Source organism: Taudactylus pleione, unplaced genomic scaffold (assembly GCF_031769625.1).
Source record: "Taudactylus pleione unplaced genomic scaffold, aTauple2 ptg000490l, whole genome shotgun sequence".
Classification (NCBI taxonomy): Eukaryota; Metazoa; Chordata; class Amphibia; order Anura; family Myobatrachidae; genus Taudactylus; species Taudactylus pleione.
Window position 1 is genome coordinate 1,483,604 of NW_028284892.1, and position 60,948 is coordinate 1,544,551.

Here is a 60,948-nt window from a genome sequence, read left to right on the forward strand (position 1 = left end):
TATTAACCCCAATAACCTTAATTTCCAGTCATTTACAGTCAATTTAGACCACCTCACAGTTTAAATTATAGTTTTCACCATTATTGGCCAAAGGTTGCAGTGAGCTGACTGGTTACCAAGCGACAAAGCAGCGTCACAGACACCACAGTTTAAAGCACATCAATGACACATTGCCACACAGCAGTGGCAGAAATTAAAAGTAGTGCACCTACCCAGTGGGGTACGGCCAGCAGAATCCCAGTACTTGTTTACAAAGTGGGCTATGGCCCTAGGAGTCACAGCGCACAATCTTATTCACATTACACCGCACATAGTGCCCCTGGTTCACATTACACCATAAAGCAGTGTCTCTTATTTATGTTACGACACACAGTAGTGCCAGTTTTACACAAGGCCCACAGTAGTGCCCCTTTTACACAAAGCCCACAGCAGTGACCCTTATACACAAAGCCCACAGTAGTAATGCCCCCTATACAATGCCCACAGTAGTAGTGCCACTTATACAATGCCCCCAGCAGTGGTGTCCCTTACACAATGCCCCCAGTAGTGGTGTCCCCTATGCAGTCCCCTTAGTAGTAGGGCCCCCTATGCAGTGCCCCTCATAGTAGTATGCCCCCCAGTAGTATGCCCCCCGTAGCAGGCCCCCAGTAGTAGTGCCTCCATTAGCATGCCCCCCAGTAGCAGTGCCCCCATTAGCATGCCCCCAGTAGTATGCCCCCCAGTAGTAGTGCCCCCATTAGCATGCCCCCCAGTAGCAGTGCCCCCAGTAGTAGTGCCCCCCAGTAGCAGTACCCCCAGTAGTAGTGCCCCCCAGCAGCAGTGCCCCTGTCATGCTGGGAGGCGGTTTTCTGGAAGCTGAGGCCAGAGGCTGCGGGAGGAAACGGAGGCGAGGGACCTGAATGTACGACCTCTGCATCCACGGGTCTTGGTTGTTGGTGAGACCTAGTCAAAGGTGCGGAATCTAACCCACGAGATGGTGTTCACCAGTGACCCCACCAATTGAGATATGGGCTTTGAGCTGCACCTCGTAAGCAGGTCGCGGTCCTTTGACTAGGTGACCAAAGCCTGCGGGAAAAAGGAGAAACGAACACTCGTGGCCCAAAGGGTCGGTGCCAGTAAGGGGCACGTAGGGACACTGTACTTGAGGTACAAGGAAGTGTGCACTGCGGACACACTCTACCGGGTTGCCGGTCAGTAAGAGTGCACCACGGTGCAATACTGTAACACGTAGGTAGAGACCACAGAGTCCAGTAACGAGGTAGGTAGTGGCACCGGAGCCAGCCAGAGATTACAATGCTGGAGAGGCGGGTACGTATAACTACACTCAGGCTGTGATGGTAAAGCACTGGTGAAATGCATAGTATACTGCACACAGGTGGCGGTGGTAACGCACTGGTGGAATAGAGGTATACTGCACACAGGCGAGGTGATAACGCACTGACAATATAGCTGCACACAGGCTGAGGTGGTAAAGCACTGGTGAGATGAATGATATAGCTGTACGCAGGCTGAGGTGGTAAAGCACTGGTGAAATGGACGATATAGCTGCACACAGGCTGAGGTGGTAAAGCACTGGTGAAATGGACGATATAGCTGCACACAGGCTGAGGTGGTAAAGCACTGATGAGATGAATGGAATAGCTGCACACAGGCTGAGATGGTAAAGCACTGATGAGATGAATGATATAGCTGCACACAGGTTGAGGTGGTAAAGCACTGGTGAGATGGATGATATAGCTGCACACAGGCTGGAGATGGTAAAGCACTGGTGAGATGGACGATATAGCTGTACACAGGTATAGATCACTGGAAGCAAGGGAACCTGGAACGAGAGACCACTAGTAACACTAGCAGCGACAATGGTTGTTCAGGCAACTACCTGATACACAGGAGCCGGAAATATACCCCTGGAAGCCCACTGATTGGTCCACAGCGTCAGCTGACCGGCCAGACTGTCAGGGGAGGAAAAGCAGTCAGAGCAGGAAGTGTCATGGCGGCGCCCATGACAGGGACTCCAATCCCCGCGCACCAGTCCGCCCGGAACACAGCATCAGGGAGAATGCTCAGCACCTCCCACATCGCCGCACGAGCTGCCCGACTGCCCAGGAAGTCAGAGGAAGCCGGCGGGGCGGTAAGGAACGGCCGATCCCCGGCTGAACTCTGACAGTACCCCCCCTTTCAGGGTGGACACCGGACACCCACCAGGTTTACCAGGAAATCTAGTATGGAAGGCTCGAACCATTTGAGGCACGTGAACGTCTGTGGCCCTGATCCATGCCCTTTCTTCCGGACCGTACCCTTTCCAGTCAATGAGATATTGGAGTTTGTTAGATTGGGTAAATCGAGAGTCCAAAATCCTCCCTACCTCGAACTCTGTACCTTGAGAAGTTTGCACTTGAGGTAACTTGGGAGCAGAAGTTTGAAAACGATTCAGCACTAGAGCACACAGTATAGAAATATGAAAGGTATTGGATATTCTTAGTTGAGGAGGGAGTTCCAACTTATACGCGACTGGGTTGATGACCTTGCGAACACGGTAAGGACCAATGAAGCGCGGAGCTAGCTTCATACTAGGTACTCTCAAACGGATGTTCCTGGAGGATACCCAGACTTTATCTCCAACTCTCAGCAGTGGGACAGCGACACATCGTCTATCCGCAATTTTTTGGTAGTTCTTAGACGACTGCTTCAGAGAATAATAAACCCTCTTCCAAATGGTTGTGAAGGACTCCACCAATTTAGAAACTGCAGGAACCTCTACAGTAGGCAAATTTTGAAAATCTGGGACTCGAGGATGTCTCCCAAACACCGTAAAAAAAGGAGTGGCTTTGGAGGAAGTGTGATATTTGAAGTTATGTGAAAATTCTGCCCAAGGTAATAGATCCAGCCAGTTATCTTGTGAGGAGGAAACAAAGAGCCTTATGAAAGTCTCCAGCTCTTGGTTAACTCTTTCGGTTTGCCCATTAGTTTGTGGATGGTAGGCTGAAGAAAATTTTAACTTGGTTCCACAAGTGCTACATAAGGCTCTCCAAAATTTAACTATGAATTGAACTCTGCGGTCGGAAATGATCTCTTTAGGAAGTCCATGCAACCTAAATATTTCCTTAATAAAGACTCTTGCCAACTGCGGAGCAGAAGGGAGACCCATTAATGGAATAAAGTGTGCCATCTTAGAAAAACGATCCACCACTACCCATATGGTATTGTATCCTTGGGAGCATGGTAGTTCAGAGATGAAATCCATGGATATATGGGTCCAAGGCGTATTAGGAATGGACAGGGGTCGCAGGAGACCTGCTGCCTTCTTGCGAGGACTCTTATGCTGAGCGCATTTTACACATGAAAGAATAAATTCTCGAATATCCCCTTTCATTGTGGGCCACCAATAGGAACGCTGAAGAAACGTGTATGTCTTGAGGATGCCAGAATGGCCAGCAAACAGAGAGCTATGAGCCCAAGTTAGTAATTTTCCCCTTAGTTCTGGGGTCACGAAAATTTTCCCTGGGGGAGGAGTCAAAATCTGAGTAGAGGTGAAGACTACAGGATCTAAAATTGGTCGGGAACGTTGATGATCCTCTTCCTGAGTGCTGGACAAGAAAGACCGTGAGAGGGCGTCAGCTTTTCTGTTTAGACTGCCAGGACGAAATTGAAGTTTTAAATTAAATCTTGAAAAGAACAAGGACCAACGGGCCTGTCTAGCATTTAGACGGTGAGCCGTTTGGAGGTAGATTAAGTTTTTATGATCCGTGATCACGGTAACTGGAAAGTTGGCTCCTTCCAACAAATGCCACCATTCCATTAAAGCTAACCGCATAGCTAGTAGTTCCTGGTCACCAATTCCGTAGTTCTTTTCGGCAATGGAAAACTTACAAGAAAAATACCCACAGGGATGGTACTTTCCATCACTTGAGATTTGAGACAGTACTGCCCCTACCCCTACTGAAGAAGCATCTACCTCAACTGTGAATGGTTTGTCCAATTGGGGTTGGTACAGGATAGGTGCAGTGGAGAAGGCTTCTTTTAATTTTTGGAAGGCTTGGATGGCAGTATCTGGCCAGCGAATGGGATTGGCCCCCTTCTTTGTGAGATTTGTGATAGGTGACACCAGTGTAGAGAAATTTGGTATAAACCGCCGGTAATAATTTGAAAAACCCAAGAAGCGTTGAGTAGCCTTCAAGGATTTGGGTAACGTCCAGTCAGAAATGGCTTTTAACTTCTCCAGATCCATCCGGAGGGTCTTTCCAGAAATTATGTGTCCTAGGAAGGGTACCGCGGTTTGTTCGAAAAGGCACTTGGATATTTTTCCATAAAGGTGATGCTTCCGGAGGAGGGACAAGACTTCGCGGGCATGCTGGCGATGATCCTGCAAATTCTTGGAAAAAATTAGAATATCATCCAAACAGACTATAACAAAACTGTGGAGAACATCCCGGAAAATCTCGTTCACGTAACCTTGAAATATCGCTGGGGCGTTGCAGAGTCCGAAGGGCATTACGAGATATTCGAAGTGGCTGTCTCTGGTGTTAAAAGTGGTCTTCCACTCATCTCCAGCTTTAATACGAATTAAATTATACGCACCCCGCAGATCAAGTTTGGTGAACAAAGAGGCCCCACAAACTTTAACAAAAAGCTCCGGAATCAGAGGCAGAGGATATCGATTGTTTACAGTAATCTGGTTGAGACCACGTTAGTCAATACAAAGCCGAAGCCCACCGTCTTTCTTGCTAACAAAAAAAACCCCTGCCCCTGCTGGAGAAGTGGAGGGCCGGATAAACCCCTTAGCTAGATTTTCTTTTATATATGCCGCCATAGCGGCTGTTTTAGGAACTGATAATGGGTAGGTTCGACCCCGAGGAGGGTTCTTCCCTGGCAGGAGCTCAATACCACAGTCCCAGGAACGATGAGGTGGAAGTTTATCCGCAGCCTGTTCGCAGAATACATCAGCAAAATCTTGATAAGCTGCTGGTAGACCGGGAACAGAAGAACACTTGGGCTTGTCAGACGGGGGGAAGGTTATATTTCCACTGGAGGACACCGTATTAGTGCGGACAGGGAGTACTTGGACGAAACATCCATGGAAACAACTTGGACCCCACGATAAAATCTCCATACTGGACCACTCAAACGTAGGGTTGTGCTTTTGTAGCCAGGGGAGGCCTAAAACTAGTTCATAGGCTGAGTCGGGAAGAACAAAAAATTCAATTGTCTCCTGGTGCAGACATCCAGTCTGGAGGAACACTGGCAGGGTTTTAGAGGAAATAGATCTTCCTAACAAGGTTTTGCCATCTACACCTGAGAACAGTAACCTGTTTGGCAATGGAACCACCGGAATGCCTAGGGTCTGAACCAGTGACTTAGAAATGAAACTGCCGGCAGCCCCAGAATCCACAAGGGCTTTAACCATCCTTGTCCTGGACCGGTAGGAAAGCGACACAAGCAATAAACTGTCATTTATTTGGGAGGAATCAGAAATAACCCCCAATTGCATGCTCCCAACATCAATTAGGGTTTTGCGTTTCCCGTCAATACAGGACAATTCCTTAATATGTGCTCCGGAGCAGCACAATATAAGCACAATTCATTTTGAAAATGCCGGTTTCGTTCGGCAGTACTTAACCGGGATCTGTTAATTTGCATCGGCTCCTCACTGCTAAGGAAGGAAGGAGGGGCATTACCTCCCAAGGATGGGCGATCCCGAGGACGATCTCCACGTCCCCTATTTCCCCACCGCTCTCTATGGCGAAGGTCAATCTTTATACAGAGGGATATAACATCCGAGAAGGCGGGAGGTAAATCCCTAGATGCCAATTCATCCTTCATCCTCTCAGATAAGCCATGTAGGAAGGCTGCCTCCAGTGCTTTCTCATTCCATTTTAGTTCGGACGCCAGGGTTTGAAATTGTACCACATATTGCCCGACGGACCAGGTACCCTGACGTACACGAAGCAAATCTGAAGAAGCAGAGACGGATCTCCCGGGTTCATCGAAGATCCTTTTGAAAGCTGCCACGAACTCTTCATATCTAGATACGAGTGGATCTGCTCGTTCCCACAAGGGGGAGACTCAATCCAGAGCTGCCCCGCTTAGTAACGAAATTACATAGGCCACCTTAGACCGGGAGGTAGGGAAATTCTGGAGTAGGCATTCAAACAGGATCTCACACTGGTTTATGAAACCACGACATCGTTGAGGTGTACCATCGAACCTCTCAGGAGTAGCCAAGTGCAAACAGGATTTTTGAGGAACGACCCCCGAAGGTAATACCGGAGAAACCGTAGGAGCGACAGAAGGTGGAGCATGAGACATAGTTGCCAGAGTGTTCTGAATAGACAGGAGCTGACCAGATAATTCCTGTAGGTACTGGGCCACATGTTGCTGTGCCGCCTCTTGGTTATCCATGCGAGCCGTTAGCTCCTGGAGATTCCCAGTACCTGGGGAGCCCGTAGCTTCCATTGGGCCTGAACAAATTGTCACGCTGGGAGGCGGTTTTCTGGAAGCTGAGGCCAGAGGCTGCGGGAGGAAACGGAGGCGAGAGGCCTGAATGTATGACCTCCGCATCCACGGGTCTTGGTCATTGGCGAGACCTAGTCAAAGGTGCGGAATCTAACCCACGAGATGGTGTTCGCCAGTGACCCCACCAATCGGGATATGGGCTTGAGCTGCACCTCGTAAGCAGGTCGCGGTCCTTTGACTAGGTGACCAAAGCCTGCGGGAAAAAGGAGAAATGAACACTTGTGGCCCAAAGGGTCGGTGCCAGTAAGGGGCACGTAGGGACACTGTACTTGAGGTACAAGGAAGTGTGCACTGCGGACACACTCTACCGGGTTGCCGGTCAGAAAGAGTGCACCACGATGCAATACTGTAACACGTAGGTAGAGACCACAGAGTCCAGTAACGAGGTGGGTAGTGGTACTGGAGCCAGCCAGAGATTACAATGCTGGAGAGGCGGGTACGTATAACTACACTCAGGCTCTGATGGTAAAGCACTGGTGAAATGGATAGTATACTGCACACAGGTGGCGGTGGTAACGCACTGGTGGAATAGAGGTATACTGCACACAGGCGAGGTGATAACGCACTGACAATATAGCTGCACACAGGCTGAGGTGGTAAAGCACTGGTGAGATGAATGATATAGCTGTACGCAGGCTGAGGTGGTAAAGCACTGGTGAGATGAATGATATAGCTGCACACAGGCTGAGGTGGTAAAGCACTGGTGAGATGAATGATATAGCTGCACACAGGCTGAGGTGGTAAAGCACTGGTGAGATGAATGATATAGCTGCACACAGGCTGAGGTGGTAAAGCACTGGTGAGATGAATGATATAGCTGCACACAGGCTGAGGTGGTAAAGCACTGGTGAGATGGATGATATAGCTGCACACAGGCTGAGGTGGTAAAGCACTGGTGAGATGGACGATATAGCTGTACACAGGAATAGATCACTGGAAGCAAGGGAACCTGGAACGAGAGACCACTAGTAACACTAGCAGCGACAATGGTTGTTCAGGCAACTACCTGATACACAGGAGCCGGAAATATACCCCTGGAAGCCCACTGATTGGTCCACAGCGTCAGCTGACCGGCCAGACTGTCAGGGGAGGAAAAGCAGTCAGAGCAGGAAGTGTCATGGCGGCGCCCATGACAGGGACTCCGATCCCCGCGTACCAGTCCGCCCGCGACACAGCATCAGGGAGAATGCTCAGCACCTCCCACGTCGCCGCACGAGCCGCCCGACTGCCTGGGAAGTCAGAGGAAGCCGGCAGGACGGTAAGGGACGGCCGATCACCGGCTGAACTCTGACAGCCCCCATTAGTATGCCCCCCAGTAGTATGCCCCCCAGTAGCAGTGCCCCCAGTAGTATGCCCCCCAGTAGCAGTGCCCCCATTAGCATGCACCCAGTAGCAGTGCCCACCAGTAGTATGCCCCCCAGTAGTAGTGCCCCCATTAGCATGCCCCCCAGTAGCAGTGCCCCTATTAGCATGCACCCCAGTAGTATGCCCCCCAGTAGCAGTGCCCCCATTAGCATGCACCCCAGTAGTATGCCCCCCAGTAGCAGTGCCCCCATTAGCATGTGCCCAGTAGTATGCCCCCCAGTAGTAGTGCCCCATTAGCATGCCCCCCAGTAGCAGTGCCCCATTAACATGCCACCTAGTAGTATGCCCCCCCAGTAGCAGTGCCCCCATTAGCATGCGCCCCAGTAGCGCCCCCTTAAAAACACTCAAATAAAAACATAAAAAATAAAAACTTACCTGAATCTCCGCTCCTGCCGCCGTCCGTCCCGCTCTGCTGCTCTATTACGCGTGGAGGGAGCCGGAAGACGGAGCTCATGAGTGAGCTCCAACCGGCTCCCTCCGTGCAGCAGCCAATGAGAGTCTGTGTGACTCTCATTGGCTGCTATTACAGACACAGCTGCCGCTGGCGGCTGTGTATTTGTTCTGTGTAGGACAGACCGCTATCACAGCAGTCTGCCCTACACTAGAGGAGCCCTGACGTTGGATTCTCTTGCGAGAATCTGACATCAGAAGGCCGCCGTTCGGCCCGAACAGGGATCCGAGTCAGGCGGGGAACACCCAAACAGGGTTCGGGTGGACTCGGATCTCCTGTGTTCGGAGCGGTTCGGATTCCACAGAATCTGAACCGCTCATCTCTAATCTAAAGTAGAAGTTGCAATGATAACGATACTAGGGCCTGTGCAGGTTGGGGCGGAAGTTGCTGCAGCTTACATTGTCCATGGTGGTTGTCTAAGGTTTGCTTCAGGTCTATGAGGGCTTTCCCCAGCAAGGTGTCAGCTCGCAGAGCATGGTGGCTCCATACCCTAACTTCCAGGGTGGTGTCTGGGGTTACCGTCCTGCACACATGGGGAAATACAATTAGTATTTGGCTTGTCCTTGTATAACATACTAAGCACAGAGAAGGAGGGTGTTATTCCATATACTGTATAGGAAATGTGGGCCTGATTCAGAGCCGGACGCTCTGACAAGAGCGCTCGCTCTGAATCAGGGCCCTCCTACCTAAAATTGGAGCGGCCTCCTGGCATAACCACCCACAGCTTATGCGAGCGGCCAAAAAGATGGTCGCGATGGTCAAAACCATCGCGACGATCGGGCTTGCGACGAGACCCTGCGGTAGGGTCTCGCTGCCGCAAGCCCAGGAGTGCTTTTGGCTCTTACATCACTAGTAAAAAAAACGCAACTGACACTAGTGATGTCAGTGGGGCCGGCCCCAAACGGTAGACGTTCCCATGGGAACGCCTCTGTCTGGGCAGCAACGCCCCCAGCACGCCCACCAAAGGGGGCGTGCTGTCACTCACTATCGACAGCACGCCCCCTTTGGTGCAAGACCCATAGCGTCGCTATGCGGGTCTCGCGCATGCGCACGACGGAGCTCCCTCCGTCGTGCGCATACGCACTATGGCACCATCGACCCGCTTGCGAGCGCTCAGCGCTCGCGAGCGGGTCTGAATCAGGCCCTGTGTTCCCAATAAAGTGACATCACTACAAATGGGAAGTACATTAAATCCCAGTGTTAATGCTACTAATAATAGGCACATACTAATAACAGATGATAACAAACTTACTGCTTGCACACATGGAAAGTAATAATAGACTCCTAGTAACAGCTTTGCCTCACAGCCCCTGCAGCATAATGTATGATGTACTGAGCACTCCCATAGGCTCCCATGTGCCGAGCACCACCATTATGTGTAGGACTATCAGCAGTACAGCACAGCTATCAGGCCTTACCTCTATGAGCCTGTGACTATAAGACTTCTCTGTACAAGCCCCTAATGTTACATGATTAGCAGGACACCAGCTCTCACACCGGTCCTGTAACTACAGAGGAGAAGTATCAGAGCGTTACATGATAATAGGACTTACACAGTGACTGCTTCCTCCCATGTAGGGTTAGTAGAGCTTTTAGCACTAGCCGCCCTCCTGATGGTAATTCCCCCCACAGCCAGCTCAGCGTACACGGCAGCTCCAAACCAACGCTTCTTTTTGGTGAATTTGGCCGAAGACACTGAAAAAGAAGAAAAGGAAAAACTAAACCTGTGTCCTGTCAGTGTGTAATATGTGTATGGTTATTCTATAGTATAGGGATTAGAGTACACATCCAGTGCTGATGTGAGTAATGTGGTGTCTGGCCTCTTCGTCCTCTATTAACTTCTACATATAGCCAGTGGCGGTTCTAGGGGCGGGCTAACAGGGCCGTCGGCCGGAGCGCTGGCCTAGAGGGCGCCACTGAGTCCCCAGGAGGAGAAACAAAAAATCCCATAAGAGAAAAAAAACAAAAACAGCGCCAGTCCCCCCTGCGTTGCCGGGCATCCCATTGATATTTGTTATCAGTGGGCACCCGGTTCCCTCCCTGCAGCGGCAGCCGAAGCTCACTCCAGAGCACTATGGGAGGGACGTCATGATGTCTCTCCCATAGATCCGTGGAGCCGGAGCTCACTCCTGAGATCCAGCTCCAACACAGATAGCACTATGGGAGGGACATCATGACGTCTCTCCCATAGATCCGCGGTGGAGCCGCGGTCGGACCGGACAGCAGGAGCGGGGCCTAAGGTAAGTATTGTGTTTGCATTTTTTATTTTTCAGAAGGGAGGCATGGTGGCATTACTACTGGGGGCATGTCTAATAAGGGGGCATTACTACTGGGGGCATTTCTATAAGGGGGCATTACTACTGGGGGCATGTCTATAAGGGGGTATTACTACTGGGGGCATGTCTATAAGGGGGAATTACTACTGGGGGCATGTCTATAAGGGGGCATTACTACTAGGGGCAATACTACTGGGGGCATGTCTATAATGGGGCATTACTACTGCGGGGCATGTCTATAAGGGAGCATTACTACTGGGGGCATGTTAATAAGGGGGCATTACTACTGGAGGCATGTCTATAAGGGGGCATTACTACTGGGGGCATGTCTATAAGGGGGCATTACTACTGGGGGGCATTACTACTGGGGGCATGTCTACTAGGGGGCATTACTACTGTGGCCATGTCTATAAGGGGGCATTACTACTGGGGGCATGTCTATAAGGGGGCATTACTACTGAGGGCATGTCTATAAGGGGGCATTACTACTGGGGGCACTAATGGGGGCATTACAACTGGGCACTACTTTAGGGGGCATTCCTACTGTGGGCACTACTATAGGGGGCACTACTACTGTGAGCACTACTCTTGGGGGCACTACTATAGGGGACTTTACCAATGGGGGCATTACCACTGCGGGCACTACTGAGAGCACTGCATGGGGGCACCACTACCGGGGCCATTGTGTAAGGGGCACCACTGCTGTGAGCATTCTATATAGGGGCACCACTACTGTGGGCATTGTATTAAGGGCACTACTACTGTGGGTGTTGTATTAGGGGCACTACTACTCAGTACTGTGGGCCTTGTGTATAAGGGGCACTAATTTGGGCATTGTGTAAAAGGGGCACCACTGTGTGTCATAACATGAATAAGGGATTAATGTGTGGCGTAATTTGAATTGGGGATACTGTATTATAAAGGGCATTACTGTGTGTGGCACAATGTATTATACAGGGCATTACTGTGTGTGGCATAATGTATTATACAGGGCATTACTGCGTGTGGCATAATGTATTATACAGGTTCTTACTGCGTGTGGCATAATGTGTTATACAGGGCATTACTGCGTGTGGCATAATGTGTTATACAGGGCATTACTGCTTGTGGTATAATGTGTTTATAAAGGGCATTACTGCTTGTGGTATAATGTGTTTATACAGGGCATTACTGTGTAAGGTGCATTACTGCACATGGCAATTATTTGCCACGAGGGGAGAGCTTGGGGGAAGCCCAGCACCTTCATAAGTGCTGGGCACGCCCTACAGTGTGATGAATTGCGGGTGTTCTGCAAGGACACGCCCACTTTCTGGAAGCGCGTGCGATTTCAGCGCGCGCAGAGGAACGTCATCTAAAAATAGTTGGGGTATTTTTTCTGGGGGGGGGGGGCGCAACTGTGAACTTTCGCCCTGAGCTCCACAATGTCTAGAACCGGCCCAGCATATAGCTCCACGTTTGCAATATCCCACTATCACTTTAGCATTGGATGTGTAATCCACTTATACTAATCCCTACATTAGCGACACCAAGGGGTAAATTTACTGAAGTGAGAGTTTTTAGAAGTGAGTTTTAAAAATGATGTTGCCCATAGCAACCAATCAGATTCTACTTAACATTTAACTAGCACCTTCTAGAAGATAATAGCTAGAATCTGATTGGTTGCCATGGGCAACATCACTTTTAAAACTCACTTCTAAAAACTCTCACTTTAGTAAATTTACCCCCTAGTGTCACTATATCCATCCAACCATCGGAACAGGGGGCAAGTATAATGGGATGGGAGGGGGCGCTGAGGTGACCGGGGGTCCAATTACTTGTAGATAGATAGATAGATAGATAGATAGATAGATAGATAGATAGATAGATAGATAGATAGATAGACACATAGGATACAGCTCTGGGGACTGTGGGTTCTATGGATACTGTACTCTCAAATCTAATGTGAAACAGAACACAAAAATGTCTGAAAGGCAGAAGCACAACTTACCCCCCATCCTATATAAGGGACTGTAACCTCAGCATTTATACTATGGTCATTATGGCCCCGCTCCCTGCTGCGCGATGCTGCGATTTGCCGAATCACACAGCAGGGGGTGGGACTATAGTAACACTAGGGGAGTGGGCTTACCAGGAGAGTAGGTAGGTATGTCTGATGCAACAAGGCAAGGAACAACAAGGCTTCCTGTCTCACAGCAAATGAAGCATCTTACCTGTCACGTGCAGCTGTAACCCCTCATCGGTGGTGGTATCAATATATATATATATATATATATATATATATATATATATATATATATATATATATAGTCAGGTATAACTAGTTGGATAACCCTACATAACAGGAGCACCATGTAATATAACAATAAACCGGGCGAGATGTGTTATTGTATTAACGCAGCCTTAAACAGCGCTTACCGCAATGATGGAGTGTATCGCGTATGTATTAACAACGTTTTCGCAAAAAAACCCTTGTTGTCATTGCAAGCATGAAATCCCGCTGGAATATCGCGGTGTTTCATTCTGCCATTGTCAGACGTGGAGGCTTCCGGGAGGTTGTATGTATCATCGGAGATAGCGCTAAACAACGGCTTATTTTGGTTGCGATATTTTCTGCATAATATTAATTTTGAGGTGTTATTTGTACTAATTTAATGCCCCTGCTCCTAGCACACTACACAGCACTGCACACACTACCAGCACCCACTACCAGCACACACTACACTGTACCTGCTCCCAGCACACACTGCACTACACTGTACCTGCTACCAGCACACACTGCACTACACTGTACCTGCTCTCAGCACACACTGCACTACACTGCACCCACTACCAGCACACACTGCTCTACACTGTACCTGCTCCCAGCTCACACTGCACTACACTGTACCTGCTCTCAGCACACTCTACACTACACTGTACCTGCTACCAGCACACTACACTACACTGTACCTGCTACCAGCACACACTACACTACACTGTACCTGCTACCAGCACACACTACACTACACTGTACCTGCTCTCAGCACACACTACACTACACTGTACCTGCTACCAGCACACACTACACTACACTGTACCTGCTCCCAGCACACACTGCACTACACTGTACCTGCTCTCAGCACACACTACACTACACTGTACCTGCTACCAGCACACTACACTACACTGTACCTGCTCTCAGCACACACTACACTACACTGTACCTGCTACCAGCACACACTACACTACACTGTACCTGCTCCCAGCACACACTACACTACACTGTACCTGCTCTCAGCACACACTACACTACACTGTACCTGCTCTCAGCACACACTGCACTACACTGTACCCGCTACCAGCACACACTACACTACACTGCACCCGCTACCAGCACACACTACACTACACTGTACCTGCTCCCAGCACACACTACACTACACTGTACCTGCTCCCAGCACACACTACACTACACTGTACCTGCTCCCGACACACACTACACTACATTACACTGTACCTGCTCCCAGCACACACTACACTACACTGTACCTGCTCCCAGCACACACTACACTACACTGTACCTGCTCCCAGCACACACTACACTACACTGTACCTGCTCCCAACACACACTACACTACACTACACTGTACCTGCTCCCAACACACACTGCACTACACTGTACCTGCTCTCAGCACACACTGCACTACACTGCACCCGTTCCCAGCACACACTACACTACACTGTACCTGCTCCTAGCACACACTACACTACACTGCACCTGCTCTCAGCACACACTGCTCTACACTACACCAGTTCCCAGCACACACTACACTACACTGCACCTGCTCCCAGCACACACTACACTACACTGCACCCACTACCGGCACACAATACTACACTGCACCCGTTCCCAGCACACACTACACTACACTGCACCCGTTCCCAGCACACACTACACTACACTGCACCTGCTCCCAGCACACACTACACTACACTGCACCTGTTTCCAGCACACACTACACTACACTGCACCTGCTCCCAGCACACACTACACTACACTACACTGTACCTGCTCCTAGCACACACTACACTACACTGCAACTGTTTCCAGCACACACTACATACACTGCACCTGTTTCCAACACACACTACACTACACTGCACCTGCTCCTAGCACACACTACACTACACTGCACCTGCTTCCAGCACACACTACACTACACTGCACCTGCTTCCAGCACACACTACACTACACTGTACCTGCTCCCTGCACACACTACACTACACTACACTGCAACTGTTTCCAGCACACACTACACTACACTGCACCTGTTTCCAGCACACACTACACTACACTGCACCTGTTTCCAGCACACACTGCACTACACTGCACCTGTTTCCAGCACACACTACACTACACTGTACCTGCTCCTAGCACACACTACACTACACTGCACCTGTTTCCAGCACACACTACACTACACTGCACCTGCTCCCTGCACACACTACACTACACTGCACCTGCTCCTAGCACACACTACACTACACTGTACCTGCTCCCAGCACACACTACACTGCACCTGCTCCCAGCACACTACACTACACTGTACCTGCTCCCAGCACACACTACACTACACTGTGCCCGTTCCCAGCACACACTACACTACACTGTACCTGCTCCCAGCACACTACACTACACTGTACCTGCTCCCAGCACACACTACACTACACTGTGCCCGTTCCCAGCACACACTACACTACACTGTGCCCGTTCCCAGCACACACTACACTACACTGTACCTGCTCCCAGCACACACTACACTACACTGTACCTGCTCTCAGCACACACTACACTACACTGTACCTGCTCCCAGCACACACTACACTACACTGTACCTGCTCCTAGCACACACTACACTACACTGTGCCCGTTCCCAGCACACACTACACTACACTGCACCTGCTCCCAGCACACTACACTACACTGTACCTGCTCCCAGCACACACTACACTACACTGCACTCACTACCAGCACACACTGCACTACACTGTACCTGCTCCCAGCACACACTACACACTACACTGCACCCACTACCAGCACACACTGCACTACACTGCACCCGTTCCCTGCACACACTACACTACACTGTACCTGCTCCTAGAATACACTACACTACGCTGCACCTGCTCCCAGTACATACTACACTACTGCGCATGCCGGCGTGAAAAGACAACTGTACGTATGCACGTGGGACATCGCTTTGACATCCTATCACCACAAACGGTAAATCTTTGTTAAAATAATAACACATTACGGCGAAGTTCTAGACATGGATTAACCTTTTTGCGGCGAACTATATGCGGAAAAAATAAACTTTTTTAGCGATCAATAATACATCTCACCCACCATTTATAAAGTGCATTGAAATGCTCTATAATCATCTAACAAACATGCTGCAGGGTATGTAAACCATGGATAGGATGTGTCGCTAATGACTGAGGGGTCTATTTAGTAATAACACAATAATAGTGTGAAATATACATTATTATGCATATTAGCGCCGCATAGCTCCAAACTATTATTGTGCAATTTAAATTTGATTCCAGTTCAGATCTTGCGCTAAATGTCTGTCCCAGCAAAGGTCCCGGAGATCTGCCTCACTTACATGCGCATGTACCAGCCCGTCTGATGTGACAGTGTGCAGAGCAGGACGCACTGTGCTGCATCAAGGTAATGACAGCTCTGCTCCTGCTGCTGTATCTCTGCCCGCCTGGGTGGGTGTTGTGGAGGCCCTGATGAACACTGAAACATGAAACCAGACCATGGTCATATTGGGGGCATGGCTGTGCATGTATGCCAGGCCTTGACATTTTGTACCTACCTGTCTCCCATCTTTGCAGTCCTGTGTATAGTTATCTATTGCCTCTATCAGAGGGTTCCTGTGTGATCGCATGCAGCCTGATTGACAAGCAGAGACAATTACTGGGTGGTGCGGCGTCGGGAACGGCTGGGGTTCCCAGAAATGGGGGCATTTTCCGGGAGTAGCAAGGCCAGAATCTGACATCCTGCATAAGTTCAGCCTTACTCAGCTGGCCAGCGCCGACCATCTCGGTCACAGTGCTGGGATCGCAAATGCAGCAAGGGTGTGCGGCACAGCAGGGGGTGTGAGGCACCTCCTGCTGCACTTTATCAGTAAGGACGGAATTGCAAAGCTGCTTGTGTGCGACTTTGCTATTCTGTGCTGAATCAGGCCCTTAGTGCGGCTATGCTTGTGGTAGTGCTCCAGCATGGAGTAAATGTGTGCTGGGTGCTTTATACATCTATAACATCAGGCTCCTGGCTATAAACAGAGCCAGCTGCCACCACAGAGATCACCAAAGGAGGAGCAGAGATGGCAGCAGCAATGACAGCTGAGCTCACTGGGCCCAGCAGTAGAACTAATATGGTGCCAGTAGATGCCCTAAACCACCCTGTTCTGGGTGTAATGACTCCTCAGCAGTAACCTGTCATTTCCCACTGATTCCCCACATGTGTCACTGTGTAATTACAGTGGGAAGATGATGATGTGGGGTATAGGGCAGAGAGCTGATGTGCCGCACGGCCATCACCAACTGCCACCCGCATGCCACGTTCATATGTACACAGCATTCTCCATGGTCAGGTGCCCACTGCATGAGCCGGGTATAAAGCCCCAGCGCACGGCCATATCACTGGCATTTCTTCAGTTGACAGTTACTGGCACTAGAGAAAGGCCTCAAAAGCGACAACTGGTTTGTACACTATTGTATACTACCAGCAAGTTACCACTGACCGGAGCCGAGCGCACTATCCCATCTGTGCTGTTATTGGAGCATCTACCTCTTACCTCACTTTGACCATCACCAGCTGCCATGAGCCGGAGGGAGTTGGCCCAGCTCATTGGAAATGAGGGTAAGTACAATGTTAGCTCAGTATGGGGCCTATTCATCATACCTTAAAAATCAATGGAGGTAATTAGGTTTAGAACTGGCATGGAGTTCTACCTAATTACCGGAGGAATTCATCATTCCTCCTCTCCATCAGTATCTATTCCAAAAAGCTGTCATTTTTGCGATGACAGCTTTTCGGGAAATAGATACTTTTCCCTCTCTACACTAACTTACCGCAGCTGGAATCCGTGCTGCGCATGCGCTGTTACATTCGTAATCCCAGCGTATGCGCAGCACTACCTACAGCGGCGGTAAGTTTGTGTGATGAGCTCTCGCAGTCTATAGTGCTTTTGGCTTTGATTCTATCTGCATTTCTCTTCTTTATAGATCTTTTATATATATTTTATATGTTTGATAAACACTAATATCATACTGACCGGGGCTCTCTGTTACCATTCCAGCTAGCAGCCTTTTCTCTAGATAACTATATCAAAATATTTCCAGTTGTGAAACATTTGGGGCCTCCATCTATATAATTATGGGGAGATGTACCAAGCCTTGGAGAGAGAAAAAAAAGTGGAGAAGTTGGCGAAAGCAACCAATCAGCTATTAACTGTCATTTTACAGGCTGCGCTAGATTAATGACAACTACATGCTGATTGGTTACTTTCCCCACTGTATCTCTCTCCATGGGAGCGATTCAATTCAGCGCGCTGTTAAGTCTGACTAAAGACACTTTAGTCAGAGAATGCTGATTAGTGCACCTAAGGGGGGTATACAATTAGCCCCGAACATTATTCGCCGATTATCCCCGTTTTTCTACAATGTTTTTTCTTCACTCTATACTATTATGTCTGTCGAAATAATAGGATATTTCTCCCCAAAACACACAGGACCCGCGATAAGGTCGTGGATTATTTTTGGGACACATCAGCTAATTGGATAGCCCCGACGCGATCAATTAGCAGCGCTGCTAATTGGATACCCCCCTAAAGCTGGGTGTATAGAATAGATGTGCGCTAACCATCATTCTCCAACTAAAGTGCCGGTTGCTGAGCTAGAAAACAGCCTTGCGGCCAGAACTTTAGTCACATTTCTGTGAGAATAAATCCTTTAGTCGGGTTAAAAGTGCGGTCAGTTGAATAGCTCTGGGAACTCCTTCCTGGGATTATTAAACATCACGCTGAATTGATTCGCCCCCATGGCTTGATACATCTCCCCCTTATATTTTTGCAGCTGATTTGAGTTATATGTATCCTAAAATAATCTATAAATTTTGTTATTTTTGTAACTTGTATTGTATGTCAAAATATTATAATTTTATATGTTACCTATGGCTATCTATTATATCTGCAATATATAAAATATCTTTACAGCTGGAGCAAACCAGACCACTGGATCATGGCTAAGATCAGGGCGCCTGAGGCCATCCGCAGGAAGGACACCATCAGAAAGGACAGCAGCAGAAAGGACACCATCAGGAAGGCCATCAGGAGCACCATACTCAGGGCGACCATCCCCAGGAGTATCATCATCAGGAAGTGCAGGAGATGGACCAAGTGAAAGCGATTATGCAGCAATCGCACAGAGGGTAGAGATCCTTGCACTGAACACCGCGCTGAGAGTCGTGCGCCCTCTTTTTCCAACCTACAGAAGATGCACTGCTGGGGAAGAAGAAGCAGGAAACTCCTGTACCATCTGCCTCTCACAGTTTCAACTTGGAGAGGACATTGCCGTGCCATTCTGCCGCCACGTCTTCCATTTACCATGCTTGAGACGATGGCTTCAGATCAACAACGTTTGCCCCCTGTGCCGCACACGGTGCTTCGACTTCCCCAGCTTCACCCAGCATCATCTGTAAGAGGAAGTGACAGAGACAAACCAGCAATAGAGACATCTCCTGCTCTACAGGCCAAGCTACCGGCCATTGTTATATGTATGGTCCAATGTATGTTTTGTCTTACTGTCTTGTCTTGTCTATTACCCTTGTCCATCCTACTCGGGATTAGCTACTCGCCATTGCTGGCAATGGGAGTCTTGAGGGATTTTACATTTTTGCCTGAACTGACGGATTAATTTGGCTAATTCGGCTATTTTCAATTAATTAATTAGGTTCTAGTATGTCCCTCAGCAGGTTTTTATTTTACCTCTTGCCGAGTTCACTTGTTTTTTCCCAATTCCCCCCCACCCATTCTTTCCTTATGTGTCTTTTTGTTTGTCTCAGCCACTTTAATTAGTAAAGTTGGCGACCTAATAGCGCATTTTATTTTTTTTTGGCAGATCCCCACTAATTAAACATACTTTTATACATTTACTTTTATACATTTACTTTTATACATTTACTAATGTTTATTTCTATTGCCTTTCCTTCTCTTTTAGGGTTAATTTTTGATTTATGTAGCGTTTGGATAATAGGCCACTCGTATATTTTCTGGGCTTCTAAGTTTATGGCTTTGGATCGAGCTCCGGTTTTTGCAGATTCGGCTAGGGTATGGTGGATAGGTGTCGGAGGCATGAAGTGGCATTCTTTTTGCCCTAGGCTGTTGGAGTGTGCAAGACGTTTTGGAGTGCCGCAAATTTTGGTGGTTAATTTAGGGGGTAATTATTTGGGTCACTTTGGAGTTGCGGTTTGCTATTATCGATGATATGTCGCAAGTGCTGTCAGCATGGCCCTCGTGCACACTGGTCTGGTCTTTCATTGTGCCTCGCCAGGTGTGACATGGGGTTAGCAATTTTCCAGCTATAGATGAGGCCCGAAAAAAACAACTTAATTCTGCAGTGGCAAAACTTGTGGTGGCCAATGATGGCCATGTAGTTCTCCAATGTAGTTTCAGTTATTAAATAATTAATACATTAAATAAATAAATATTGCTTCAATAAATCACCATTTTAGTTTATCTGCCAATTCTACGTCTCAGTGTCTTTATTTCTCTTAGCCTAAGGTAAAGTGGTTTGCACACATGACACACATCATCCGATAGAACACAGGTTCTCAAAGTCGATCCTCAGGACCCCAAACATTGCATGTTTTCCAGGTCTCTTCACAGAATCACAAGTGAAATAATTAGCTCCATCAGTGGAACTTTTAAAATGCATCAGGGAGTAATGACTACACCTGTGCACCTGCTGGGTGACCTGCAAATTGTAAACTGTGTGGGGTCCTGAGGACCGAGTTTGAGAACCTCTGCGATAGAAGGTGTAAAGGCTGGTGACTGACCCGGTGGCGGTGGCTGCAGTCTGTGGGCAGAGGGCAGCTGGTGACAGGCTATGCTATAAGTGTGCAGCAGCCGCTCATTCCATTTCTGGGAACGCGCAATCAGTGGGGATGGTGGAGACACCCCCTGTAACACACCAGCGATGCTAACATGGATGTTTCTCCATCTGACGTCGCCTTTTCATATCTGCGTCAGCTGGCAATCTGGGGCCCAACCTGAGTGGAGAGAAATGAGATGCAGGAGAGCATCCGCTAAACATGCCCGGGAGCATCCTTTCCTATATGCGTTGAGGTTCTGTATAAGTTCCTCCCCATGCAGTGCCCCTCAGAGATGCAGAACATTGTTTCAGGCGAGGGGATCTAGCGTATGCATGGGGGTTTCTGAGTACCTACCCCCCCTGACTGACCATGCCCCCCCATTACTGTCCGCTTTGGGGACGGAGCCAATACGGCAAGCCCCGCCCCCATATCCCCTGTGAATCACGGCACGGGGCCTTTTGATATAAGCTGCCCAACCTCATTTCCAACCTGTACCTGCAGCAGCTGCTGCATCAAAAGTATGTGTACTGTTTTACTGTGTATAAATGTGTATGCGTGTGTTAGTGTAATGTGTATAAATATATATATGTGTGTGTGTGTGTGACCCATATCGACCCCACTTTGTTTCTCTTATAGGCGTAACTCCAGGGATAGTAGATAAGGGGTAGTGTTTACTAGAGAGCAATTTCTGGGGTTTAGTGACTGATAGGTAGTAAGAGTAGAGTAAGGGTATTCGAAGTCCCACTATATTACTATTAATCCATTCTGTACCTTATACACACTGACTAACTCACTTTGTGATAATATCTGTATCCCCTTCCCTATTATACAGTTTATTACAAAGGTACTACATACCACCACCCACTATATGCAGGCTTGCCTACCCTCCCGATTTGGTCGGGAGCCTCCCGAATATCGGGTGCCGCTCACGACCCCCCGGAAAGGCAGGCAAGCCTCCCGGCTGCCGCCTACCCCCCAACTACTAATAAAAAACCCTGCAGCGGGGGGGCCCAATTACGCATTTCGCGCTGAATCGCGTCATCGTGGCTCCGCCCCCTGCTTCACAATGCCTTTTTCCCGGCATCACAGCCCGGCCACGCCCCCCGCAGAATGCAGGTATTCAGCTCCCTCCTGGAGCTGAATGACGGCAAGTATGACTATATAATATACACAGAAATGACTGCTGGTACCTAACTCTGGGGACCCATATTAGTATGAGTACATACATCGTGCCTGGTTTCTTAAACAATTCTATATTTCACTGACTGACTTATCATATACCCCCTACTTTAAAAATATATGACACTGCAATATTGATCAGAGCTGTAACTAGACTTATTGGTGCCCTGTGCCAGAGAGAGCATTGGCGCACCCCTCAATTTTTAAATAGGGACATAATGCACCTGAAAAAGGGCCATGGCCTTATGGGAACGGGCCAAGGAGGAGATAGGGGAGGCCAGGAGATGCCGGGGATAAAAGAAGAGGAAGCTACAAGTGAGAATGATAATAAACAGGAGAATTGACAGGCCCAAACAGCGCCCCCTGACCTGCGGTGCCCTGTGCCATGGCACTGGTCACACTACCTTAGCTACGGCCATGGTATTGATACCTAATCTCCCCTCTCTCTTATATAGTGTATTACAAGCTTGTGAATATGTCACCGCAGTCCACATGTGATCTATTGATTAAATCCTCTCTCATACAAACATGCTCAGTATCCAGCATAGTAACTATTATAGCCACCATAGGGCCATGCCACTTGTCCCAATGTTTATATTTGGTAGTGCAATAAGAAGAGTCTCTCACCAGTGTTGGGTGCATTGCCAAGGCACTTTCTTATACCAACTGCTTCCCCAAAACAAGGGGCACTAATGATATAGATCATCTTATTGTGGGACATTCAATTGCTTTCCTGGTATGGGTCTCAGGGCCCGATTCAGACCCGCTCGCTAGGTTGTGTTCGCACGCTGCTGGTAGAATTTCACTATCTGAAAATGCATCGCAGTGAGCGTGCGCGAGCCAGTCATTGTGATCGGAACCGATCACTTGGAATACACAGACGGCCCGCTAGTATGAGTGACAGAATGTGCCATTTGTGGGTGGTGAAAGGGGAAGGTCCTTGAAAACGGGGGAGTGGTGTTGCGATCGCAGGCGTGTCTGACCGTCAAAACGCCGGTTCTAAAGTGTGCATAATTAAAAGGCAGCGTCATTGTACACGTCACCTGGCTGTTTTAAACACTGAAGCACTTGCAGTGTATGCGGTAGGGTTGGGTCAACGACAAGCACTGAGTATGCAGCCGATGGTTCTCGATGTTACCGATTGTTACATACACTTCCTGGAGATGACGTGTGCTGCGAAGGGAAAGGGGGCGGCATTAGACTGGCTTGCGATCGCACTGCCGCCGCACGCCAAGACAAAGTGGCCGCGCGATCGCGGGATTTGCATACCCATCCCCTGACGGCTGTGTGCGAATGCAGCTTAGTGACCGGGTCTGAATCGGGCCATCAGCTTCTTATAGGCTGTCCTTATGCATTCATAGAATAATAGCTTTTATTCAGATATAATTTATACGTACTTTCATTGTTGTTCCTATTATTTTCCCTTTTAGGGGCATATTCAATTAGGAGTTGAAAACTTATTGCGCTCGTCCCCGTGTATTCCCGTATTCAATTCCAAATCGGTGAAAATGGCACCCGGCGAAAACGAAAACAACAAAAATTCCTGTAATTTTTGGGGAAATCAGCCTGACACCCCCAAAAAAGATACTCTGATATGGGGGTTCACTATAGGTACCCCCGAATAGCCCTGCTAAAGGTATTTGGGGTCTTTAAATGGTCTCAATAGGTGCTATTTAGCGTCTTTGAGCAAGTGGTGAAGAATAGTATCTACCACAGTTTTTTTGGAAAAATAAGTAGTCCCAGCAAATTTGGGGTACATGAAAATGGGTACAAGCATATTTCAAAATTGCTTTAAAATGCACCTAAAAATGCACCTTCAACAAACACCTGCAATCAACAAAACACCTCCCCCATACTTGCAGACCCCCCCAAAGGCTATTTCGATAGTTTTTGAATTTGTACCCCACCCAACTTTTAACTTTCTCACCCACTTTTTTGGGGTGTACTTTGTGTTTTTTTAAGAGTTTTGCAGTTAGCGTCAAGGGGGTGTACAAAGGGTGCAGAGTGGCTTCCGCACCTCTGCACCCCAAAACCGCAATTCTGCACTTTTTTCCGCCGGGTAATCATAGGCGAAACTTTTTCACCTATTACATTGCATTGCGTTTTTGCACCGGCGAAAAGACGCTACAATTGAATACGGGGATAAGTGAAAAATGCGAAAATGACGTTATCGGCGAAAACATTTTTTTTTTTTTTTTCAATTTACGAGTACTGACCCTTAGTCTTCATCATCACAATTGGACTGAGTTGCAGTGCTGTCGTTTTCTTTTTCTGATAATCATCCTTAGGATTTACAATTACATTTGCAGCTGCTGAAGCCGTTAGTTCCATATACACTTTAGCGCTATTTTATTTTGATTGACTAGTTCACATGCCTCTTAAATGCCCCTCAGACCCCCCAAGTGCTTAATTTATGCCATCAGAATCCCCCTCCCTACCCCTTATATGCCATCAGAATCCCCCTCCCTACCCCTTATATGCCATCAGAATCCTTCATGTACCCCTTATATATGAAATCAGAATTCTCCACATGCCACTTACCTGCCATCAGAACCCTCCATGTACTTATCATACTATGGTGTTACATCATTGGATTAACATTCCTCCTTTAGTGGCTGGTCATTCATTGATGGTTGGCCACACCCCCTTTAGTGGCTGGTCATTCATTGATGGTTGGCCACACCCCCTTTAGTGGCTGGTCATTCATTGATGGTTGGCCACACCCCCTTTGGTGGCTGGTCATTCATTGATGGTTGGCCACACCCCCTTTGATGGCTGGTCACACTTCTTAGCGGGCCCCTATAATTTGTTTCCCCTGGTGGGTACTTCATGTCCCAGTCTGACACTGGGCTGCAGAGATATTGCCAGTTGAAGCTTGGAGAGTATGGGTTATGCTTGTTGTTGTAGTACGCCAGGTGCAGTATGCATTGGGAGCATTTGTAGCATACAGTAGTGCCAGCAGGGTGCTTGCTAATAATAGTAATAATTAAATTATTAATAATAATAATAATACTAAATGCACTATAATGGGTCACTTGCATATTGTGGTAGGCAGATATATTTAATGTTGTCTTAGATTATTGCATACAAACAGACAGTACTGGATTGATACTCAGGGTTCCCCCATATAGGTTTATATCTAGTGAGTGTGTCATCTCTATTAAACATTCTGTTACCTGGACCCACGACTTACAGGTGTCATTTAGAAGGACAGTCTGTAATAGCTGTTTAGGGTTAAGTCAGAGACGCCAGGTATAAATTAGGACACACAACCCTTACTGCAAAATATATATTTTATTATACATTACAAAAGTGCATTTGGATGAATATTTCACTACAACCACATCCATACTGTATATACTGTATCACATGGAAACACCTTATAACCTGAGTATTTACACTAGAAAATAAAGACCTTACTCCCCAGGATAGAAGCAGCCGGCTGGGATATATAACACAATCTACAAATGATACAAGTATAATACACACTAATAATGTACACACAGATGACTATCATTCGGCCCCACAATCACATTATATACCAACTTTATTTCCTTTGCCCATTCATGGCATAAATTCACCAAATCATCAGTAACTGACATGTGAGGCCAATTAAAGTTAACCCTATCACCTATAAACAACAGAGGCGGCCATTTTATGGGCTGGACCAATATTCATGAGAATGCAGTCTCAGGTTAATAGCAAATAATGGTATTATTGAGTGCATTATGTCATTAGATCTTAGTGCACTGATGACTGAGTATCGGTTCATCCCACAAAATGGCTGCCACTTTGTGTAAGGATGAGGTCATTAAAGCTTGTCTAAATATTTGTGTTTCTGTCATGAATTCTATCCAGGGGCGTATCTATAATGGGAGCAGGGTGCGTGGGGCACAGGGGCACCCGGGTCCAGGAAGGCACCTGGCCTGCACCTGCACCGCACACCTGGCCTGCACCCATATTATTTAAAACTCACCTGTCTGTGGTCCCGCTGCACAGAACACCAGAAAATGGCCACCGTGGCCATGTTTCCTGCGTTCTGTGCATGCGCAGTAGACTCTGGGCACACTCTAGTGCCCAGAGTCTACTGCTTCTGCGATGGCCGACCAGCCGCAACATTCGGCTGCCGGCCGCCGGGGAGAGAGGAGGGGGCCCTGCACGGGGAATGCACACGGCCCCCCTCCTCTCTTAAGACGCCCCTGATTCTATCTGGTAATTTTCTTCATCTTTCTAATATATCAGGAACATTGCACTGTGCCCTGGATTGAAATAATACCCCTCAATCAACCATAACTATATACTATTTCCTTGGAGGGCTCCCAAGACCCAACAGCACCGTGACACCTTGCGTAAGAACCGGATGACATCTGTGAGCTTGTGCTGCTAAAAACCATGGACTCCATTCCTACCTAATGAGTAATATACTGGCCCGGACATTAATACTCAATACCTCCTCCATTGATTCAAGCACACGTGGAATCAAGGACACATTGCGGCAAAGTCCGCTAACATCGCTATTTGTCCATCTGGGGAGATATTGGTGCAAAGTAACAACAAAACACTGCACCATTGGTGTGGAAATAGACTTTCATGCAAATTGCTAATGCAAGTTCAGTTACTGTGACATTTGATGGTCCGACAGGGTTAAATAGCATCAACGTTCCATTATTGCTGCTGGTATTATTTCCATTACAATTTTTATATTATTGTCCTTAGGAATCAGTTTTATATTTATGTATATTCAGTGTCAATTTATACTTGTGATATTTAAAATTGAATGATTACATGATCCGACCTATATGAATTTTATATCATTTAATTTATTCCTGTATTGGAACTTAATTTGAGTTACTCAGCGCGATTTCCATCCATTTTTCTATGCGCTTCTCTTAATTTGGGGAGTGACTATCCCGATTTCAGTAGCAGTTTGTATAACTTACCAGCAACCCCACCTGCGCCCAAAAAGATTTGTTCCCCTTGTTTAGTATCCTCATAAATACTTAGGGCCTCATTTATTGTTTGTACAGCATCGCTCTCGCCATCTAAAAGATGGCGAGAGCGATGCGGGCCCCATTGCCGGCAATGGAGACCCGGCGGTGCCTTTCCGGCTTCAACGAAGCCTTCCAGGCACTGCCGGGTCTCCCTGTCATGCACATGCGCAGACGGACCGTCGCGCATGCGCATGACCCTGGAGCCCCGTCGCTGGCAGCGTTAAGCTGCCAGCAGCCCAGCAGAGGCCCTCGTCGGAGGGGTAAGTATTACTAAATACCAGTGGAATTTTCGTTTATATCACAGTGATACTAAACGAAAATTCCCGCTGGCATTTCCCTGCGTTTGTAAATGGGACCCTTACTCAGGACAGCTCTGCTGTATGTTACCTGTAACCACTTACTTGTCTTTTATTTATTTTTTGAGGTTTGACTTCTGTATTGTACTGTTATGGTTTTGGTACCTACATTTCCTAACTGCAATGACAGTATACCTTACTATCTATATATACAAATATATTATTTGCAAAGGCTGTTCTATAATGATTTCTCCTTACAGTGAGTGTAATAAGAGACGAGTTTCCTGATAAAAGGCCCCATACAGTATGTCACATATATTCCCTGATCTCCCTGATATACAGTATCTCTGCCATCTTGTCTGAAGAGACTGGTTCATCACAAGATAAATTGGCTGCCTGACATCTTCATTGCAGCTGCAGTGTTATGTGATACAATATTGTGGCGTGGTTTTTTTTGGTTGTTTATTATTTAAAAAAATAAAAACGGAACGGAAAAAAATAATAATTTCTCTCCGGTTCCCGGGACTTATAGGGGTCTGATCTGGAGGCCTTCCTGTCTGATGACCTACATGAATGTGGCGGCCATTTCCAGTCTTTCTTGGATATTGGTGCTTTTGGCATCAAAGCTCATATTTTTTAACGCTGTTTGGGTCCATGTTGTTTATTTCCAGCCATGTGGTCACGGTAGGTTTTATTAAGGGAATCACATGATGTGGCACATTCTGGAATGGAGTCTGGATTTTCTTGGCTTATCATGATGCTCCATTTTGGGTATGTGAAGACAATCTGAGGGTTCGCACACACTCCTGGAAATATATATTGCATTTGTTATTACATAGCTGAAACACTGTTTACCTTTCACTCCAGGGTCTTATGTACCATACAGAAAAGATCGTTAAAGGACCCACGTTCACATGCCTAGCGCATTTCAAGATGCCCGCCCACTTTCTGGCACACATGAACTAGTTCCAGAAAATAAATCTGCTCCTATCTCTTTGGGTTTGCACTTCAAGTTCAACTTACTAAACCTCAGGTCCTCCCCCTTCATTCATTTTAACTAAAATATAGGTCAGCTTACCTCATTTATGTTCACCCCATTAGAAGGTGGCAATTTGGTGCATGCACGTATCCACTTAACCAGGTTAATTTACACCTGTGACATCACATAGAAGGCCGTTCGCTGTGGGATTGTATTTTTGCATTTTGTAAACGTCCCTTAGTGTAAAATATAGAACTTGTGAATGACAAGAGTGACATTGTTCAGCAGGTGTGTTTTAACAAATGAGGGGGCCCTTGTGCGGGTTTCTGTGTGGGCCCCGCCCTCCGAATATATGGGCAGAAGATCAGTAATCTGCGCCAGCACCACAGTCCTTGCTATCTACAGACACAGTGCCATAATTCCGTTGATTTCTTCAGAAATATGGCGCCAGCACCGTATATTTGAAGAAATTGTTGGAATAATGGCACCAGCATCAGCCTGATCGGGTTTTGTTCTGGGATGCAGGTTGTGTGGCGCTGACCCCACTTGACCCTGCACCCATTATAGATATGCGCACTTTATAGTGAGGCGGGAGGGCCATTATGACGCGATCCTGTCCACTCAGGTCCATTCAAGATCTACCACTCAGCCCAACTATACAGCCGCCATGCCCACTCTAGGCCGAGCTGGCTGCCTAGAGTGGGCAGGAGGGAGGGGGCAGAAAAAATCGGCAAGTATGAAATAAAGGCTAAAGAACAAAAAAATGGAGCCAACGCGTTGTCACTAATGCAGCTGGAAAAGGGGATTTTCAGTCCCAATAATAATTACAAAATCAATAACCATAAAACCAGCGTTTAAAATAACCACTCGGCACTGTAGTAAATGTCCGTACTGTCCACTAAAATTTATACAGTGTTTAAATATTCTTAAATGGTCTGTACCCAGCTCTGGTAGGCTTCCTGGCAGGGCCGGCTCTAGGGGTGTTCGACCAGTGTGGTCGCACAGGGGCGCCACCCGTAGAGGGCGGCACCCCTCCCCAGCCGAAGTAGCCTGCGGGTGGTCAAATCGGGAGGCTGGGGTCCCCCACCGCCGCAGCTGTGCGGAGGTGCCGGACCCCCGGAGTGTCAATGGCATCCATTCACTGACGGGAGAGGGCTGGGGGAAGCCCAGCCAGTGATGGAGTGCTGGGCTTTACCCCCAACCTGACGTTATTTGGAGGCATGCCATGCGGACATGCCTCCAAATAATGTCACACAGGGGGCGTGGCCTATGGTAATTAGGCCACGCCCCCAAATTCGGTCACGCTCTGCTTCGCCGTGCGCAAGGTTAGGGCGCTCTCTCAAGAGCCGGCACAGGGTGCTCAGAACCCTGGAGCCGGCCCTGCTTCCTGGAGAGTGCTTGATGCACACAGAGGACTTAGGGGAGGCTCAGTGAACACCCTCTATTACACTTGTACCCAATCCTTTGGGGAATCGCTATTCTAGGACCAGCCCCACTGAGGTCACACCATGGCGGGAACCAGACGTTTTATTTAGCACTGCAAGAAGCACAGCCAATGTAACACAGCAATATAACAGTCATTAACATTTACACAAGGAAAAGGGAAACGAGCACAGAGCACAATACAATGAGATAACCACATTACAGTGTAGGGTTGAAGGCCCCTGGCTATGTTGTCCAATAAATATCTATTTCTGATATAAGAAAAGGTGCCGTAGCTAGACGGCAGTGCGCCCTGTGCAGCACTGCCGCCCCTCTCACTCCCTCTCCGCCCCCCTCCTCCCCCCCCCCTGAGCTCTTACCCTAACTTCCAAGAGGAGGAGGGAGGGCGGGATCTTCCGCCGATTTTCAGTGCCCAGCGCGCACCACTGCCGGAGGTCTCTATCTGCAGACCTCCGGCACAGAGAAGTGTGTGGCCGGTGCTGCTGGAGGATGGCGCCCGGTGCACATGACCCCTCAGCCCCCCCCTAGTTGCGGCCCTGCCTTTGCACATGTCCAGCTGTCTCTGTCCTAGAGTATGACCTGGGCCGAAACTAGTGTTTTTGTAACCCGGGGCAAGACAGTAATTTCGCGCCCCCCTCCCCCTGATAATTCCCCCGCAGCAGTGCCCCCATAGTAATGCCCCTTCAGTAGTGCACCTATAGTAATGCCCACTGAGGTAATGCCCCTGTACTAGTGGCCATATGGTAATGTTCCCATAGTAATGCCCCTGCAGTGCCCATATGGTAATGCCCCCATAGTAATGCCCTCTAGTAATGCACCTGTAGTGCCCATGTAGTAATACCCCTAGTTATGCCCCTGTAGTGCTCATGTACAGCCCCCTGCTAATGCCTCTGGAGAGCCCCCTGGTAATTCCCCTGTAGTCCCCCTGGTAATGCCCTGTAGAGCCCCCTGGTAATGCTCCTGTAGTCCCCCTGGTAATGCCCTGTAGAGCCCCCTGGTAATGCCCCTGTAGTGCACCTGATAATGCTCATGTAGAGCCCCCTAATAATGCCCCTGTAGTGCCACCTGTTAATGCCCCTGTAGTGCCCCCTGGTATTGCCCCCGTAGTGCACCCTGGTAATGTCCCCGTAGTGCCCACTGATAATGCCCCTGTAGTGCTCCCTGGTAATGCTTCTGTAGTCCTCCTGGTAATGCCCCCATAATGCCGCTTATACACACAAAAAAAAAAAAATACTTACCTTAAACCCCGCTCCTGTGACTGCCGCTGTTGGGTCCGCCCGGCTGCTCCTCGGAACTATGGGAGAGACGTCTCTCCCATAGTGCCTGTGGAGAGAGCCGGATTCTGGAGTTCAGGAGAGAACTCCTGAACGCCCGCCTTAGATTCTCCCTGCGGTGCCAGGCTGGAGGTCACTGACGCCGGGGGCAGCGGCGCACAAGGGTGCACGTACACCACCAGCCCCCCACCCCTGTTTGCGGCCCTGGTATGACCTGATACAGGTACCGGGTACCCTCAGATAGCGCCTAAGGCTGCTTCATATTGTTACTGGCAGAGCCTACCACAGTCATAACAGGGTCTATACTCTCTTCATCTTTCCCCAGACAGTAACAAAGAGTGTTTCCTGTTTGCCTGCCTCCATGTTTCCTTATTAGGAAATTAATTGGAATCCCTGCTGCTATAGGGACTAAGAAGCCCTTATTTGTTTTTTTTCTGGCAAGTTATACCTTCATATTGTATAGCAGAGTAAACTCATTTTTCTTGGACCTATGAGTGGTGATAACTTTGATTTTACCTCTAAAGGTGCGTACACACACCACGATTTTTTGAACGATTTAACTATAACGATATCGTTATCGATCAATCGTTAAAAAAAAAAATCGTTCAGTTTCTGAGTTATAACGATGAACGATTATCGTTCATGCGTGTCCCCGTTTGCAGTTTGTAGTTCATCGTCCATTCTGACTGAACAACTTAACGATTTTCATTAAGGGAAAGTTACAAAAATCGTTTGTAGTTCAAAAAAAAATCGTTCATTACATTTTGTAAATGAACAATTTTCGTGAACGATTTTCGTGAACGATTTTCCCTTGAAAAAGATTACTAAAATCTTTAATTTGCAAAATCGATACGTGTGTACGCAGCTTAAGGAATATTTCGGAGGCTCTGGGGCCCAAAAAAGGACAGTTGGCCTTACGTTTATTACATTTTACATAATACTCTCAGAAATAATATGAGTCACCAACGAGAGTACCCCAACAGCACAATAGCCCCAGTATTATTCTCATTACATATAATGATAGGACCGTACCTTTCTGCCGCCATTGTCTTCAGCTTAAGGGTTTCATAGTCATGATTGCCTGACAAACATGGAAAACATGTCTGTGATATTACTATCAGGTTACAATGTACATATAACCATTATAAATGTTGTTTTACAGCACTTTACAAAGAAGCACTTATCTGGCAGCTTTTTGAGATGATGATACTAACTAAATTCATGTATTAGTTTTGTACTATCCCATGTTTTACCCAAATAAATATTTAGTGCCACAAGACCCTTCTCATTTAGATATGGAAATGTAACCACCGTCGTATGGCCTATAATACCACGAGATGGCCTACAGCCCATGGTGGTCTAAATGTACCTAGCGTGGCTCACTAACAGGCAGCTTCCAGTGCTGCCCAACTCTGTGATTGGTACTAATCTCTTCTATCAGACCCCAGGTCTGACCTGGAAACTGTACTTGGAAACTGAGTTGGACCTGGAAACTGTGCCGGATTATCCTTTAGAAGATTTGATATTGACCCCTAAGCATTTACGCTCCCGCTCTCACTCTAAGCCAATGTGCCAATATACACACATAATAAGCATGGGATATGGTGCTTCATTTGAACAAATAGTTTATGCTCCCTGCTTGTTCTATCTATTACAACTTTAGTCAAACTGATCGCAGTCCTTAACCTCTGCTTCTGGCTCTATAGTGGTATCTCTACACTGGCTGACTTACTGTCTGCAAACTTTAGCCCCACCCCCAACCTCCCCTGGTCACACTTTCCGTTGATCGCTATAAATACTGCCATATACACCGCTGGCTCTTGGCAACATTTACAACTGGGAGATTCAGGCAACTTCTCCCATCCAGGATTCACGCTAAACTTACCAGGGGAGGTAACAGGGGGACTATAACCTTTTGTTACCAACTCCTTCAGTCTACCACTAATGATGTCACCTCTTCCTACAAACTTCAAACGCAATGGCAACTAGACTTTGAAGCGTCTATATCTCCATTTATAGGAGTGCTAATGTGCTATCACCATGCTCACACCACCTTGAACTGCAAATTAGGTTATGGCATAGACTGTGTCTTACCCCGACCTGACTTCATAAAATGTGGCTCCAAAAATTTAAGCCCTGTTGGCACAACTGTTCCTAGGACGGGATCTACTCCATGTATTTTGTTTTGGGATTGTCCCCCTGTGTCCAACCACTCTGTAGAGAGGGCAGTGCCCCTGATCTGTAAAGTTTTCTCTACCTCCCCTAGTCTTGTCCCCCTCTGTGCCTCTTTTACACCTGTATCCTCAGGGCTGAGAGTACGTCTTTGGACATATCCTCATTGCTACTAAACCTATCATTGCCCAATTCTGGAAGAATTCCCCCCTCACCCTGTGACCCAAATGGTCCTTTCCAAAATTCAATATGTCTTTGTAATGGACACGACTATCTCTCCTTATTTTACATTTGCATCCCCCCCCCATGGTCATGTGGTTCCACTGGCCTGAGTACATGACTGAAGATGATGAGTTCGCCGGCTCCCAATCTCATGGATCCCCCTCATCCCTCCCCTGTGTTAATGCCCGTTGAGATACCGCAACCGTCTCCCTCACCGGATCACCTCCTTAGGCTCTGTGCTCCATGCTCTGACTGATACTTGTTGATACTTTGTGCATAACTGAAGCCCCGCTGTATTGTATTGCCCCCTGCTGTCTCCTCCTCCCTTTCCTTATTCTTTTCTGTACCCCTAAACTCCTTATTATGACAAATCTCTTCAAAATGTATTGATGGGAAACAGAAGCAATTACCGACCCCTGTCCCAGTTTGATTGGGACCCTGCCCTCCGACAAGCTTCCTGCACGCTGTGGGGATCCTTGGTTAAATCGGGTCTCCGTAAAAGGAGGAAGCAAACTCCTCTATGGTTCACAGAGATTCAATCGGGAAGCCGGCTGACGTAAGCCCGACAACCGGTTAGGCACCCGGGGGGGACTTAGGTTTAGGCAGCGGGGAAGGGGGGGGTTAGGTTTAGGCACTTAGATGGGGGATTAGGGTTAGGCACAGGGGGGGAGGTTAGGGTTAGACACTCCTAAGGAGGGTTAGAGGGGTTAGGTTAGGTTAGTTTATACTTACCTAGGAACGATCAGGATTTCCAGCGCTGTCGGGCTGCCGCTGCCGGGATCTCTCCATCTGTCGGGCTGACACTGCCGGGAATCAAACTGCCGGCTATGCGTCAGCCGGTGTTTCATACCGAATGCAGTTCACAGCCTAGCGATGTATAACCACCAAGTCATGCCGCTTCTATGTACCGATGTGATGTTGTCTAAATGTGTCAGTGCTAAATGTAACCAGAATGGGACTTTCACATGATATAACATTGACACAGAGAAATGGGGTAATAATGTGGCAGAGGGTTGATATGTAATAATTTATATATTTTTTTAGAAATATGTTTAATTATTCTGTACTTTAAGCCACAGAGAAGGCAGCAGAATAGCTACAGATCAGTCTAGTATCGCTGACACCAAAAAGCTTGAACGTCACACTAAATGGGATTGTTCTGTAATCAGGGTGAGGAGTCACAGGTCACACCCCTCCCACTGATGTTTATGCCAATACACTGGAACACTCAAGGCATTCAGTAGGGTACACAGAGCTAACACTTACTTTTCTGGGTGTTCTGTAACACAGAGTTCTGGTAGAATGGGTCCGGTTGGAGGTAGGTGTTATTCAGATTGCTGAAAATGAGGACCACAAGTCAGGGGCAGTTACAGGAGGTTCACAAGAAATATCTACCCTTAATATTGGGAGAAAGCTTCACAGTAATGTTACTTATTAATATTCACCCCCATGTATTCAGCCATAATAGGGAGAAGAGAGGTGAGTGAGTGCATTCAGCCATAATGAGGCACACAGAGGTGAGTGAGTGCATTCAGCCCTAATGCGGTGTAGAGAGGTGAGTGAGTGCATTCAGCCCTAATGCGGTGTAGAGAGGTGAGTGAGTGCATTCAGCCATAATGGGGAGCAGAGAGGTGAGTGAGTGCATTCAGCCATAATGAGGCACAGAGAGATGAGTGAGTGCATTCAGCCATAATGAGGCACAGAGAGGTGAATGAGTGCATTCAGCCATAATGGGGAGCAGAGAGGTGAGTGAGTGCATTCAGCCATAATGAGGCACAGAGAGGTGAGTAAGTGCATTTAGCCATAATGGAGTGCAGAGAGGTGAGTGAGTGTGTTCAGCCATAATGAGGCACTGAGAGGTGAGTGAGTGCATTCAGCCATAATGGGGCGCAGAGAGGTGAGTGAGTGCAGTCAGCCCTAATGGGGCGCAGAGGGGTGAGTGAGTGCATTCAGCCCTAATGGGGTGTAGAGAGGTGAGTGAGTGCATTCAGCCCTAATGGAGTGCAGAGATGTGAGTGAGTGTATTCAGCCATAATGAGGCACTGAGAGGTGAGTGACTGCATTCAGCCATAATGGGGCGCAGAGAGGTGAGTGAGTGCAGTCAGCCCTAATGGGGCGCAGAGGGGTGAGTGAGTGCATTCAGCCCTAATGGGGTATAGAGAGGTGAGTGAGTGCATTCAGCCCTAACGCGGCGTAGAGAGGTGAGTGAGTGCATTCAGCTATAATGGAGCGTAGGGAGGTGAGTGAATGCATCTGGTCATATTACCTGTTGGCATTAGGATAATTCCTAGTGCAGGCAGCGGCTGTGTGTGATTGCTGGCAGTCCTCTGAGTACTCACTGGTTACCACTGTCAGCGTGTCGCTGTCCTCCTCCTCTCCAGCTATGTCTGTAACATAAAGCAGCATGCCGTCTACAGCGCTTCTCTCTGTGTGATCAGTACATTGACATTCTGCTAACGCAGGAACACTCCGGAAGAATTTGCTAAATAGTAGCCCATAGGCTGGGGATGGCGCTAGCTATCAGGGCCAAGCTCTGGCTTGGTAAATCTGTCAGCGCAGCAGCCCCCATAAAGTGCTGTGGGGACGGAATTTCTGTCAGAAATGGAAGGACGTCAGCAGCACATTGGCCGCACACACTGAGCGATTTGTCATTACGAAACGGCAAATCGGCCCGACATCGCTCCAGTGTGTACCCAGCTTTAGGTCAACTACAGCCACATTATGGGCCTGATTCAGACCCGTACGCTAAGCCGCGAATGCACGATATGGCCGATAGTCGCCCATCTGCGTATGCGTATGCGTCAATATGCGCATGCATGAGTCACTCACTGCGCTCGAGAATCGTGCGCTCGTAGCACAAAGACTGGACGCTACTTTGAGTGACAGATTGCGCCATTTGTGGGTGGTAACAAGGGAAGGTGCTTGTGAACGGGGGAGTGGTGCTGCGAACGCAAACGTGTCTGGGCGTCTAAATGGCGTTTTATGGGTGTGCATAATTAGCAGAGAAGCGTCATTGTACACGTCACTTGGGAGTATTTCAGCCTACAGTGATCGCAGTGCTTGCAGTGGGGAAGGGTCTACCTCAAGTGCTGCGTGCAGCTCTGATGGCTCTCGATGTTACTGATTAATCACACACTTCCTGTAGATGACATGTGCCAAGAAAGGAAAGTGGGCATCTTTATACCGGCGTGCGCTCACTCTGCCGTCGGTCCTTACACCAGACAGTGCGATTGTGGAATTTGCATACCCGGCCCCTTTTGGCTGCGAGAGAGCGCAGCATAGCGTCCGGTTCTGAATCGACCCCTAAGTGTCTGTCCCTGTGCTGTATTTATTGCCCTGACAAAGCAGAATCTTACCGGGAATTGGACTCGTTTGAAATGAAAGAATCGTTTTTAACATTAATGAAATAGGAACGCTAAAAAAAGGGAAAACTAATATTTAGTATCAGTAAACAGGGCGTACATCAATTTTCTGGAGAAAGCAGATAATACATATCAATCTTTACATGGTATAATATAAAGTCCATCTTTGTGATTTATCTGTAACGGTTTAGGCAGCGTAAGCCAGGAAAGCACTCGGACATACGTCTTTTTGGATTCGTTTCACTAAAATCCTCACTGCCCGGCTCCCTTTTGTCATACATTAATGTTACATACACCTAAACCTTCCTCCACACATGCTCTATAGAATAGTGACATCTACATCACTAATATCATCACTGCCCGGCTCCCTTTTATCATACATTAATGTTACATACACCTAAACCTTCCTCCACAAATGCTCTATAGAATAGTGACAACTGCATCAAAATCCATCCAGTGGTTTTTGAGATTAGCCCGAAACACACAGACAGACGCCTACCAGGGACTTTATTTTATACTATGTATAGATAATTTTCAGATTTCTGTGTTGTAGCTTGTAACTCTTGTTTACCCTACATTAAAATGGCTACTGATATGTTAGAGCTGATTGCTGGCTGTCGTTGTATCTCCGCCTGCTGACAATTTGGTCACACTGACCACGAGGCCAGTTTCAGCATATTATACAGTGACGCTGTAAATTCTCAATCTGCCCCTGGTGACTGGGACACTGGGCTTGATTTAGGGATTTAAGCAATGATGACATTTACGCAGATTAAACGATTTTTAGCCATTACGAGTGTGCAACGATAACGCTGGCACCAAGGATTTACTTGAAAAGTGAGTGATAGGTACTGTAGTCACCATTTGGGGGAGATAACGGGGGGAGGCTAGGTAAACGCAGACGTGTCGGGACCGCTTAACTCCATTTCATGGGCATCCATAAATTAGCCATTGCGATCTCCATGGCTTACAGAATACAATATGACTTAGACAATATATTAAGACATTTTACCAGTAAATATTTCCATATTTTACCAGTATCTTATTGGGTTTTAGTAACAGAAAAAAATTATATTTTGCTGATATAATGGAATATATTAGAATACATGTCCCACCTGACGCCCTGTTTTCCGAGGTTGGGTGCCCATTGAATCTTGGTGTCTCCCTGGTTTTCATAGTGGCATACAGCTCTCCGTTAGGCTGAGGAGGCCGTATTATCCCTCTGGACTTTCTCAATGACCTAAGGAACAGATGAGACAGTAACATGGCAAGCGTTTAGGATGTACAAAGACTACAATTACCTGGGGCATTGCTTGGGGCCGGGTTCAGAGGTGGACCCATCGCTGATGTTGGTGCAGTTGAGGCATGATTTGCTCCTGGAATGCGCGAAAAGTCGTAAAAATCCGTATGGCGCATGCGGTACTCTGAGTATACGCAGAGACCTCTGTTGCGTACGGAGTTGCTAACAGTAGAGCCAGCAGTACACAACCATGGGTGTTCCTGGGGGCGGTGACTGGTAGGTGGCCTGAAGTGTCCCCACCGAAAAAAAGGGGCGTACTGTATTATGGGTGAGTCACAGGCATATCAATCAAAGTGGCTGCATCCCCATACGCAGATCCACAAAGGCCAGGTTTAGAGGAATTGGAGAAGAAAACACTGAGCAGGCCATAGGCTGAGCTATGTGTCGATGGTCCAAGTGATGGTGCACCGATGGTGGAGTGTTTACAACCGCCGGCGGAGTTTCACTGTCCACGAGCATTGAAAGTGGGCATCTCAGAGCTTGCATAGACCCTCGTATGCTAGTGCACAAGGGAAAGGGGGAAACTAGCGTTTGCATATTACCACCACGGCGACTCCGCAAAATTCACAGCCGCGCATGCTGTATCACCCACTTCCGAATCATGCCCTTATTCTCTTATTAACTCCACATTGCAGCAAAGGCAGATATAGCTGCTATGTGATGATAAGGGAACGCAGGATGCCGGGGAGCCTAAAGGGCAAATTATGTTGGACGTTTTTGGGGTGATTATAGGTTCGCACCCTGTATAATAGGGAAGGGAGAAGGGAATGAGGTTGGTAATTTAGCCAGGTCCTAAGTTTCTGTGGAATTGGGTCTGGTTTATTAGAGATATAACCCTGTATATATGCTGCATGGTATGAGAAGTAGGTAGAAGAGGAAGCAGGTTGGTTCTTTGGCCCTGATTCAGGGCGCTCGCTATATGCGTGCGCTCGCTCTGAATCAGGACGGGACTTTTTTTTTTCCCTGGCCCCCAGGCTGCTCGCTAAACTGTGGGTGACCACCCACAGCTTTAGCGGGCGGCCTGCGATGGTCGCGATTATCACGACCATCGGGCTTGTGACGAGACCCTTGTGGTAGGGTCTCATCCACCACAAGCCCCAGTGAACTTCCTGCTCTAATAGAACAGGAAGTTCACTACTGACATCACTGGTGATGTTAGTAGGGCCGCCCACAAACGGCAGGCGTTCCTTCAGGAACGTCTCCGTTTGTCCAGCCACCCCCCCTGCACGCCTACAAAATGGGGCGAGCTGTCAATCACAATCAACAGCTGCCCCATCTTGTAGTGAGTCCCGCAGCGAGTGAAAATTCACTCGCTACGGGGCTCGCATGTGCGCAGTGTGCACACCGCGCGTGTGCACTGCCTGGTCATCGACCACTTGCGAGCGCTATGCGCTCGCCAGCGGATCTGAATCAGGCCCTTTATCTCCATCCACTGTATCTGTCGCCAAGGCTTAGTACATCTGCCCCATAACCTTGATGAATACGGAGCCTCCCGTGCTTTATGTATGGAAGAGGTAAGTTGTTTCTACTCACTGTCGGAAGTCTTCTGGAGACATCTGTGTAATATTGGCATAGCCGTGATTCACGCTCATTCGGTTTGTCCCGGGCATCTTTCCAGCAAAGGTTCTCTAGATCACACAATTATTCATGTTATGTTAATTTGGGTGTATTTTAAATTATCATATTATTATTTTCCACCCTGTATAGTAGACATTTTGACATGTTACCCACCACCCCCTTGTTCCCCCTTATGACTACTCTGAGCTATTGGAGTCAGTGTTCTTATCGGGGCCCCACAATGGACGGTCTGATGCATAGACAGGTTACGGGCTGAGACCTGTAGCAGCTCCACCTCCTGATCTCATCATTGTACGATGATAAATGTAAACCCAGAGCAACCCTGGTGCCGTTGGCACCTCGCATATCATCGGCCTGAACTGAGAGTTGGAAAACCCCTGTAAAGATTGCCATTTGCTAGAATCTGGACCATTTAGGAAATTGTGTTACACATAGGAGCATACATGCTGTTTATCAGCGTAACAATAGCTCCCACCAGACAATGCAAATATTCAGTGGAAGCCAATATTTTATATTAATGCCATATTGGGATATTTTGTGGCAAATATTTCCACGGTTGTGCGTAGTAATCAGGGACAGAGGATGGAGTGTGAGATAAGATGGAAGGTAATGACAGCCGCACATAATGCAGGATGCGATACAGCTTTAGGTTACTGCCGTGCATTACTTACTAGAGCTGCAGCCGGTGGTAACCCTCCTCCATGGCTGGGGTGCCTGCCCACAGAGAGCTTGTACTGAAGGGCGTCAGTCAGTTTGTTCACAATCCGCTCCTGAGCAACATCGGAGTCCTCCTGCAACTGAATCATATGGAATCAATAGGACTATAAACCATGGTCTGAGCCGAGTCTAATTTGACCATCAATGTGGGTATCTAGGTTGTCTGCGACCTACACTACAAGGTCAAAAGTATGTGAACACCTGAACTTCACACCAGCATGTGCTCGCTGAACATCTCCTTTCAAAACCATGGGCATTAATGTGGAGCTGGCCTCCCTTTGCTGCTAAAACAGCTTGTACTCTTCTGGACAGGCTTTCCACTAGGCCAGGGGTCTTCAACCTTGGCCCTCCAGCTGCTGTAGAACTATACATCCCAGCATGCACTGCCACCTTTTTGATATAACAGCATGCTAAAACTATGGCAGTGCATGCTGGGATCTGTAGTTCCACAGCAGCTGGAGGGCCAAGGTTGAAGACCCCTGCACTAGCGTTTGGAACATGGTTGGTTGGGATTTGTATCCATTCTGCCACAAAAGCATCTGTAAGGTCGGACATTGATGTTGGCCTGGCTTACTGTCTGCTATCCAGTTTAAGCCATAGGTGTTCAATGGGTGACTGTCAGGGTTCTCTGCACCCCATCAAGTAATTCCACACCAAACGCAGCAATCTTTTTTTTGGATGGGTCTCGGTTTGTGTATGAGGGCATTTTCATGTTGAAAGGGGTTTCCCCTGAATTGTTGCCACACAGTTGGATGCCCACAATTCTGCAGAATAACATTGTATGTTGCAGCATTAAGATTTCCCATCACTGGAACTAAGGGGCCCAGCAGGGTCATCTCTTCCATTGGGCTTGTTGAGCAGTTGCCCAAGGGCACTGTCAGGATCCGGCCTGGGATCGGCCTTTACTCACCAATGAACTGGTGTCTTTAGGCTCCGAGACATTTAGATGCCAGTGGTAGTGGTAGGTTATGGCTGAGGATTCTCCCCGGGGTCCAGTAGGACCTCCATGCGTGCGTCCGGACTTCTGTGTTTGCAGGCATGGGCGCAGCCATATTGGTTCATCTCACCTGACCAGTTTCCTCCAATGTCCAATGACAGCCTTGCTAGTCTCCCAGCTGATCTCGTGATCCAATGAGCAGCTGCTTACGGGTATTTAGGACTGTCACCTGCAACAGGAAGTTGCCTGAGCAATGTTGTCATTTTCCATTGTCTGCTGCTGATGCTACTTCGTTCCAGGTCTGTCCTTGTGTTACTCCTGTGATCACCAGTGCTGACTCTTGTGCTGCAGTGTGTTCTGAGTATCTCTCCTGTGTTGCAGCAATCACCAATTCGTTCTGCTGCAGTGTTTTCTGAGTATCTCTCCTGTGATAGCAGCAATTACCAAAGCATTGTGCTACAGTCAGTTCAGAATATCTCTCCAGTGCTTGCAGCAATTACCAGCCACGGTTCTGTAGTCACTACTGCACCCAGTCAGTACCGCTGTCACTACAGCATCCAGCCACAGTTCCGCAGTCACTACTGCATCCAGTTATAATACCTTTGTCACAAAAGCATCCAGTCTCAGTATCACTGTCACTACAGTATCCAATCCTCAGTGCTTCTTAGATCCACCGGTGTATATTGTGGAAGCTTATCAAGGGTATAACAGAATCCTTGTAGAAGTATCCTCTAGGGCCACGGTAGCAAGGCTCTCTATTCCCGTGAGTACCAGTTACCTGACCAGAGGACCGCGAGCTGCCAGCTGTGTGCACCTAAAACCCATATCCCTTTTGGAGGGGTCACTGGAGAACACCTCCCGGCTGGTTAGACCGCTTCAACTTTGATCAGGTCTTGTCAATGACTGATACTCGTGGATGAGGAGACCTTGTGTACAGGCCCCACGTCTCAGACTTCCTCTAGCCCTGAACCTCAGCTTGCACCCCTCAGCAGGGGATTCCATACAGCCGGTCGTGACAGGCACAAAGCTTGTACGGGTCCACCAACCGCCCCCCTGCAGCCGTGGCCAGTTAGTAAATTTGTGATATTTTTTTTAAGACGGCTGCCGGTCCACTGTATTCCGATCTAACCCCCCGCCTCCCGTGACGAGTACTCACCTCAGTCCCAGTTTCACTTCATCCACCAGCTTCAGACCAGTCAGAGTCTCTCTGCATGTGTGGAAGGTCTGATGGGCATGCAGGAGGGTTTAATTTTATTGACCATTTAAATATTTTTCCCGTGAATGGGTGGGTAGGGGCCCGAGTGCATTGCTTTGCCCAGGGCCCACACTGCTGTTAAGAGAACCCTGGGGTCCAGGCCAAACCATGAAACAGAGCCCCAGACCATCATTACTCCACAGAACTGTTACAGTCGGTAGTACTATAGCAGGAAGCATTCTCCTGGCATGCACAAAACCTGTCCGTCAGACCGTGAAATGCGATATGTCGCTCCAGAGAAGGCGACTCCGCTGCTCCAGAGACGCGTGGCGATGTGCTTTATGCCTGCAGCTGATGTTGTGTGTGGCTGCTCAGCTATGGAAACCTAATGTACATCAGTTTGGTACTTTGTAGAAGTTTTGCATCTGTGGGAAGACTATACTTATGCACTACGCGTTTCAGCATTCAGTGGTCTCCTCTTTGTGGCTGACCTCTTCTTGCCCCTTTGAGTCATAATAACAGCACTTCCAGCTGATCGGGGAAGCTCTAGCAGGGCATACATTTGATAAATTAACTTGTTGGAAAGGTGGCAGGGTTCAATCTGCTATCACAGGATGTAGCCTCCACTACACATCTCTAGTCAAGGTGACTCTTCCACCCAGTCCTTTCCATGGTCTCGGGGAGGAGAACGGGTATCTGTCTGGGTGCCACAATGGCTATTTCCCCACCAAAGTGATAGATGAAGTCAGGGCCTACCTAAAGAGGAGTCTACACTAAATGGCTGCATTGGATTTTGGGAAAACTATATTGTGGCATTGCTTTCCCTTCAGTATACACGGCTACATCTTTTCATGCATTGTTATCAATGAAGTGCAGGTTACGCGTTTCGCTGGGAAATGTAACCTTGGCTTTGGAGAGCAAGGCCAGAGCCTGCTTGTAGTACAAAATGGCCTTCTCAGGATCCCCCAGACGGAATCTGGCTGCACCCAGTCCTTCACACGCCTGCCACTGACCATGGACATCATCTGCTGGACAAGAAGAACATTCATGGGAGACTCTGGAAAACTCTATCAAATTGATGAGACAAATGCTTTGTTCAGAAGAAATACACATGAAATGTAATTTATAAATGTGTAAAAATGTGTCATCTACAGTGCAAATTCCATTGACACCTGATCCTTTTATACAATATATACATGAGGAGTTGGACTGATCCTGGGTTATTTGCACAGTGTGGGCTAGGTGTAATACAATAATTAAACTAGAGTTATAGGTGCAATAATTTTAGTCTCCAGAGTAGTAAAGTATGATATATAAGATAAAAGTAAAGGATTCTCTGCAGCGCTGGGCATACAGTCAACACCAATATATTCCCCTTATATGGACTGGCTCCAAAAATTACCATAGGAAATCCGATCAAAGTAATTTTTTGGGCAGCTTAAGGCAGTTGGCATTTGAGGGGTGCCTCAGGGCTGCCCCAAGCAGTAAGGTGCCGTGTGATCAGGGCCACGGCTTCATATATTTTGATATTTTGCAGCTCTATTACACCTGCAAAGACAGCCCAGTGTAATGAGTGACAGGAGAGGCCGTTTGTGGGTGGTAACAGGGGCTGTCCTGTAATAATGGGGGGTTGGAGATGCGAACGCAGGCATGCCTGAGTGTTTCAACGCCGTTTCAGAGGCGTGCATAATTAACAGGCAGTGCCATAGTACACGTCACTTGGCTTTTTTTTTACACTGACGTCCTCGCAGTGCTAGCGGCAGGGTAAGGCTACCACAAGCACTGCGTTCGCATCCGATGGTCCTCGATGTACCAATGTTTTTAATACACTTCCTGGAGATGACGTGTGCCAGTGGGCTAAGGGGTGTCTGCATACACAGAGCGATCGCTCGCACAGCCAAAGTGAGTGCGCTTATGCCTTGGCGAGCGATTGCATCCCATGACGTCAATTTGGAAAATTTGCATACGCTCAGTGCGAGCGCACGCATCTAGCGAACGGGTCTGAATCAGGCCCTTAGACTTTCCAGGCTGACAGATTTCTGCTGTGCGGATGAGCAGTGGTAGACATCTATATATGCATGGACACGATCAACCACACATCTGGAAAACAAGTCAGGAGTGAATCCTCCTATCCTCAATCTAACCTGGACAATTCTAGCCACACGGCTAATTCCCACACCCTCTGCTTATTGCTGCTCTATTTACCCCATGTTCCTACACTGAACTAGACCAGGGTTAGGCAATGTGTGGCACTCCAGCTGCTGTGGCTCTACACATCCCAACACACCCTCCTGCAGTTTTACTCTCAGAACCTGCGAAAACTGTGGCAGGGCATGCTGGAATATGTAGTTCCACAGCAGCTGGAGTGCAGAGATTGCCTATCCTGGAATAGACGTTGGAATAGACCTATGCTCCTTCAGTTGGTGTATATACAGTACAGCCTAGGGCAGTGGTTCTCAAATTACTCAAGGCACACTAACAGTCCAGGTTTTCAGGATATCTGTACAGGTGACAGGGCCGCAACTAGGGGGGGGGGCTGTCACCGCTGCACACGCCGCCAGTGTCCTTCAGACCGGCGCCACAGGGAGGCTCCAAGCCGGATGGCCGCTAAGATTTTATCACCAGCGGGCGCCCGGCTCCTTCCCTGCATCGCCGCGGTAGCCGGAGGCTGGAGTTCTCTCCTGAACTCCAGCTTCCGGCTCTCACCATGGGCACTATGGGAGAGACGTCATGACGTCTTTCCCATAGTTCCGAGGAGCAGCCGGGTGGACCGGACGGCGGCGGACGCAAGAGCGGGGTTTAAGGTAAGTATTTTTTTTGTTTTTGTTTTGTGTAAGCGGCACTACAGGGGCATTACCATATGGGCATTACTATGGGGACATTATTATATGGGCACTACTACAGGGGCATTACTATATGGGCACTACTACAGGGGCATTACTATATGGGCACTACTACAAGGGCATTACTATATTGGCACTACTACAGGGGCATTACCTCAGGGGCATTACTATATGTGCACTGCTGAAGGGGGCATTACTATAGGGGCACTGAGTAGGGGGAATTACCAGGGGGGGCACCAATTACTGTCTTGCCCCGGGTGACAAAAATCCTAGTTTCGGCCCCGCAAATGACTTAATTAGTACCTCAGTCAGTTTATTATACCATCTATGCACAAGCATGGATATCCTTAAAAACTGGACTGTTAGGGTGCCTTGAGGCCCGAGTTTGGAAACCGCTGGCCTAGGGTTGATCACATATGCCACCTCAATTTTTGATTTGCATTCATATATATATTATTGCTACTATTAATTATATTTATTAAATAATTTTTCACTTTATAGGGCATAATTTCTCAAATTTTTGCTCCACCTGTTTACCTGTGAGTTGTTTTTGGTTAACAGTGAATGCTAGTGTCAGCCTTCCCCTTGGGTACTAGCATGCAGCGGACATTGCGAGCCCTGAGATGCCCACTTTCAATGTCTGTGGACAGTGCAACTCCACCGGGGAAATCAAACACTCCACTGTCGGAGCACCATAGCGGTCACCATCGACACTTATGTCACCCTATGACTGGCGCAGTGTCTCCTTCTCAACATGGCCTCTGTGGCTGAGGCTCTGCGTTTGAGAATGCAGCCATGTTCACTGAGTCGCCCATGACACGGCCTTTCTTTGCGATCACTTCAAGCTGCCTCCTAGGAACGCCCATGGCTTTCCACTGACAGCTGAAATGGGAACCATCGCGTACGCAATAGAGATCTCTGCAAACACGCAGTGGTGCATGACTATTCGCGCATGCGCAGTAGCAAATAATAGCTCATCTGAGCAAACGTCACACTGCGTCCAGCTCTGAAACAGGTCCTGTGTTACCAGCTGTCCCTATTTGCTGGAGCTGCAGCTATAGATAAATGGTTGTTGTTGGCAACACTTGGGGGTATATTTACAAAAGTGCAGGTTTTTAGAAGTGGAGATGTTGCCCATAGCAACCAATCAGGTTTTACTTCACATTTATCTAGCACCTTCTAGAAGATAATAGCTAGAATCTGATTGGTTGCTATGGGCAACATCTCCACTTCTAAAAACCCGCACTTTAGTAAATATATGCCTTGTAGTAGAGCGCCCATAGTATGTTTAGGTGTTTTCTAGTAGGTGTGACCTGGGGCATATCTAGCCAATAGAATATGATCTTGTTACTCATTGCTGAATCAGGTCAAGCAAAAAAAATCCTCAATGGCAAAACTATGTAGCAGGGAAATTACCAGAATCTTTAAAAGCTTGTAGTGAGTGCAGGTAATTCTCCCCCGCTGACTCGTGGTCATCCAGCTGGCTCAGCGCATAAGCCAAGTTTCCAAAACACTGGCCCTGCGCTCTCCGGTTACCAAGTAGACCTAAAGTAAACATTGTATATAGGTACTCTTATTTTTCATCCAGTATAAAAATTGTACTTTAATATCATTTAATCATAAAACATGTATGGTTTGTTACTTCTTAATTAAGTAATCAATTCTGCAATAATAACATACAGTAAGTACTCTCATCATTCTCTGTAAAGCACAATATAATATGTTGCTGCCAAATAAATTAATCATTCATAATAATACTTTTAAATTGACACAGCACCTTCAAAAGATATGGATTAAATGCAGACTACCGTTATGTATCAAAGATGTGAGGATATATGAAGGTATACTGGTTACATGTGAGGCTATGTGAAGGTATACTGGTTACATGTGAGGCTATATGAAAGGTATACTGGTTACATGTGAGGCTATGTGAAGGTATACTGGTTACATGTGAGGCTATATGAAAAGTATACTGGTTACATGTGAGGCTATGTGAAGGTATACTGGTTACATGTGAGGCTATAGGAAAGGTATACTGGTTACATGTGAGGCTATATGAAGGTACACTGGGTACATGTGAGGCTACATGAAAGGTATACTGGTTACATGTGAGGCTATATGAAGGTATACTGGGTACATGTGAGGCTATATGAAAGGTATACTGGTTACATGTGAGGCTATATGAAGGTATACTGGGTACATGTGAGGCTATATGAAAGGTATACTGGTTACATGTGAGGCTATATGAAAGGCATACTGGTTACATGTGAGGCTATATGAAGGTATACTGGTTACATGTGAGGCTATGTGAAGGTATACTGGTTACATGTGAGGCTATGTGAAGGTATACTGGTTACATGTGAGGCTATGTGAAGGTATACTGGTTACATGTGAGGATATGTGAAGGTATACTGGTTACATGTGAGGCTATGTGAAGGTACACTGGGTACATGTGAGGCTATATGAAAGGTATACTGGTTACATGTGAGGCTATATGAAGGTATACTGGGTACATGTGAGGCTATATGAAAGGTATACTGGTTACATGTGAGGCTATAGGAAAGGTATACTGGTTACATGAGAGGCTATATGAAGGTATACTGGGTACATGTGAGGCTATATGAAAGGTATACTGGTTACATGTGAGGCTATATGAAGGTACACTGGGTACATGTGAGGCTATATGAAGGTACACTGGGTACATGTGAGGCTAAATGAAAGGTATACTGGTTACATGTGAGGCTATATGAAGTTATACTGGTTACATGTGAAGCTATATGAAAAGTATACAGGTTACATGTGAGGCTATAGGAAAGGTATACTGGTTACATGTGAGGCTATATGAAGGTATACTGGTTACATGTGAGGCTACATGAAAGGTATACTGGTTACATGTGAGGCTATATGAAGGTATACTGGGTACATGTGAGGCTATATGAAAGGTATACTGGTTACATGTGAGGCTATATGAAGGTATACTGGGTACATGTGAGGCTATATGAAAGGCATACTGGTTACATGTGAGGCTATATGAAAGGCATACTGGTTACATGTGAGGCTATATGAAGGTATACTGGTTACATGTGAGGCTATGTGAAGGTATACTGGTTACATGTGAGGCTATGTGAAGGTATACTGTTTACATGTGAGGCTATATGAAGGTATACTGGTTACATGTGAGGCTATATGAAGGTACACTGGGTACATGTGAGGCTATATGAAAGGTATACTGGTTACATGTGAGGCTATATGAAGGTATACTGGGTACATGTGAGGCTATATGAAAGGTATACTGGTTACATGTGAGGCTATAGGAAAGGTATACTGGTTACATGAGAGGCTATATGAAGGTATACTGGGTACATGTGAGGCTATATGAAAGGTATACTGGTTACATGTGAGGCTATATGAAGGTATACTGGGTACATGTGAGGCTATATGAAGGTATACTGGGTACATGTGAGGCTAAATGAAAGGTATACTGGTTACATGTGAGGCTATATGAAGGTATACTGGTTACATGTGAAGCTATATGAAAAGTATACTGGTTACATGTGAGGCTATAGGAAAGGTATACTGGTTACATGTGAGGCTATATGAAGGTATACTGGTTACATGTGAGGCTACATGAAAGGTATACTGGTTACATGTGAGGCTATATGAAGGTATACTGGGTACATGTGAGGCTATATGAAAGGTATACTGGTTACATGTGAGGCTATATGAAGGTATACTGGGTACATGTGAGGCTATATGAAAGGTATACTGGTTACATGTGAGGCTATATGAAAGGCATACTGGTTACATGTGAGGCTATATGAAGGTATACTGGTTACATGTGAGGCTATGTGAAGGTATACTGGTTACATGTGAGGCTATGTGAAGGTATACTGGTTACATGTGAGGCTATGTGAAGGTATACTGGTTACATGTGAGGATATGTGAAGGTATACTGGTTACATGTGAGGCTATGTGAAGGTACACTGGGTACATGTGAGGCTATATGAAAGGTATACTGGTTACATGTGAGGCTATATGAAGGTATACTGGGTACATGTGAGGCTATATGAAAGGTATACTGGTTACATGTGAGGCTATAGGAAAGGTATACTGGTTACATGAGAGGCTATATGAAGGTATACTGGGTACATGTGAGGCTATATGAAAGGTATACTGGTTACATGTGAGGCTATATGAAGGTACACTGGGTACATGTGAGGCTATATGAAGGTACACTGGGTACATGTGAGGCTAAATGAAAGGTATACTGGTTACATGTGAGGCTATATGAAGTTATACTGGTTACATGTGAAGCTATATGAAAAGTATACAGGTTACATGTGAGGCTATAGGAAAGGTATACTGGTTACATGTGAGGCTATATGAAGGTATACTGGTTACATGTGAGGCTACATGAAAGGTATACTGGTTACATGTGAGGCTATATGAAGGTATACTGGGTACATGTGAGGCTATATGAAAGGTATACTGGTTACATGTGAGGCTATATGAAGGTATACTGGGTACATGTGAGGCTATATGAAAGGCATACTGGTTACATGTGAGGCTATATGAAAGGCATACTGGTTACATGTGAGGCTATATGAAGGTATACTGGTTACATGTGAGGCTATGTGAAGGTATACTGGTTACATGTGAGGCTATGTGAAGGTATACTGTTTACATGTGAGGCTATATGAAGGTATACTGGTTACATGTGAGGCTATATGAAGGTACACTGGGTACATGTGAGGCTATATGAAAGGTATACTGGTTACATGTGAGGCTATATGAAGGTATACTGGGTACATGTGAGGCTATATGAAAGGTATACTGGTTACATGTGAGGCTATAGGAAAGGTATACTGGTTACATGAGAGGCTATATGAAGGTATACTGGGTACATGTGAGGCTATATGAAAGGTATACTGGTTACATGTGAGGCTATATGAAGGTATACTGGGTACATGTGAGGCTATATGAAGGTATACTGGGTACATGTGAGGCTAAATGAAAGGTATACTGGTTACATGTGAGGCTATATGAAGGTATACTGGTTACATGTGAAGCTATATGAAAAGTATACTGGTTACATGTGAGGCTATAGGAAAGGTATACTGGTTACATGTGAGGCTATAGGAAAGGTATACTGGTTACATGTGAGGCTTTATGAAGGTATACTGGGTACATGTGAGGCTACATGAAAGGTATACTGGTTACATGTGAGGCTATATGAAAGGTATACTGGGTACATGTGAGGCTATATGAAAGGTATACTGGTTACATGTGAGGCTATATGAAGGTATACTGGGTACATGTGAGGCTATATGAAAGATATACTGGTTACATGTGAGGCTATATGAAAGGCATACTGGTTACATGTGAGGCTATATGAAGGTATACTGGTTACATGTGAGGCTATATGAAAGGTATACTGGTGGTTACATGTGAGGCTTTATGAAGGTATACTGGTTACATGTGAGGCTATAGGAAAGGTATACTGGTTACATGAGAGGCTATATGAAGGTATACTGGTTACATGTGACGCTATATGAAAGATATACTGGTTACATGTGAGACTATATGAAGGTGTACTGGGTACATGTGAGGCTATATGAAGGTATACTGGGTACATGTGAGGCTAAATGAAAGGTATACTGGTTACATGTGAGGCTATATGAAGGTATACTGGTTACATGTGAGGCTATATGAAGGTATACTGGGTACATGTGAGGCTAAATGAAAGGTATACTGGTTACATGTGAGGCTATATGAAGGTATACTGGGTACATGTGAGGCTAAATGAAAGGTATACTGGTTACATGTGAGGCTATATGAAGGTATACTGGTTACATGTGAGGCTATATGAAGGTACTGTATTCGCTATTTCTTATAACGTGAGGCTACTTGGCTCTATGGGGCATAAGACCATCTGGTTGCATGTGGGGTATATGTGTTGGAGTATTGGCTATATTGGGGTATATCAGGCTGTATCATGTGGGGTATATGTGTTGGAGTATTGGCTATATTGGGGTATATCAGGCTGTATCATGTGAGGTATATGTGTTGGAGTATTGGCTATATTGGGGTATATCAGGCTGTATCGTGGGGTATATGTGTTGGAGTATTGACTATATTGGGGTATATCAGGCTGTATCATGTGGAGTATATGTGTTGGAGTATTGGCTATATTGGGGTATATCAGGCTGTATCATGTGGGGTATATGTGTTGGAGTATTGGCTATATTGGGGTATATCAGGCTGTATCATGTGGGGTATATGTGTTGGAGTATTGGCTATATTATGGTATATCAGGCTGTATCATGTGGGGTATATGTGTTGGAGTATTGGCTATATTGGGGTATATTAGGCTGTACCATATGTTGTATAATTATTTATTGAATCCTTGAACTCCACTATACAACAAGATATCTTAAAGGTTTTACAGCCTACGACATGATATTTACATAGGCAGATGAATGCTGAGGCCAATTCGTTAATTCCTGATCTGTATATTAGATGTAAGATTTTAAGTGTACTCTCTTCATCCCTGAATTGGTAATCAGCAACCTCTGACAATTACTACCTTGGAAAGGCCATTTATGTTTATGTTCACATGTCTAGTATGTGTTGTAGGGGTTAGACTAACCTTATACCGCAGAGCAATTATTTTTATTTTTGCTCTTTTCTTTTTGTTTATTGTGAACACAATCATTTTTCCATACATTTACTGATGTAGTTTCACTTATTTTACTCTGATCATCAACACTTCTACAGTGTAATGATCTTGCTATTGAACCTAATGTAAAGCTGTTATGGCTGTTTTCTATTGGCCAGTTGCTTTTCATTACTGTCCTTTGTCCGTTTTATCATGCTTTTTGAAAATCAATAAAAACAGAATAAAAAAAAAAAGCACAATGAAACTAGTATTAGGTAACACATAGTATCCAATCAGACGTGAGCTCTGTTCAGGCATGTACAGCTAGAATAATGAAAGCTAATATCTGATTGGTTGCTATGAGTTACAGCATCTATATGCAGAAAAAGCCTTAAAAAAAAAAGATCTCGTACATACTGTGCAATGCTGCAGCCTTCTTGTGGTACTCCAGTCCTTCCTCGTACTGTTCCAGGGTGTTATACGCTGCCCCCAGGTTTTGTAAAATCACAGCCTCCTTGTGTCTTCCTGCTTCGTCCTCTTGGCAGAATGGCAGTGCCATCTGGAAACTCTCCACGGCCAGAGAGAAAACCTTCAACTGGGCGTAGCTCAGGCCTATGTCATTATACAACTTGCCTGCGAGACAACAGCAGAACCTTGTTATTAATGCATAAAATATGGGCCCCCTTTGGAAGATGTAGTTTCACTGTGGGACTGTGCTCGGGTCTATTGATATCTGAAACTACAAGTCCCAGCATGCCCTGCCAGCCAGCACTACAGCTGGAGAGACACAGGTCTTTGTATAATGTTATAGTTGTTTCTGAAAGACGCCCGTGCACTTGCCTATAGCATCTAGAGTTAGGATAAATCTTTAGTGTCGCTCTATAACTGTTTGAAACATGGTATATATGTAATTGTCACACATCTGTGTATGGTTTATTGAGTGTAAAATATGTGCACTGTATAAATATGTATTTATGTGGCGTCACTAGGGGGGTTGCAGGGGGTACGCCCAGCTCTTGGTCACTGATGAGGAGCCGGCAGTGCAGGGAGAGTCTCTGGGGGCAGCCCAGCATCGCCCTCAAAGAGAAGGAAATGGGGAGAGTGCCATGATGACACACCCCTTTCCCAACATGGCCATTCATGCCCCCTTTTCAGATATATGTGGTCCATTTACCCCACTGGGTATCTCCAACCCTAGTGATGCCACTGAATTGGCATCCATTACTCCAATCTGACAGATAAAAGCTGATAGGTTGCTATGGGTACAGAACATAATACATATGTACTATTTGTGCTATGTTGTGAAATACACCAATGTTATATTATGGACCGGCTCTCCGTACTCTAGCATACCTTCCAATGGTTCTGATGGAAAAATATGGTCAAAATAGCCAAGTGCCGGCAGACCACACTGCATGCCACATACTCAAAGCCCCTTTTAGGATCAGTCAAAGTCCTTTTCCATAAGGTCATGCACATTCTAACCTTTGGAAAATGGGACTGATCTATATTTTACTGGAAATACGTATGCAATGCTGATCAGATGAAGATGCCATAGTTGCCAACGGCCCCTAACTTCCAGGGACTGTCTCAAGTTTTAAACGATTGACAAATGATATACTGTATTGATTAATTCATTTGTTAAATACAAATAATAATAATAAAAAAATAATAATAATAATAATAAAAAATAAATAAATATATATATATATATATATATATATATATATATATATATATATATATATATATATAATATTTTCCTACCAAGCAGGTCCTTTTTAGTGATGTGTTCACACACCATACGGGCCTCATTGAGAATTTGGAGGACATGACCCGAGTCATAGCACTGACTTTGTAACATGTAGTTGGCAGCCTCATTAAGGGCCACCGCAGCCATGTCCAGCCTCTGGGCCTCCATGTAAGAATTGGCAGCCTCCTGGAAGCACTGGGCCGCCCGCGCTCTGTCCTTCATACCCAAATAGCAGTAACCCATCTTCATGTGAGTGTCTGCCTCGTTTACAAGCTGCGATGGCTTGTAGAGAATAACCGCTTTCCTAAAATGTTCCAGGGCCTTGGGGAAATCCTGCAGGGCCTCATAGGCCATGCCAAGGTTGAAATAAAGATCTCCATTAGGTTCCTCTCCATCTCCAGCCCTGGGCTGTGACTTCAGAAGGAACTCTAGTCCTTTTTCTGGTTTCCCAGTCTCCACGTACACGGCTCCCAGGTTGAAAGCACAGGCCCGCTGGACAGTCTTCTGTTTTGTGCTCAGAGAGAGTAGGAAGGCTCTCTTGAAACAGGACATGGCCACCTGGAGGTCGCCCGAGGTCAGGGCCCTGTGCCCAGCCTTGGTCAAGTCTTCTATCTCAGCCTGAGAGCTGGAAGGGTCCTCCTCTTCGTGGCCATTGGTCTCTCCAGAAGGTTTTATCTCCTCTTTTAATTTCTTTTTTTTCTTTTTAACAGAACGGGGCCCCGGGGGCCCGGAGTCTTCTGGGTTTGGCGGCTCAGTCTGCAGGTCCTCAGAAGCCATGATTTGTTTTTGGAAAAACTGTATAGAGATAAAAAACAAACATAAACATTTCAACCAATTCATCTTTGAGTAAATGAAACCATTATTACATATTGCACAATAAGATCCTGATTCTGATCTCCACGCAAGTCCAAATGATGATGAATTCGGAATGCGGCTAGATTGCAGACGGAATGCTAATGCCACTATATGTACATCCTAATGCGCTTGTGTAACACTGCCCCACTTCTTATGTCAGAGAGCGCAGGCATCATCACTAGAATCAGCACTTACATCTATCCCGTGCTAGGTGCAAAAGATACAATGGAAATAGGTGTCTCCTTGTCAAGCGCATGGATCAGAATATGATGTAACTTTGGCTCCACGCCCCTCCCCCCCCCCCCCCGAGACAGATCTCTTCTGTGCGCAGTTGATCTCAATAAACGTCCACTGCACAAACGGAGAGAAATGTCCAAGGCCCAGAATCCCTTGGGTATATGAAAAGTTGCGCATGTTTCTCGCTCGCTAGATGTGGCCACATTCGGAGCCGCGTGTGACTCACATCAGGCCTTAGTTATTTATCTACTGTATTACTCCAGTGGGCAGCAGACACAGCCTATTTACTGAATACATACACATAGACAGCCTAATACAGCAGCGGACGCAGTGCCGATATTAACACAAATAAAGCTATTATTTGCCATTGCGCACGAGTGTAAGTCGCAAGTGCACGCATCGCGATTGCACTAGGATTAAGTACACACAGATGGTCCATTCGCAAGGTAAGCGTTGCGTGGTCAGCGTTTGGGGGAGGTAACAAGGTGGTGGTTAGATACGCAGGCGTATCTCACCGTTTAGACTTCATTTAATGGGCATGCATAGATTAGCCAGTGCGAATGCATGCGCAGCATGAGAGCTCTCCGCGTGCGAGGCGAGCTGCCGTGTTTGCTGCTGGTCAGACTTGCCATAGATACTGCCTGACTACTTGATGTGCGTCAATGGTACCAATGTTTACGCAGGAGTGCGACATTGGACGGATGTGAGAAGGCAGCAGTGGGCGTCTTTAGGCCGGCTGTGCTCTGGTCAACTTTAGTCAGTGTCGTGGGACCCAAACAGTAGTGTACCTCTAAATACTGTACTTCCATGTTTTAGTAGTTAGCACTGCTGCCTCACGATTCTAGGGCACTGGTTTCAATTAGGGTGCTTTCTGTGTGGAGTTTATATTTTCTCTGTTGGCACAAGTTTCGTCAGAATACTCCTACAGTCCAAGGACATGTTGGCAGGTGTTGCCCCTACAACTAATCAGAGTCTGACATTTTGTTATAGCTTTAGAAGTTGTATCGATAGTTGCCATAATTTTACAAATGCCCTCCAAGAGATAACGGAGGGGAGGCGCATATGAGAGGTTCATGGGCCCGTTCCCAATGGCGCGATTCATTTTATCAGGCAGTGGATCCAGGATGACACGATCCCCGCATAGCGCGCCATCAAGCCCTGAACCGCCCACGGCACTGTGGAAGTGAACGGATCTTGTAGACTAATAAATATATATCACATAATTCAGTGGTTCTCAAGCGCCTCCAACAGGTCATGTTTTCAGGATTTGTGTCTGTGGAATGAGGTGGGATAATTACTGACACAGCAAAATAGATCAACTCACCTGTGAATTGGGGGAGTACATAAGAACTGGGGTTGAGAACCACTGGCCTAATTGATAATTCACAAAAACACAGCCTATGAAATTGCGCCTTACTATTCCTAGTGAACTGATAGGCAGCATTTCAACATAAGATTATTCCACGAAATCCCATCTTCCACAAATACCTCAGTGATGTGTCTGGTTCCCAGTGGGTTGATAGGCTATATGCATTTAAATATATATTGGGATATCAACCCACAAAATCGCAGCCGCCACCGTTTGCCTCAGCAATGTCAGTGATTCATACTGATTTATAAGAGGTTGCAATCTCATAAACGTCCATTCAGCTCATAAAATAGATGCTTGCACGGTTATACCTACGGGGAGAGGTGCAAGCGCAAGTATTCTACCATTTTACACGATAATCTGCTCTCAGGGGGGCGCTGTGTTACTGCTTTCTGTTTCTGTTATTTCATATTACTTCAGCAGTGGATGTTTCACTGATTCTGTCTGTATTAAATGTTCCGTACACAGGAAAACACATCCTGTGTCCTTTTGTCAATTTATACCATTTATCACAGAACTGCATATAATCTGGATTAATTTGTTTCATGATGTTATAGGCACATGATTGTTCTGAACACATTTTAGCCTTTTTCTCCAAGGAAATATCAGCACCCATATTTTCTCCAGGTCTATATTACACCTTGGGACACGTCTGTCTTACAAAAAAACTGTCTCCACCCCAACAAATATTCCACACATCAATATAAAGTTCATATTATTATTTCACAAATTTTAATCAATTTGCAGTATATTTTGAACGTTTAGTAAATTAATAAAATGGTCAAATATTATAATTATATATATATATATATATATTTTTTTTTTGATCAGTCCATATTTTAAAATATGTTATTATGTTTATCAATTTAATTTAAATTTACCACTTCAATGATTTATTTACAAGATTACCTATATGCAGCAACACACTCTGGTCATGATTCAGACCCGCTCGCAAGCGCTGAGTGCTCGCAAACGGGTCGATGGTGGCCCACAGCGAATACGCATGACGGAGCCGGCTCCGTTGTGCGCATGCACGAGACCCGGCTAGCGACGGCCAATCCGTCGCTCTGAGTCTCGCACCAAAGGGGGTGTGCTGTCGATGTTGAGTGAAAGCACGCCCTCTGTGGTGGGCGGGCCGGGGGGGGGTGGCTGCCCAAACGGAGGCGTTCCCATGAGAACGCCTACTGTTTGGGGGAGGCCCCACTGACATCACTGTTTGAGCCGAAAGCTCTCTGGGACTTGCAGCCACGAGACCCTACCACAAGGGTCTCGTTGCAAGCCCGATGGCTGGTGGCAACCCACAGGAATGCGAGCGGCCAGGAGGCCGCTCCATAAAAAAAAAAAACGCCCTGATTCAGAGCGAGCGCTCTTTCAGAGCGTCCGGCTCTGAATCAGGGCCTCTGTCAATTCCTGAGTTCAATACCTCGCAGAAAACACCCAATCACCAATATTTTTCTCTCTCACACTATCTTGTGGTACAGAAATATGTATTATAAATATAAATACAATAATTCCTATCACTCACCAAGGTATTAAGAGATGTCCAGTGAAGACCCTCAAGCCGCTGGCCAATCAGCAAGTAGTTCTCCACACGTCACTATGTTTAAACTGGATACATGATCCGGAGCATTCTGTAAGTTCGAAGCGAGTGCCTCCAGCTGTGGAAAATCCCCTTTTTCACAGGAATGAACTCTCCCAGGCTTCACCAAGTAATCAATCCAGCACGGATATTCTTAAGAATAAGTACTTTATTAATTAAATAATCTTACTGAGAGTACAAGTGCATCTCTCAGGGTTAGTGCGCAAGTAGCAAGGAGGAGCACAAATCACAGATCTTTTATACACTTGTCATTTCAATTACAAACCATTGCACATTATCACGCCCTTTTGAAAGATTGTTTCCTTCTATGGCATGCAAGCATTGGATGACTTTTGGCATAATTTGATAACACATTTATAAAAAGATGGAGACAAATAGTTTATTATTATTCGTATTATTAGAATACTCCCCCCATCCTTGGAATACAATGGACGAGGCCTACGTGTCCTTCTAACATCCCTGGGCTGCAATTCTATATTTGGTAAATAGCTCAGACAGTGTGCGTAAAAGGAAAGATCTTATTGTATTTTTTATACTCCCTAATTGAGAAAAACAAGTTAGGTAATATGACTAATATCATGTTTAAAGTGACCATGATAGCTGAGTCCTGCTGCAGCATCATGGTTGACGAATGGTTCTAATACTGAATGATATATATATGTGTTCTTGTATGAATATGATATATGAATATATGGATATATGAGTTTTCGCAACTTTTATATACAGTCAGGTGCATAAATATTGGGACATTGACAGAATTTTCATATTTTGGGCTCTATTCACCACCACAATGGCTTTAAAATGAAACAAACAAGATGTGCTTTAACTGCAGACTTTCAGATTTAATTTGAGGGTAATTACATCCAAATCAGGTGAACGGTGTAGGAATTACAACGGTTTCTATATGTGCCTCCCACTTTTTAAGGGGCCAAAAGTAATGGGACTATCAACTCAAAAGCTATTTCATGGACAGGTGTGGGCTATTCCCTCGTTATTTCATTATCAATTAACCAGGTAAAAGGTCTGGAGTTGATTCTAGGTATGACATTTGCATTTGGAATCAGCTGCTGTTGACTCTCAATATGAGATCCAAAGAGCTGTCACTATCAGTGAAGCAAGCCATCATTAGGCTGAAAAATCAAAACAAACCCATCAGAGAGATAGCAAAAACATTAGATGTGGCCAAATCAACTGTTTGGAACATTCTTAAAAAGAAAGAACACACCGAAGAGCTCAGCAACACCAAAAGACCCGGAAGATCACGGAAAACAACTGTGGTGGATGATAGAATAATTATTTCCCTGGTGAAGAAAAACCCCTTCACAACAGTTGGCCAAATCAAGAACACTCTCCGGGAGGTAGGTGTATATGTGTCAAAGTCAACAATCAAGAGAAGACTTCACAAGAGTGAATATAGAGGGTTCACCACAAGATGTAAACCATTGGTGAGCCTCAAAAACAGGAAGACCAGATTAGAGTTTGCCAAACAACATCTAAAAAAGCCATTACAGTTCTGGAACAACATCCTATGGACAGATGAGACAAAGATCAACTTGTACCAAAGTGATGGGAAGAGAAGAGTATGTAGAAGAAAAGGACCTGCTCATGATCCAAAACATACCACCTCATCAGTGAAGCATGGTGGTGGTAGTGTCATGGCGTGGGCATGTATGGCTGCCAATGGAACTGGTTCCCTTGTATTTATTGATGATGTGACTGCTGACAATTAAAGTGTTTCGGGCAATATTATATGCTCATATTCAGTCAAATGCTTCAGAACTCATTGGACGGCGCTTCACAGTGCAGATGGACAATGACCCGAAGCATACTGCAAAAGCAACCAAAGAGTTTTTTAAGGGTAAAAAAGTGGAATGTTATGCAATGGCCAAGTCAATCCCCTGACCTGAATCCGATTGAGCATGCATTTCACTTGATGAAGACAAAACTGAAGGGAAAATGCCCGAAGAACATGCAGGAACTGAAGACATTTGCAGTAGAGGCCTGGCAGAGCATCACCAGGGATGAAACCCAGCGTCTGGTGATGTCTATGCGTTCCAGACTTCAGGCTGTAATTGCCTGCAAAGGATTTGTAGCAAAGAATTAAAAAGTGAAAGTTAGATTTAGGATTGTTTAGTTTGTCCCATTACTTTTGGCCCCTTAAAAAGTGGGAGGCACATATAGAAACCGTTGTAATTCCTACACCGTTCACCTGATTTGGATGTAATTACCCTCAAATTAAATCTGAAAGTCTGCAGGTAAAGCACATCTTGTTTGTTTAATTTCAAAGCCATTGTGGGGGTGAATAGAGGCCAAAATATGAAAATTCAGTCAATGTCCCAATATTTATGCACCTGGCTGTATATGTAAGTATATGAAATATATCAGTATGTATTGAATTATGTGAAATATACTGTATTTATTGTTTCTCACTGAACCTAACTTACACACACACACACACACACACACACACACACACACACACACACACACACACACACACACACACACACACACACACACACACACACACACACACACACACACACACACACACAGTTCCCGTGGGAAATAGGTATACATAGCACAGCATAGCCCCAGAAAGTGCTCGGTCAGTGAGGTAGGAGAGATGATGTACCACTCACATACACACATAGCAGATGTAAGGTATTAGACTATAGATAGAATATGATCCATTACACAGGGCAACACACGGGTCAGGACAGAACCTACCAGCGGGTATCCTAGGCTCCTGGCAAAGAGTGTAGTCCTGTCCCACACACAGCGTCTCTCAGACTCATTGCCTCAATGGCTGCACCCTATCATGTTTCCTAGAGGAGATCATCTTGCTTTGTCAACGTCTCCTATGGTAACTGTAATCAACAATGCACAAGCAGACCTCCTCCCATTTGTACAGGGCTGGGGATACCCACTGACGCTTAGCAAAGCACCCTCGTGTGCTTTTAACCCTTTAATTTCCTAAGGGCACCACTTAGTATAAGCAGAAGCCCACATTAAAGTGTAATAAGAAAGGTTTATATCCTGTCATGTAACTACAGCCATGTCTGTGCTTCTAAATACCTGTTTGTCCGGCAGGTCTAATAAAAAGTTAAAATAAGCCTTTTTTTTTTTTTAAATATTACATTTGTTGGCATGTAGCCTTGGGGATGCAGTCAGGAAGCCGACGGTCGAAATGCCGACCGCCGTTTTCCCGACTGTCAAATCCCAGCAAGGTACTAATGACA

General features: G+C 46.4%; 1 protein-coding gene across 1 annotated transcript; it reads right to left on the minus strand.

The window, feature by feature from the left end:
* Positions 1 to 26,129: 26,129 nt before the first annotated feature.
* TTC24 (tetratricopeptide repeat domain 24) lies at positions 26,130 to 60,518 on the minus strand. Its single transcript, XM_088449615.1, has 13 exons — positions 60,437 to 60,518; positions 57,632 to 57,838; positions 53,660 to 54,440; positions 52,310 to 52,525; positions 46,651 to 46,779; positions 43,295 to 43,416; positions 40,214 to 40,339; positions 39,498 to 39,592; positions 37,780 to 37,904; positions 35,569 to 35,689; positions 34,569 to 34,639; positions 31,941 to 31,989; positions 26,130 to 28,018 (listed from the first exon to the last, which is right to left on the minus strand). The coding sequence occupies exons 3-13, from the start codon at positions 54,420 to 54,422 to the stop codon at positions 27,916 to 27,918; spliced, it is 1,920 nt and encodes a 639-aa protein (XP_088305741.1). The 5' UTR covers positions 54,423 to 54,440; positions 57,632 to 57,838; positions 60,437 to 60,518; the 3' UTR covers positions 26,130 to 27,915.
* Between the last annotated feature and the right edge of the window lie 430 nt (positions 60,519 to 60,948).

Bases quoted from the DNA above. Each gene is read 5' to 3' on its own strand.
- TTC24 (XM_088449615.1), bottom strand. From the start codon at position 54,422: ATGGCTTCTGAGGACCTGCAGACTGAGCCGCCAAACCCAGAAGACTCC. The intron at 43,417-46,650 runs GTAATTTCCCTG...CTTGTCCAGCAG, and splicing joins ACAAGCTTTTAAAGATTCTG to ATGATGTCCATGGTCAGTGG. The intron at 37,905-39,497 runs GTGAGTAGAAAC...TCTGTTCCTTAG, and splicing joins TCTCCAGAAGACTTCCGACA to GTCATTGAGAAAGTCCAGAG.